The 72,089-nt window shown below is 40.2% G+C and overlaps 3 protein-coding genes across 4 annotated transcripts; all 3 read right to left on the bottom strand.

Moving 5' to 3' along the window:
- Positions 1 to 919: 919 nt before the first annotated feature.
- Positions 920 to 5,286, bottom strand: LOC146974062 (matrix metalloproteinase-18-like). Its single transcript, XM_085797134.1, has 10 exons — positions 5,171 to 5,286; positions 4,749 to 4,990; positions 3,165 to 3,313; positions 2,872 to 3,000; positions 2,628 to 2,789; positions 2,392 to 2,524; positions 2,142 to 2,275; positions 1,823 to 1,982; positions 1,603 to 1,706; positions 920 to 1,508 (listed from the first exon to the last, which is right to left on the bottom strand). Exons 1-10 carry the CDS (start codon positions 5,267 to 5,269, stop codon positions 1,399 to 1,401), a joined length of 1,422 nt encoding a protein of 473 aa, XP_085653260.1. The 5' UTR covers positions 5,270 to 5,286; the 3' UTR covers positions 920 to 1,398.
- Positions 5,287 to 7,668: 2,382 nt separating this feature from the next.
- Positions 7,669 to 11,830, bottom strand: LOC146974061 (neutrophil collagenase). Its single transcript, XM_085797135.1, has 9 exons — positions 11,627 to 11,830; positions 10,448 to 10,596; positions 10,208 to 10,333; positions 9,926 to 10,087; positions 9,273 to 9,402; positions 9,019 to 9,155; positions 8,778 to 8,937; positions 8,421 to 8,521; positions 7,669 to 7,809 (listed from the first exon to the last, which is right to left on the bottom strand). Exons 1-9 carry the CDS (start codon positions 11,767 to 11,769, stop codon positions 7,676 to 7,678), a joined length of 1,242 nt encoding a protein of 413 aa, XP_085653261.1. The 5' UTR covers positions 11,770 to 11,830; the 3' UTR covers positions 7,669 to 7,675.
- A 15,418-nt stretch (positions 11,831 to 27,248) lies between these two features.
- On the bottom strand, positions 27,249 to 53,423 carry LOC146974060 (kin of IRRE-like protein 3). 2 transcript variants are annotated; one of them, XM_085796771.1, is made up of 15 exons: positions 53,279 to 53,423; positions 51,387 to 51,536; positions 50,478 to 50,635; positions 46,722 to 46,872; positions 40,004 to 40,109; positions 38,835 to 38,983; positions 38,449 to 38,576; positions 37,989 to 38,115; positions 35,664 to 35,764; positions 34,567 to 34,765; positions 32,102 to 32,209; positions 31,150 to 31,218; positions 30,090 to 30,205; positions 29,913 to 29,981; positions 27,250 to 27,816 (listed from the first exon to the last, which is right to left on the bottom strand). In XM_085796771.1, exons 1-15 carry the CDS (start codon positions 53,331 to 53,333, stop codon positions 27,334 to 27,336), a joined length of 2,169 nt encoding a protein of 722 aa, XP_085652897.1. In that variant the 5' UTR covers positions 53,334 to 53,423; the 3' UTR covers positions 27,250 to 27,333. The 2 variants fall into 2 exon arrangements, with proteins under 2 accessions (XP_085652898.1, XP_085652897.1); XM_085796772.1 differs by lacking the exon at positions 29,913 to 29,981 and having other exon boundaries at positions 27,249 to 27,816.
- Between the last annotated feature and the right edge of the window lie 18,666 nt (positions 53,424 to 72,089).

Raw genomic sequence — 72,089 nt, 5'->3', positions numbered from 1 at the left:
TACCAGGAAAGTCCCTTGAGATTAAATCTCTTTTGCGAGGGAGACCTGGGTGCACTGGTACAGCAGAAGCACCCTGGTCACAACTTGTCCATGAGAGCGTTTTGGAGTTGTTGGATTGTGTATTTGATTAGTTTCATGAGGGAAACCAAGAAATCCTATTAGACTCTGTAGCGTAGCTCTGAGCAGCTCACGACTCTGCTCCGCCGTTCTAAAAATAGCTTGCACCAACAATTAAACAAACCTACTGCTAAAACCAATTTGCCAAAATGTTGAACTACCCCTTTAAAAAAAATGTGCTGAGAGACACCAAACCCCCACCCAGCAGGTCAGGTCCTGATATGCTTATAGTAGTAAGATCATTACGTCAATAGCCACAACATGTCTTTTGACTGAGTGCTTGATGTTGTACTCCGGTGCTTCTGTGGTTTGATGTGGCCATTGTCATGTGTTGTGTGTGTTGTAGATACAAAGTTGGCTGACCGTTTTGGCATTTTGACATCACAAATTTCTGGCAACTGTCAATCAAGATATTTTTATATTCTGCATTTTATTTGAACTGGATTTATATTTGAGAAAGTGAAAGTATAGAATACAATTGTTTAAGATTGTGCATGGTGTTTTAATCATAATTTAAAAAGAATAATAATTAGGTGATAATAATATTTTTATCTGTATTTTTTTTTTAATCATAGACATTTTAGGGGACCCCATTTGAATTCCAGGCAACCCCACGTGGGGTCCCGACCCCAAGGTTGAAAAACACTGCCTTAACCCTTATAAACTGCTCATTACCACAAAGCAGTCAAACTCACTGTTAAACAATAACATCTAGACAAAATATACAATACATTTCTGTATTTTTCATTGAGGAATAGTTTATTCAATTTGACTGACCAGTGCTGAAAGTCAGTAATATATCAATATCCTGGTAAGCAGTACAGAGTGTACGTTGTTATTTTGATCTTCAGTAGTTATATAAAATAACAACAAAACATGGTTTCAAATGCACATTAACAAACTTTCACAAATTTGCTAACTTGTATAAAACATCATCTGGATTTACGTCACATTTATGTCAACAATTTGCATACACTCATAAAACAAAAATTGAGTAAAGTTCCACAGTTCAAGTTAATTAAAATGTATCAATAAATTAATAATGTTTAAAATAATGTTTAAATTAATTATTTTTCACAGATAATGGTGCAACAAAAATAGCAACAATGCTTAAACAGTAAAAACTGCTTAAAAACTGCTTAAACAGTTGAAAATAGATAAGGTGCTGTTTTCTGTAAAGGTGCAAATCCTGTATAAAGTATTAAATTATGTATTATGGAACTTTCAAGTCCTTATTGTTATTTAGAGGAGCTACACAAACTTCTGAGGCAATGACGTGGCCTAGAAACGGATGCAGCGCAAGAAGTAGTCGTTCCCCAGCAAACGGAGCATCCTCCCAGACCACAGGCTGTACTCAAACATGGAGGAGCCACTGTAGATGTAGGCATAACCTGCAGGACACAGATGTTACAGATGTTAGGCGGTATATTGAAATGTGAACATTTGAAGCAACAACAACAATCAACAACCTTGACTGTTACTCACCTCCATACTGGAAAGCTGCCGTCACCTTGCTGGTCAGTCCAGAGAAGGTCTCGTCCAGTCTCTTGGGGAATCCCTGGTCCATGGTCTTCTTGACCTCATCGTAACTGAAAAAACATGGTCAGAAATTAGATAATTATTTGATGATACATAATTAAAAAGAAAAAATCTCAGTCAACATAATATCTAAATTTGTTGGTCACATGATTTGATTTAAACACACCTGTAGTAATTGGCGCCGACAAAAAACAGAGTCTTGCCAGTTTCTGCATTATAGAGAGCAGCATCAACTTTCTTCACAGTTTCAGGCAGACCCAGACTGGAAATTGACTTAGGATAGCCAGGTAGGAGATCGTAGCCACTGAAAGCCCACACTTTGCGACCTGCAAGAAATTCAACATGCGTGTGATGTGATGTGTTGTAGAAATTAAAAAAACATATCAGTCAAAAACAAACAAACAAAAAAAAAGCATATTAGTTGATATACTGTGCAAACAGATTAATAATTCAGACATTAACGTAGTGTGACAATAGTACTATACCTTTAAAGAGCATGATACTGTCTAATTCTCGGCTCTCGTAAGCAGCGTCAATATTTACAGGTGCCTCAGGCCAGAAGTTTGTGATGAAACTTTGCTGAGGTTTGTCACTCTGGGGGTGGCCACGCCAGAGGAAGCTGAGAGCAGATATAAAAGAACATAAATTAATTCAGAGGCCAAAGAAAAACACTCAATAAAACACACAATATACTTCAGCATTCATATATTTGATCATTCATTGTCTGCAATATACCTGTCCTTGAAGAAGATCATCTCTCCTCTGAGGGTGGCAACAGCGTCCAATACCAAGGATGAATCACAGGCATCAGGGGTGGCGGGGGCAGTCGGGCCGGGAGGCTCAAGAGGATCCTTGTCGGGATTTGGACCTGTAGGATAAATAACACCATGAAAATCACTAGGTAGACTCATTTTTTGACCAAATATTGTTTGTGCAGAGAAACAGTGATAGTCCAGTCAGCTAGTACCAACCATAGAGAGACTGGATGCCTTTGACATCGTCCTGGGGCAGAACAAAGGTGTCGGGGTTTCTGTGTGAGTACATAGGGAACATGAGAGCACCGGCATCCTGAGAGTGAGACAAACCCAGAGAGTGGCCAAACTCATGGGCAGCGACCAAGAAGAGGATGTAGCCTGAAGCAGAAAGCACAGTTTTAGAAGTTAATTGGGGCAAATGAAATAAAGACATGATACTCCATATGTATTATGAACATACCCATGCGTGAGCGGAAGGTGAAGGTCTCATCATCATCAAAATGGGCGTCTCCTCCAAGTCCATCAGATGGGACGAAGGCATGAGCCAGAGTACCACCAGGGCCGTCAAAGGGGGAATTATCTCCATGGTCTGTTGAGCAAGAGATGTTCATGTCAGATGTTCAAAATCAAATCCAGATGCAAAGAATAAGCAGAAATAATGTGAAAAGTTTTTTTTCTTTCTTTTTTTTGTCAAATGTGATTCAAGACTCAGAGACCAAAGGCTAAGATGCATTATAGGACATGACAACTCACCTCCACGGGGAAAGGAGATCATGATGTCAGCAGTGCCGCTGTAGATCCTGGTGAACCTCAGAGGAGTGACGTTGGCCCAGACCTGCAGAGCTCTTGCTATAGAGTCATCCACCTCTGCCACTGACATGTCAGGTGTGTGGTTCTCAATCCTGTAGGACAGGGAAAAAAAGATTTAGATGTACCTAGGATATACTTATATATATATATAGGCGTGATCAACACTGGATTTTATTTATTTTTAAAGCTCTCACTGGTCTTTTACCATCTTATATCAATTCAATTCAATTCAATTCAAGTAGCTTTATTGGCATGAACAGAAACCCGTTGTTGCCAAAGCACTGCACAAACCACTCACAAATACATTTCAATATAACATATATACAGTACATATACACATCTCAATATTCAATAACAAATAAACAATATTCCATAAAACTACACCACAATATAATCCAGTACAATCAGGTACAAACAATGGTGCAAGTCAGGATGCTAAAGAGTCCCTCAGGTTGTGGCAAGCAGACACATACCTGGCTGCCAGAGGAGCTGCTGTCCCTTCTCCTAGCAGGACTGACATTTTCTCCTCTGGTGTTAGCAGGTGGAATCTTTTGATTGGCTTAGTTATTTCTTTAAAGTGAGAGTCTCTTATTAAAGAGTATTTCTCACAGTGGAGCAGGAAGTGCATCTCTGTCTCTATCTCCCCTGTGGAGCAGTGAGCACATAGTCGCTGTTCTCTGGGCAGCCATGTCTGTCGGTGTCGTCCTTTCTCTACAGCGAGCTGGTGGTCACTCAGCCTGTACTTGGTCAGGATCAGTCTTTGTTTTATGTCTCTAACAGAGTGGAGGTATTCGGCCAATTTATATTCTCTGTTTAGAGTTAAATAACAATTTAGTCTGCTTTGGGTTTTTCTTTTCTTTTCCCAATATTCTAAATATAAATCTTTTGATTGATTAATGATAATTTTTATTCTCTGGTGTTTTGAGGCTGAGCTGATGGGAGCCAGGTTACTGAGTTTCTCCATCAGCTGAGTGAGGGGGCTGTTTTCCGGGTTCAGCTCTTGGGTTTTTAATGTTTTAAAGGGAAGTGTGTCTTTTGGGCTACTATTTAGATGGTTAACTCGCTAGTATTTTTTAATGCAGGTCCCCATCGCACACGCTCAAAAGACTGGCTCACACTGCAGGTTCCCTCTGTCAACACTGAACTTGGAAAGACTAGTATTTCTTACTGTTGCACCTACAACCTGGAATTCTATGCAAAATCATCTGAAACTTACCTCACTTTTATCAATAGGGCAATTTAAATCCATAATTACAGCATATTTGACCTCTAACTGCTCCTGCTTTTAACTACACTTCTGTATTCAAGTTATGCTTATGTATGTTTGTTATGTTGTTATGAATATTTATGTATGTCTCAATTGTTTTGTCTTCTGTCTTTATATGTTCTGTGTTTCATCTCGGCTATATTGTAAATGAGGTTGCTCCTTAATATATCTCCGAGTTCAAATAAAGGTTATGAATGAATGACTGAATGACTTGCTTTGTCTGAAGTTGCATCCTAAAACGCATTATTTTAGTCACTCACCTGTAGGTAAGGCTGTTTTTCTGCCACTTGTATCCAGATGTGGAATAACCTCCAATCTTGGTGTCTGGTACGCCACAGCGAGGTTTCTTCATCACAGCCATGGTGTCAGCGTCCAACGTCCCGGTGATCTGGAGACCGAAGAATCTCTGCATCTCACTCAGCTTCTCATTCATTGGGCTGATCTCCCGTCTGACCCTTGGACCAGTCTTCTCTTTTAGGTTGTAGAATTTCTTCAGGTAGTTCTGCAAAAGAAAATAAGTTAGATACTACACACTGCTGCTGCTGGAATAAGAGGCCTGTTTCTTCACAACAGAGAATAAGCAGCTGAGCTATAATGTGTCTGTAATAATTAAATATTCAGAGACCTCTAACAACTTTGATGCAAAAGAAAATAAATGCATTCATAAGTGAAGCGAACAAACCTCTGCAAAACTCTCATCTTGCGGAGCGGCCTGTGGTCGAGGCATGCAGTAAACTGCGACTGCCAGGCTTAGTAGTAGGATCAGGTTGAAAGTCTTCATGTTTCTTTCGTCGAATGTGACTTGCCTGTGTTGCAGAGCTGCTATATAAGCTGGAGACTGGACATGATGAGTAACCAGCCCCTTGAGTCAGGGAATTGAGAAATACCTTCTGGATAATAAAGGAAATCAAACATTGCTTTTCTGAAGAAAAATCAAACTCGCTGTAAGCGTGATGGCATTGCACCTTTGCGTCACTGTAATAGATGATTCTCCCATTTGCATTCAATGTGGGAAATTTTCCATTCAATTACACTTAATCCGCTGGTAGACTGACAATCTGCAATGATAATCTCGGACAGTTACGGATATCACAGTCACTGTAAACTTTTATTTATGTTACCATTTGATGTAGAAATGCCACAAACTCTTTCTGTGGAAAACCTCTCCAATGATTTTCCAGCGTAAAAGTTCATCACCGTCACTGTAATGATGCAGATTATACCATGGTAATTATGTGATTACGTCAACCAGTTCACCTCCTCTAGTCAGCATGGTCCTATAGGCTGCAGAATCCATGTGTCACCACCATAACCACCAACCCCTCCCTGCCTTTCATGCCCATCGGAAGCGGCCTTCATCAGGTCTTGTTAAGCATTTCCATGTGTTTCCCAAATTCCGTGTTGTAAACTCTTTTCTTGTTTGTACACAACAACTGTTGCATGTCTGCCCGTCCTGGTTGAGGGATCCCCTCCTTTGTTTCTCTCCCTGTGGGTTCTCTAATTTGTTTTCCCTGTTAAAAGTTTTTCTTAGGAATTTTTCTTCAGTCGATGTGCGGATGTTGCCATAATACTGTGTAAAGCCTTTTAAGACAAACTGTTTATAAAAACCGTCACTACCAATAAATTTGCACTGCCTTGCCTTGCCACATGAGCAGCTTTCCCATTCAAATTCAAAAACCTATTCCTTATTTCTCTAACACCAAGAAGATAATCTTACAAAACTAGGTAACACTTTACAATAAGGGTCCCTTTATTAACGTTAGTTAGCACATTATCAGGGCCGTTGTATAGGGGAGGAGGGTGATGATAATTCTAGGGGCCCAGCGCCCAGTGGGGCCCACAAAACCCCCCAGTAGTCTAATCTTTATATGACAGAATTAGAATTATTCTGCTTAGACCCTGACTAATACTCATAGTAATGCTGCATTAGCATCAAAACAAAGTAGGCTAAATAAAAAATTATAATACGTACGTAGTCTAAGAAAAAAAGTGGAAAAGTCAGGGGGCAGGGGCCCACTTTAGTATTCTTTCAGGGGGCCCAGAATTCCTAGCAACGGCCCTGCACATTATTAAACATTAATATATTAACTAATGTATAATTAATGCTGAGTAATGCATACATAATGATAACTAATTACATTATTATGCTTAATAATTGATGAATAGATTAGTGGCTGCTGTGCAGCCGCTAATGGGGATCCAATTAAAATAAACAAATAAACTAACTTTGAGTAGTAAACATTAATAACTGCTTACTAATAGGCTACATTAATTAATGTGTTTCCTAATGTTAAGTAATACATAGTAATGATTGTTAATATATCTGTAAACAGTTAATTAATGCTTAATAATGTACTAACTAGCGTTAATTAAGGGACCCTTATTGTAAAGTGTTACCCAAAACGATAAATGTAAAATAATTCACTGGCTCAGCTCCCTTACAGGACAGCGTTTCAATAGCTATAGAGCAACATCTCAACTTTAAATCGGACACAACATCATGCCATGGACATTTCCCTCCCCGTAATTATTTGGTTTGTTTGTTTGTTTTACTTTTCTACTTTCTTTGTATGGTTTTATGCCAGAGTTAGGGTGGGGACATGTGAGGCCGGATGGGGTCAACCTGCCTGGATTATGGGGCGTCTCTCTCTCTCGGGGTGACTGTGGTTCCCATATTTTTGTCTCAAAAAACTGTATATGGGAACACTCACACATCACGGTTAATCACGGCTTTCTTATCTTTTTCGCTGTAACTCCCAATGGTTTGATTATAAAAAATAAATAAAAAAGTTTAATCAACTGCAGGTTGTTGTAATATTCCATCCATTCTTTATGAGTTGGAGGAACTCGGGAATGTGTTGTGATTGAAAACACATTTTTCATGGTGAAAAAAGAGTATCTTTGTAGCATTCAAGAAAACATAGCAGCACAGTGTATTATACAAAACCATAAAACATTTTAAAGGTTTTAAACCAAACACAAAAAACTGTACTTTGATACAAGGTACATGTGTCATCATTACAACATTGCACATTATAATGTAATACTTTCAACCACTTCCCTATTATTTATCAGTAAGTAAGAATATTAGGTTATGACTGTACTGTATGAACATGATGCCAAGCAGATGCACAGCACCAACATCATCCATTACAACTATGACAACATCATCATCTTCCTTTCTTCATCATCTCTCTGTCAGTGTTTCATTGTCATCCTTCCTGCAGTCCAGCATGTCGTTAGCAGGACTGGTTGAGACCACGCGTTTGGTGTTGGAATCATATTTGTAGTGGATATTTCCCTTGAAGAAGTGCACAAATCCTGAGGGGCATCAAGATCCGACATAATAACATATTAATCAAATATGTACTGTAATGCTTTACACCATTTTTAAAACATCATTGCTCCACCGCATACACTGCAAAAACTCAAATATCTTACCAAGAATATTTGTCTTATTTCTAGTCAAAACAAATCTCATTATACTTAAAATAAGACTCATCACATTAAAAGTAGCTTGTATTTAGACACTTTGTACTTATTTCAAGCATATTTTCACTTGAAATAAGTAGAAAAATCTGATAGTGAAGCAAACACAAAAACCTTGCTTTCACTGGCAGATTTTTCTACTTATTTAAATTGAAAATTTGTTTGAAACAAGTGAAAATGATCTAAAAACAAGAACATTTTTAGGTGATGAGTCTTATTTTAAGTGGAAAGAGATTAGTTTCGACTAGAAATGAGACATTTTGACAAGAAATAAGATAAATATTCTTGGAAAGATTTTGAGTTTTTGCAGTGCAGAAACTCCTTTTTAGGCTATTACCTACTTTTTGTTCCATATTTCATTTATTAAAAGTGCCAAACCACCTTTTTTGCTACTTTAAAAAAAAACTGAATGCAGAAAAAGATGGTATATTTAACTAGGCTACCTGTATAGAAGACAGCTGCATCAATGGGAGTTGGAATCCCAGGCCACAGCGTCTCTATGAGTGCTGGTGATCCCTCCATCATCTGCTCCTGATCATTGTATCTACATATAAGGGGAAAAAGGAAACAGTGTGAGATCTGTCTCTGTCTCCCAGACATGTAGCTCCTTGTAAATCACAGTGCTGACTGACCACTAATTGCTCTGCATACACATTTGCAGGATACTGTTGACCTGCATCTTTGTAGTTTGTTAGTATTACAGTCTGCTACTGACTAAATAACTCTTAAAGAAGTTGTAGGCTATATAACGCTAACGCTAAGGAGCAACCAGCTGTGGAAAATTGTGGGATTTCACGTACTTCCAACACTCGTGGCCAGTGAAGAACACAGTGTAGCGCTTAGCTCTGAAATGAAGAGCAGCATCTACAGATTTTATTCTGGAGGGGAAACCCAAATCTGAGATGTTTCTGGGATAACCTTCCTGGAGTGTCAGCTGCCTCAGCATCCAGTACTGATGGCCTGTAGGACACAAAACACTACTGTCACACATTTAGATACTTCACACTCACGATGGTTTTTAGGGATGTTTTATTATTTTACCTTTGAAAAACACAAGTAGATTTCCCTCCACATTCTGATAGGCAGCATCCAAGGAGGCAGGTACATTGTCTGGCCACAGACTGCTGATCAGAGTAAGTCCTGTCTCTTCAAACTGAGGATGCTTCCGCCACAAGAATCTGAAAAGGCAGAAAATGATCTCACACATAATTCTTATTACTGTTTGTTCTCATATCATTGCACTAAGGACATGAGAATCAAGTCTGTCCTCCTTCATACTGGGACAGTTTACATACCTGTCTTTGAAAAACAGGACTTCCTGTTGTAATTCTGTTACAGCGTCAAATGACAAATCTGGATCACATTTGTCAGGGGTTCTTGGAGGAGGCTTTTTTGAAAATAGCGAAGCAAATCTGGGACTGGTACCTGCAGGCAAGTCATATGAAAGAAAGGTGTCTTTTCACAGAAACAACAAGACCCTGTCATTTTGTTAAAGGTAAAAGGACTAAAGCAAAACATAACAAACAAAAACACATGTCCAATAGCCAACCGAAATTCTGTAACTCATATGGGAAAATAGATTTCCACATATCTCTGATGCTGTCACTTTATATAATGACTTCATGTTCTCTGGACATTTCATCACTATTGTGATGAAACATAGGCGGTTTTGAGCTGGTACAATACCGCAACAATTGACTGTGTAATTACTTAAGTATATTACTGTATGTGTTACTAAACTGATGTTTCAATATTTTACATGCAAAATCTATCCAATATAGCCTATGTCTGCACTCAAATGTGAATTAAACTTAAGTATAGCTACAGTCTGCCTTACAGTGTAGTCACAGCGTATGGTGCAGCTCTCACTTATGTTTGTCTGTTTTGCAACATTTCTGAACCCCAGTGGTGAAATAATTCTCCATCTTTTGATTGCAGCTCAACTCACCATACAGATGTTGTACGTCTTTGACATCGCGGAAGGAGAGCTGCAGCTCATAATTAGGAGCAAAGTTGTACACAGGGTACATGACGGCTCCCGGGTCAGATGAGTGGGGCAGGCCTATTGCATGGCCAAATTCATGGGCTGCCACAGCAAAGAGGTTGAAACCTTGAGCAGAAACACAGGTCAAGAGAAGGGATTCATGGTAAAGACAGGTATGCAACACAATTAACGTACATGTAAATATCCTGTAGTAATTTGATTTCTTTTTAAAAAAAGTTCTAGTACCAGTAGTATTAAAGCTCCAGTCTTCATCAGCATCAAAGTGCACATCTCCACCAATACCAGACCCAGGCAGAAAGGCATGAGCCAAGATTCCCCCTTTGCCATCAAACGGGGCTCCATCCTTATGGTCTGTAACAAACAGTGCAATTAACCTTTACATTCAGTGTGTTTTTCAGTGTGTTTTTCATGCCATGTGTCTGTTTCAGGATTTGCGATTTGTGAAGAGACTTCTCTAGACCTCACCGCCAATGTGAAAGGAGATGACAATGTCCGCCTCTTTCCTGCTTCGCTTGCGAAATTTCATGGCTGCGACGCTGGACCAGAGTTTCCATGCTGACCTGATGACTCTGTGAACCTTGGCGGCTGATTTGGGGAGGTTGGAGCCAGCTACCCTGAGAAAGGAATATAAAATGGTACTAGTTAAAGGCAGAAATGGAGGTAGGTAGGAATAAAAAAGAATCCTGCTGGCAAAATTATGGAGGAATGTTCCACAACATGATGATAATATCACTGCTTCAACAAAATGGAGAGATACCAGAAGAACAAAAAGTACAAGAAATCAATTGTAATCAAGCCCTTTTGAAATTTTTAGTGGTGGAGAGTAGCCTACATGGTCAAACTGGGAAAACAATTCAGGCCTTGACTACTACTACTGTTACCTTATACTGCATTGTTGCTGCTGGGTATTTTCTAAATTTCTGTCCTGGCATGTACCATGTGACAGAATGACAAATAAAGTCCTTGAATCCTTGTGTACTACAACTGGCTGAGGGACAGAGACTGCTTTACTGTGTGTTTTATGGCACCAGCCAACTGATGTGATGTGGCAATGCTCTTAACACAGGTAACAGGACACACTGACATCAGTGGTCAGTCTAACTATGATAGTGGGTCTCTGAGAGTTGAAAGTGCCATGACAATGCATTGAAAGTAGCTCTGTTTCTGCGTGACCGGTAAGTAACACCTGACAACTAACACAACTAACTAAAAAAAAACAAAAAACGAATTTCCTAGCTTTGCCAGGAAGTCAGTTTTTATTGCTCTACTTTATGTATTTTATTCCTGGTACCCAGAGGATAAACCCTATTGACTCAAGATCATGGACTATAATTTAATTTAATGGTTGTCTATGAAATTAGGTACAGGTCTTCACTTTGTTTGACACTTGGTCCTATACCTGAAATAAATACATTTCCATCAGTTTCTTCCATTAGGTGTTCATTTTTAAATGTTAGCTGGTTCCACAAAACTAAAATATGTAGGCTACCAGACAAACATCAGAAATGGGACAAAAGCCAAATAAAAACATGCTGATGCATTTATCTCAGGACACTGCAGTCTTACTCATTATTGCACTCTGATACAGTATGTGTTGTTGCTTTTTCCTAGGAAATCTCATCAGCAGCTGTGCTTATCTCTAACCTGTAGCTGAGGGTTTTTGTCTTCCAGCGAATTTTATCTTCAAATTGCTCCACATCTGACAAACCACATCGCGGTTTCTTCATCACCGCCAAAGTCTCTTTGGTCAGCTCTCCACTTGGCGGTAAACCAAAGAAGCGCTGCATGCCTTGCAGTTTGTCACACAGGTCAGTCCTCCAGTCGGCATCCTCGGCTGTGTCTGCACTTCTCTTCTGCCTCTCCGACTTGGAGTGGTAGCTGTAGAAGTGTTGTAGATATTCCTGAAGATGATAATTGAGTTAATTTTCAAAAAATTCCAGTAGCTGACACAACCAGATTGAGACAATTTGTAGAGGATAGATTCTCTAAGTGTCACATTAGTTGAGGAATAACATACAATTGTTCATGAAATGACAACAATCTTTAAACATTCCAAACATTTTCTTAAACCTTTAATAACAGTACGCTGTTTGAAAATAACCATGTAGGTGCCCATAACACACACACACAAGGTCTCCAGAGTCTGTAGCCTGCAGCTCTGCAAACATTTGCACAATCATTTCATGGCCAGATGTTTCTTTGCTGTGTTAACCGTAACATCTATGTCGGCTGAGTTGTGACAGTGTGAGAATGATTTGTAAATGAGCCCAGGTGAGATTTCTTCTGATATTTTTTCATTATTAATCGTCAATCTAAGGACCCCAGTACAGTGACTGCCTACTAAGAAATCTTTCAGTTTAAGGCTAAATCCAGTATGTGTATGTGATAAATTCGATTTGACTACTTCTGGGCCAACAAATAATAACTTAATTATTACAAAGACAGCACTTATAGGCTCATATTGAAGCCTATATGATATATTAAAGATTTATTTTATATATTTCTGAAATACAAACCCCTTTAATCTAAATAAATATGAAATTTAAAATAAGCTTTATCTGAGTAAATGAGATGGATTTCTGATCAAGGTAAAAGGACAAGCATTAACTTTCAACTCCTAACATACACTCACTCATTCATAACATATTGAATTTGAATACTGGCTTATACTCACAAAATTTACAGAAAATATTATTAAAATTTTAATGAACAGAGAAAATACGAAAAATTCAAATGTGTGATCTCAGTTAATAGAGATAGCATCATCATACTGTATTATTTTATTTCTTTTTAGAAAATATACATCTGGTAATTTTGTTATCAGTGTCATTAGATCCACTGACAATCATGAAATTTATTTTACTTGATAAAAGTTACATTTCACTCTGACTCTGTGTGGCTGCAGCCGATCATTACTCTGTCAGCTGTTATCTATGTGTCTGTTACCACAGGACAGTGCTGCTGCTTTGAAGACAGTCACTGCCTTGTTGAGAAGTGAGTCAGACGGAGCGTGGAGCCAAGTGAGACCTCATATCATTATTACTGCATCTCATTTTACTCCAGTTTAGATTTACCAAGGGCAGAAATATCCAACTAGGTAGCTAATTTGAACCTGTGCACTGAAAAACAATGAGTGTGTTCACAGAAAAACAGGCCTCATTAAATCCAAAACATTCAGCTTGAACAGAACTGCTTGTAATGCAGTGGTGGAAAAGGTATTAGGAGTAACAGGATACTACAATACAATACAATAAATCTTTATTATCCACCATGGTGGAAATACTATGACTATCATAAGAAAAAAAAAGAAAAAAACAAAACTATTTTTAAAAGAGAATCAATTACACCTCAAGACAAAAATGTGTGCCTGTTTAAAAAAGCCTAAAAGATGCTTTGGCTGTTTTGGTGTTATGTCTCGTCAAATTTGTTAATTTTGTTTAGCTTATGATACAGTATGTCTTGATTAGTGTCATGTGTTGGTCCTTTATGTTTTAATTTAGTCAAGTCACTCATGTCCGTTACACTGAGTAGATAAAGTAAAAAAGAAAAGAAAAGAAAAGAAAAGAAAAGAAAAGAAAAATACGAACAGGCTGTATTTTGAACCTTTTGAAATCATTATGCTCTGAATAAAAAGGATAAATACCTCTGCAAACTCCTGGTCAGCTTCAGAAGAACCAGCAGTTGGTTGTGTGTGCTGGTGGTCTGGGTTTTGGAGTGGAAAGCTCATCACGAGAGTCTGGCCGGGCACCAGAAGAGTCAAACGAATTAGCCAGAGCATCTTCATCTTCATGTTCCTCACACCGGCATCCCAGCCAGTCAGTCAGACTGTCTCAGATATATGTACATCTGCAGAACCACAGGGCTGTGTGCAAAGCGGTGGTGAGGACCACCTGTTAATTATATGTGGCGGCTCCTGTCCCAACAAGAACAGCGTGACGGGGGGCCTCGGTGTACAAGGGTCTCTGTTTTGTGTCCCTTCCAAGTGACGTCAGACTCGCAGAAAAATCAGACTTCTTTTTAACCTTCAAATTCTACGTTAAACTATCATCATGTTCATAGGAACTGGGGAACATCAACCTATTCCCACGTAACATCTAAAATAAACAAAACAAACAGCAGCAGCAATAAAAACAGCAGATGGGGCACTCATGTGGGTGGCAGTGATAGTATCCAGGAAGCTGCTCTTGTGTCAAGATTGTGATAAAACTTAAACAAAACAGGGTCCAAGGCAACTCTTCACATAAAAAGCCTTTATTTTACAGCTAGTTCATGATGAACATTAAAAACCTCACCTTTTTCTGGGCTTATAGGCTTTCATCAGGGCATATTCCCCCCATCCGTTGTTTTGCTGATGCTGTTGAAGAGCACTCTACATCCAAAATTTCTCATTGGTGTTTAAATCCGGAGAGACTCCTTGTGCCCTAAGGATGTTACTTGGCAATATCATCCTGTTCTCACGTCCACTCATTATTCAGGTTCTTCCTTTAATCTGTCACTCATCATCAGTAGCACAAGATAACAATCCACAACAAACAAGAAACAGAAGCTTCACATGATGTCAGACCAGCACAGTCTCCAGACTTTAACCATAAGGAGCTGAACAGTGTTGGATTTCCAGAATGAATGCCATAACTGTGTTTGGCTGTTGAATAGAATTAATAAATTAATAATATCACCATGAGTTATAGTAACTTTTGATTTATAATAGTACAGCTTGATCGATGATGGAGCAGATTTGCATATTAGAACTGTTATGACATCCTGTGTTTCAGCCTATGGAGACACTGGATTATAGTCTACACATGTAATTTAATTATAGTCTTTGCTTTTACTAGAGGGAGAAAAAAAAAAGCCTATCGTGCTGCATTCTTTGTTTGCATGAAGAAATCCTGCCAAATGATTCTCAAGTATAATAATGATAAAGTTACTGTTGTATAAATATGATAAAGTAATAAGGACTTGTGTGGTTTGGACTGTAAAGTATTTGTCAAGTGTGATTGATGAGTTTGAAACAGAGCTTTATGCTTCAGACAGTACAGACAGGCAGTTACACACATGTAATGCAACACTATACAGAACTTAAAGCCCCTGTACGGAGCTTTTAACTGGATACGCAAAAGTCTCTGGTTTCTGCTGATGTGTCTCTGTCACCTACAACAGCAAATGAGCCCATCAGTGTGAAGATACGCTATTTCTAAGTAGTCTAATTCTATAGCTCTGGAAGGCATGGTCGGGTCGGACCACTGACGAAACAACACAAATAGATACATTACGCTGCTAAAAAAAAAAAAAAAGCAAGTCCCGTCTTCTTTCCTACGTTTCCAAAACAAATCTACACGCGCCGGCCAGACAAACGTCTTCATGACGGTGGGAAATGCGACAAAACACCACCGCTTTCGTCCACAGGGGCCGCCAAAATCAACACTGAAAGAAAGTTTTGGGAGAAGTTTTAGAGTTTTAGAGTCCTCCGTGCCTTCTCTGAGTTACAGCGGGGCTCCGTGCAGCACTGCATGTCCATATGACGGTTGCAAACGGACCTCACTTTTCTTCGTCCAAAAAGACACACCAAAAAACATCCAAATACCTCCATGGTGCTCGTCTGTAATGCCCCTCTTGTATTGAAGCCCCAACATGAGAAATTGTTCCGAAAAAAATTAAATAAGTCTATATTTTAAGCTTGTTTGTAGCGGAAGCTCCCAGTGTCTCAGTTCACTGCTCTTCCTGTGTCAGTGCAAATCTCGCGTGATTTGCACTGACACCCAGTTCACGGCTCTGCAAATCGCGCGAGATTCCGGAAGAGCAACACTGGGAGCTTCCGCTACAAACAAGCTTAAAACATAGACTTATTTAATTTTTTTCGTAACAATTTCTCATGTCGGGGCTTCAATACAAGAGGAACATGACAGACGAGCAGCATGGAGGTATTTGGATGTTTTTTGGTGTGTCTTTTTGGATGAAGAAAAGTGAACTCCGCTCTCAACCGTCATATGGACATGCACTGCTGCACGGAGCCCCGCTGTAACTCAGAGAAGCCACGGAGGACTCTGAAACTTCTCCCAGCCCTTAGTCGACATGAGGGTGAGTAGATAATGAGTGAAATTTGAATTTTGGGTGAACTATCCCTTTAAGATTTAAAATTTTAGAAGATATAAAAATACTGACACTCCAAAAGTTTTTCTCTGGATCACAATAACAGATATTTCAGAGCAGTGGTTGTAATAAATTACTTGCTTCTGTATAAATCCCTACATCATCACCATCATCATCATTACATTCTTATTATAATCGTTGGTGGGGATCTCTGGTGACTTTTCAATGTTCTTTCTTTTCATAGTGAATAAGGGAATATGGTAACATTATGGAAACATTTTTCACAATATTAATTATTAATACCTTTCAAATGAAATAATTCTGCTATGATGAATCATCACACTAACTAGTGAGGGTTATCTTAATCTGATCCTACAGGCAACACTTCATCAGCAAAGGGCCTCGATCTGCTGAACATGTAGCGTTCATGTCACAACATGATGGCTGCACTTCACCCCCTTGTGGCTGCAGACAGGATGGCAAAAATGAAAACCTTTGGGGGAAAACCCTGACTAAAAAAAGATGACGTGTTTTCTTTGTAGAGAAAAAGAAGCCTTCCAGAGAACCAAAATCCTGCTAAATGTATGCCACTAAGCCTGTTACACTTTAAATGCTTTAGCAACTGTTGCCATGCCAACATCACAAATGAAGATGGTGATCACGATAAACATTATACCTTCTACATATCAACATTTAAATAACTGGATGTAAATATTCAAAGGAAGAAATTAATTTATAATAATATAATTTTTACATTTCCTAAAACAGATATACATATCTACCACAGGTAATAAATAATAAGCACTTTTCAAGTAACTCAAAGACACTGTACAAGGGACAATAGGAAAAAGCAGCACAGGAGATATCTAAGAAACAACATTAAACATTGAACATTAAAAACATTAAAACAATTAAGCATTAAAATGGGAAATATTAAATTATTTAATACCATTAAATTAAAAGTAAGCTAGGAAGTTGATCATCACCACAGGATTGTGCAGTGATATCCCAAGTCCCTTAAGAACCTGCATCTGAGCAGACGGGAGCTATAACGGCACATTCACTGTGGTTACTTTAAAAACGAAACAATTAAAGCAGGACTCTGCAGTGCAGTTGGAATCGTTACGCACTTTGCATAACAATTCCAACTCAAAATGCACAGTAACATAAAAAAAAATAAAAAAAAATATAGGCCAAGTGTCTCAGCATGTGATGGCAGAGCTAATAGACTCTTCAGTAAGTGCTCTTATTTCTCACTCAGCCAGTCATCCTCTTCAGCAATTTCGGGCATACCCAGCATGAGTCATTTCTGCAGTGACGAGCCACCGGACAGATAAAATATATTTTACAACTGGTACACACACCTGAAGCAGGACTATACACCATTGATGACTGCAGGCTATACAGTAAGTACTGTAGTAGACACAACTAATCTTGAGTCAAAGGAAGTGGCTGCTGTGGGGAAAACCCCCTTAATGACACTCATTAAGACGCTGTTACACTGGTCTGGAAAATGACTCTCAGTCATTTTGCTGTCCCTTCAGGGAGTGTTTACAACCTGCAGTATTACATGAATAAAGAACTCGTGTTTTGCAGTGTGTGGGCGATGATTTAAAGTTCTCTAGTCATGATATGTGATACTTTTATAGCTCTTAGGCCTACACACACCATGGTTCATGTTTCTAATTTTCCACTCAGTCCTTCTGTCAACATACTGTATGGAAGAATTAATAAGTCAAAAAAAACCACACACACTGACCAATGTGTACAGTATGTATCCTCTTACATGAGTGTTTTAAACTGGAAATGCAAATAGAGCTTCATGTGGCAGCCAGCTGAGGAGGGAAGAAGGGGATTTCTAGGGATTGAGCAACACGTTAAAGTGTTTTTTTCCTCCTATTCTCAACACATTTTCTAAGGTGTTGCAGGGACGAGATGCAGGTGTTGTTCTTGAAAAGAAACAGACAGGTTTAAACCAGAGCACTTTTCATACTTTGCTAAATTCACTGATCAACAGTACGCTACGTGTGTGTTTGTGTTAGTGTAATTCCTGCAAAGCCTGATTGATGTGTGTACAGCAGAATGACATTATCAGGGCTATTGAATGACAGCTGTTTTAATTGCATACCAAATACCAAAAATCCTGTTGAAGATGACTTGACAGTGAAAGGATGTGTTTGTGTACATAAGGACATAACAGTGCTCATGTTGTGTAACATACAGCATCCGCTTCCTTTACGTAACAGTGTTTATGTATGACAACCGGAGGGCTATGTGATGTTTCTTGCACTTCACTCAGAGATATAAAAAAGACTGTGACTGTGGAGAGTGCAACCAAATAATACACTGGAGTTTCATTACCTAAGATTAGACAAAGTAGTGTTTGAATATTCAATTTGATCAGCTCATTTATTGTACTGCTACTGCTCTTTTATGGAGTAATAGGTGTTGATTGAGTGGGTGTAGAGGAGATGATTTGATGCTACAACTGGGATTGATCCATTTTGTTGTCAGCTGTACCCAGCAGTTTTCAAGTAGAAGTTGAATAACTTGAAATTAACTCTATACTCTTTACTACTACTGCCTTTGTGTGTATTATAATAGAGGACACACATTCACATTAAGGTATTTTCCCAAAGTTAACACAACAATCGCCAGCTAAGCTCACAATTCAGTCAGAAAACATCAGACGGTGTGTGTGTGTGTGTGTAGAAGGGCATTTAGGCAGGAAAAGGTAGGACAAATGACAAGAGGAGAAGCTGTTACTCAAATATTATTTTTGCAGTTTTAAAAAAAAAAAAAATAGCCTAAACTATTAAAATGAACATTTTTTGCCGATCTGTTTGTCTTAAAGTTTTTTGATCACTAGAGAGCAATGACTTGGAATGAAGTTGGTTTGATGTAAAAAAAAATAAAATAAAAATAAAAATAAAATAGCTTTGATGTAGCTAAGCTACTTTTGTCATTTTATTGTAGCGTAGCTTGCTACATTTCTCTGGTGTGTAGCTTCAGTGTAGTGAAGCTTCCTTTCATGTAGAGTAACTTGTAGCTTAGCTCACTACATTTTCCAAGTAGCTTGCCCAACACTGCCAGTAGCTTACAAGGTTTCTAGTTCCATCAACATATCTACTGAACATGCATTAGTGGCAGACGCTGCCAGGCTACGTATAGGCCAGTAACAGATGTGGCATGATCAAAGTATTATGTGGAATGCTACAGGTTTAAAACACAGATGTTTTGACATGTAAAGCGAACAAGGTGATGATTTATAAGTTAATATTCCAGGAAGTACTGTAACAAGACTTGAACATGTTTTTGACATGTTGTTGCACATGATTAAATAGCTGTATCTGAACAGTTGGGAATTTTGGCAAGAACACCTCGTTCATTTTCCTATGATTCTGAATGAGAAAACAGCTTCGAGACACTTCTTGACTCTGTCATTAAACCAAACAGTTTAGCTGGATGACCCAAATATTATATAGTTTCTTTTCCAGTATATTTGTCATTGGATCATTATCTCTTTACATGCTCATACACTCACTCAGTCAAATACAATTATTTTATATTTATACATACCCATGTTTTTATTTCTGACTTCTTTGAGTGTGTGCTATAAAATGGCACTTATGTATATTTCTTGGGGAGGTGCTTTTTATAAGCCCATATAGGGTTTTTTAACCTCTCCCGCACTTACTATTATTGTTTCATTTCTGTTTTTTGTAATTGTCTTTTATTATGGTGCAAATAAATAAAATACTAAATACAATACATTATATTTGACAAAAAATTTACAGTATCGCTTGCAAAGAAACAACAGTTTTCAGTAGCTTAGCGTCAATGATCTATTGGTATACCTACACACTGACTCACAAGCCACTGACTAAATAAACTGGTCTGGTTTTCAGGAAAGAAAAAGAAAAAAAAACACTAATTAAAAACATATCAAATGTTTTGATTACCAAAATAGCATTTTCCTGACAGATCAGAAAGTTGTACGATTTAATTCGTCTTTATTCTCGGAATATAAATAGATCATTGCTTTTGTGTGCTTTAATTAAATCTATACAGAAACAGTCACAATTTCCCGAACATTAAACGGCTAATGTGAAACATATTCAACAGTTAGAGATTGAAAGATTTTGAAGTGTTTTGAAAGCAAGATGAAGATGAGAAGTAGTGCTTTAAAGTGAACTGTACTCTGATAGTGATAATCATGTATGTATTTATGGCACTAGTATGTTATATTGCATCAGATTTGATATGAGACGTTCAAATGAATCCTTCTAATTATTATATGCTAAAAACAAAAGCCCAGCCTCATGTCTACTCAAACAACCCTTCTTTGAGCAGAAAGTGTAGTAGTATTAGTGATTATTAGAGGATTAACACAACTCTTCATCTGAGTGCTGCAAGCAGAGTGTGTTGCACTGTTTGGTGAGTGGGTTGCACAATCATGTTGTGTTGAAGTGTTACGTTGACTCAGGAAAACAATCCTTGTGCACACGAATCAGAGAGGAGAGATGGAACTGTGCCAGTGTCTGTAGTGAGCCACGTTTGTGACACTGCCAGTAAATGACAGCCACACCCTCCAGTAGTATGAGTCAATTCAAACCCCCGACAACGTAACATCAGCAATAATGAAAAACTGTGGATAAACAATTTGTGAGTCACATACTACAATCCCTGTGGCTGCTGAGACTGCAGGTTACTGTGTGTACAACTTAAATTACATTCATTTCTTGCATGTAGCTGCCTGAGCAAGACACGTTTTCTTTTATTTGACAATACAATAAAAACTGGCACTTGACCAAAGGTTCAACAAAACGTTGTTCCTCTGGGTGAAACGTGTGATTATTATCACTTCAAGCTACAGTTGACATCATTGGAACAGCCTGTACCCTGTAAATACATGAAATGAAAGGAAGGCCAAAGAAGCAATAACATCCATTATATGTTATGTACATTTGTAAGTAACAGTGGGATTTAACAGTTGTTACAAGGATATCAGAGTGAGTGAGTGTGTGGGTGGGAATATGTCATGTCTTTGGCAATAATACAGCACAGATGGGTTAAGGAGGCCATACACATACACATGTCTGTGTATATAGAAATAGTGTTGTACATCTTCCAGTATGTTAGTTGCTCCAGGCTGTTTGTTATGATTACATTACCACAGATTCACAGAAGCAAAATAATTATTGAAATAAAAGAAAAGCCCCTCATTCAACACCACAAATCCACTAGGCTTTAACATTTTAAAATAGGTCAGGGCATGTTGAATGTATTGTCAGAAATACAGTAAGCTGTAAATTTCTGCCACCTAGTGGTTGTATCTGAAACATCAAAGATATTACAGTAAAGACTGTTCATGTGCCATTTGACTCCTGAAAAAAAATTAAGGTAAATCAGACAGATAAATTATAAAGTAATGAATGAAACATGGTATGGTATGTAGTGTAATGTAGTGTTAGTTTTTTTTTTTACTTTTGTTCCTCAGAGATATTAAAGACTTACTAACTTATCCTGGCCGGTGTCTACATCATATATTTATTTATGCCTTTACAACACTTAAGATACAGAAAATCTCCAGGATTACATAAACTATGTAAACTAAATATTTCCTTTCCTTTTTTTTCTTGTTCTTCTTCTTTTGGAAGTGTACTGACTTTTATTTTATCAACTTTCCTTGGATTACTGACTCTAATACCTGTTACAGCATACAGTACCAAAGTGTCCACAGAGGCTGAGATTGAAAATGTAGTGCAACTTGATACATTTGGACAAAGTTAATTTATCCATCTGCAACTCTAATTCAGTGAAGTCATGTTTTGCAACAACTATGTATTAAAGTCTCTCACACATTAAATTACTTTTAAAGGGACAACGAGGAGTTTCTATTTGGTTATAAAAAAGTCTCATATTAATGTGGATGAATCTACGCTACCCACACTTGTTAATGGGCCCATTTTCGATAAATATATGGTTTTGTCTCTATCGTTATTTTGTTATTATTAGTGGTGGTGGAAATGCAGGTCGAGCCGACCAGCGTTTCTTTACTTTCGGTTTTGTGGCGAGTCATGAGAATAACGCCGCCGAATCGCCGTTTATGGTCGGAACTACGACGGTATGTGATCGTCTTCGAACCTCTGACTTTAATTCTTGATGAATGAAAACATGAGTCTGTCTTGAGCCGGTCAAAGAATTATACGGTGCGGAGGCTCATAAATGTAGTGTGAAAACGCTTCGCTTTTCCAAAACTCCTTGTTGTCCCTTTAAGTCCCAGGGAAACATTGTACTTTGCACAACATGTTCTATTTCATGTTCAAGTGTGGGTATTTGATGTCATGTATCATTACAAACAGACGGGTGGGATGGACAACACAGAAAAACATGAGCCCCGAAGTCTAAGACCAACAACAGTGATCACACCTGGGATCTCTATTTTGGTCTGGTTACATGACCGAGGTTACGAGAGAGGCTGTGAAGACGGCAGCTTTCTCCGCTTTGAGCTGAAGCAACATGGCACCACATAGTGAGAAACTGCCTGAACAAATCAAACACACCACCACGGCTCACCGCTGTTGTCCATGGCCAGCGTGCACCAAACTAAAGTCAAAGTGGACGACGGGCTCGGTGCAGCACGCCACGCCAGCCGCACAACATGTTTCATTTGTACTTCTCAGCTTCATCAACATCCCACTAGACAAATCAATAATCTATATTTACGTTTGTATCACACATCTCGTGGACAGTTTTCAATACGATACCGTGGAGCCCAGTTATGGAACAAAAATATGCATTTATTTACTAATTCTCTGTCTGATTCAAATCAAGACTAAAAAAAAATGCTCTGATCACAAAACATTGTTGCATGTGATACTGACGTTTTGTAAAACCTTGTAATCTGTTTTGTTTTTTGGTTCGTTTGTTCCTATTATTATCATGTGTGTATATGCGTATGTATATACATTTTTTTTTTCTTTTTTCTTTATTTAAAATTATTTTTTTCTCTTTTATTTCATTCTATTTTGTATTATTTTGTTTATAATGCTATTTAAGGTTGTTTCTTTTGCTTTGTTATTTGTGCAATTGCTTTTATAGGTGAGGTTTACAGTAAATATAAGCCCGTAGTGGGTTTCTACCTCACCCTCACATGTCTTTTTTTTTTTTCAATTTAATTTTGTTTTCAATTTTATTGTTGCTTTTACAATTGTGCAAATAAACATAAACATAAACCGGTAAAAGCCAAATCCTGGAGCTGCTGGGTAAGTGTGAATAATGAAGTTTCATGCATGTCTTGTGTAGTTGTGTGTGTGTGTGTCCAAGCTATAAGTTGTTCATGTTGCCGGGCCCAGGTGTGTCCCATGTTGTTTATTAGTGTCTTCAGTTTGGTCTGTAGCCGTGACGACAGCACGGCCTCAGCAGGCAACCAAGCAGAGCGGCTGTCACAGTCCAGGAACAGAAAAAGAGGTCTTACATGTGTCTTTGTGGCAACTGAACTGTGTTTTCACCAGGCCATCATTGTTCATTTTAAAGCTTTATCGGTGAACAGCATCCACAGTGTTTTCCCTTCAGCCACACTGTATTTATGCTGTTTCCTGTCCTTTATTTGTATCAAACCTGCTTCAAACGTGTTGCAAGTCAAATTAAAGATTCAGCTCTCTTCTCCCCAATTGGCAAATTTTGACTTGCATGTCAAAGTCTGACTTGTTGTCATGTTTTTCTGTTTATATATTCATGTGCTGTTCTGGTATGCCGCACAGAAGGCGCAGACATAACACACAGAGGGAGGCTCACCATCTGTAAATGCACGCGTATGTTTGTGTTGAGCACAAGTCCAAACAAAGATTCAGCACTCCGCTGCTTCAAGTGAAAGACAAACAGTTTTGTGTTTTGCGGAAGAAAAAAAAACATTGTGAAATCTGAAGCGATATGTTAAAGGTACGATAAGTAACGTCACCACCACAGTGTCACGTCTTAAAATAACTACACTTAGTATTTCCAGCATTTCCCAAGTCTGTCAGTGACATCACATGCATATGGATAAATACTGTGGTTTTCTGAGACACCAGCTCAGCATAATGTCAGCGGCAACTCAGCTTCCAGTCTTTTCTGTTACATCCTGTGTCTAAAAAAAGATATTAATTCAGTGTTTTCACATGTTTTTTTTGATGATGTCCATTTTGGAAAGGCAGTGACATCTCTGTTGGTGATTCAGCTAATGCTAAAAACCTCCAACACTGATGGAATACAAACCAGAAGAAGCTGATAGGACTGACAGCGACAAGTCCTGCCTCCATGTATTGGTGCTCTACAACAGGGGTTCTCAACTAGTCTCACTCTGGGACCCACATTTTCCCATGGTCATTAAGTCGCGACCCACTTTTATAGAATTCAAACCAAGATTATTATTTTTTAAGCCTTTAAAAACTCATTTTGCTCTTTATTGAGCAAAGTGCATTTCAGAGCACATGAATGAAACTGAGGAGGACCATGACAAGTGCATGTACGGAAGTGAACAAAATAATATCAAACTGCACAAAATGGAGACCGGCAAAATTATATATTTGACTTCTAATGCATCTCTGCATTCAGAGCATATTCACAAAAGTGAATAAATATCAAATTGCGCAAAATAAAGACCCACAAAACAAAACTAGATTCACTGCATTCAGGCCACATTACAGTAATAAGAAACGGATTTCTTTGCATTCAGAGCAAATAATAAGAAACTGAGGAGGACCATTACAACTGCATGTGTTCACGTGACGCATGCCTTTCAATGTAAGTTATTTTTCAAAATAAAAGACATGTCCAACATCAGATGCGCATTGTAAATATTATTTACTTTTTTGACCAGCTGTCTGCGACCCATCCAGAACGGGTCCGCGACCCACTTTTGGGTCCCGACCCACCAGTTGAGAACCACTGCTCTACAAGACAAATGAACTGACAAATGTGGCTGTGTTGTACAGGGACACTTTAAATTATAACATGTTGCTTTAAAAAAAAAAAAAAAAGTGAGGTTGTCTGACTGAATGTCAGTTCTGGTCAATTCATTTCCTCTTTTTGTACAATATTGTGTTTCTATGGTAGTGGTGTTAACAATGGAGCTTTCCAAGTAAAGATGAATGAGGAGTGACAAGCATGAAGTTAAAAAACTGTAGCTTTGACCACAGAGAGAAACACTGTCTGAAAAGGAGTTGGACTGAGGTAAATTGCAGTTTTATTTAAACAAAACACAATATTGGCACAAACTCTTTCTTTCTCTGTACAGCAAAGAAGATTTCACAACTGAAATCCTCAAATGTAAGGTAGGATTGTCAAACATGACGGCGATAACACAGTCGGAGTGAGCCAAACACATCTGCTCATGCTTAGTTGTGACAGTACATCAACCCATGCTTTTCAGTGACATTCATTTGTAGAACATGATTCAGTTCAGTGTACCACTTTGTGCTTTCTTCACTTGTTGTCCGACGGCCCCGTGGGTCAAAGGTTAACGGCGGCTTATTATTAAACCGCCCCGGGTAGTCGTCATCGTTTCCGTGGGCTTCCTTCATTTCCTCGTAGAAGGACTCAGACTGATAATGCAGTAGTACACGACACGTTTGCTCATTCTTTGTTAGTCATTTCTCTTGAGTGCAGCGAGTTTAATTATCAGGCTTCAAACTGATGATAGCGTATTGTCTCCAGCTCAAGCATTCTGGCTCATTAATGGGGCATCAAAGTCCTCAGACCAACAAAAAAAAGTGTCAAACAGCAGGAATCTCACTCCTGTCATTACAGTATGTATTGAAATCTCAGGACACGAAAAATCTGGGTTTTTATAGCATGTAAACAGTACCATGCCAAACAAACATGGAAATGAGAGAGTGCTTCCCAGAGATACAGGACACACACACACACACACACATACACACAAGCTGCAAGTGTCTCTCACTGATGGAAATGGGAACAGTACGGATCACAATAACCTTGCGCTACACTTGTAAAGGATCATAAAGTCCTTTCAGGAGAATAAAACGTTCCAAAAGCAGCAGCTGAGTGAACTTTTGCGTATTCAGTGTATAGAGGACATGTCCACGTTCCCATGCATGGGATCAGGGCAGGAGGAATAATAATCTACACGTTGGCAAAAAAATAAAATAAAATAAAATCTCAGCTTTTGAAAAATAAGAAACAAAGTACAGCACATCATATAGACACTCATAGAATCAAAAGTTGCCAATTTGTTGCAGTAACTAATGTACAGGAAAGAACTGACATCTAACAAAGCTTGTGCTGATGTGGTAGCTCACATCTTTTTTCTTTTCTTTTTTTTTGTTTCCCCCCTCCACGGTGCTAAGAAGAAAAGCCAGTGGTGGTTAGGTTGGAGGGGGCGAGTCACAACAACAAATGGTTTCAGCAAACATCCATGACTGACTGACCGCACTGCAAAAACTCAAAGTCTTTCCAAGAATATTTGTCTTATTTCTTGTCAAAATGTCTCATTTCTAGTCAAAACTAATCTCTTTCCACTTAAAATAAGACTCATCAGCTAAAAATTAACTTGTTTTTAGATCATTTTCACTTGTTTCAAACAAATTTTCACTTGAAATAAGTAGAAAAATCTGCCAGTGAAAGCAAGTTTTTTGTGCTTGTAATAAGGAAGAAAAACTTGCTCCACTATCAGATTATTTCAAGTGAAAATATGCTTGAAAGAAGTAAAAAGTGTCTAAAAACAAGCTGCTTTTTAATGTGACGAGTCTTATTTTTAGTAGAATGAGATTTGTTTTGACTAGAAATGACATTTTGACTAAAAATAAGACAAATATTCTTGGTAAGATATTAGATTTTTTGCAGTGCGAGTAAGGGATCGAGTTACAGCGTTGGTCTGCTGGACGCTGCAACGCTGACTGAGAAATAAAGTTACGCTACTGGTTGATTTGCAATGTTCGATTTGCAGTGTGGTCCTGTTGTTGTTGGATACTGCAAACCACTGCATGTGGTCAGTTCACTGTATGAGCCGAGACAGCGGACGGATGATTGTCGTGAATGATTATAGTTTAAAGTTGGATGATAAGAAGTCACGCTTTGATTCAGCTGTTTGGATCAAAGTGTATAGTTGTCATTTACATCTTGTGTTTCGTTTCGTTTCGTCCCCCTGTTAGAACATCAGTCAAGCACTTAAAAAAAAAAGTCCCATCTGTGTCGGCGAGGTGGCTCCTTGTAACATCTCCTACTCTCCTGTCCAGTCACAGTCACAGTGCGACAGTTTAGACGTGGGTCTGCATGCGTTTCTGCAGAGGCCGGGTGAGGTCTGAGTTCTGGGAGGAGGAGGACTGAGAGTAGTGGGAGGAGGACGAGGCCGAGGTCTTGCTGTCCTTGTCGAACTGCACGCAGCCGTCCTGCTTGCTGTGGCTGCTGGCGCTGCTGTCGCACTGCGTGTCGATGAAGGAGCTGGAGTCGCTGAGGGAGCTCCGCTGAAACTCCCGCTCGCACAGTTCGATGGAGCTGCTGCCCATGCCCAGGACGAAGCGCTGGCTGTAGTCGTACAGGCGGTTGGGGCCGGCGCCCAGGGTGTTGTAGATGTTGGTGAAGGACATGCCGGTGGGAACCCGCTGCTTGCCGATCGTCATGGTCCCGGCGGCGTTTGGGCTGCGGCCGATGTCGGGGCTCGGGCTCGGGGCCAGGGACATGGCGTTGGTGGCGTGGTGCTCGTTGAAGGTGTTGACGCTGTAGTAGCCGTTGGTGGGGTCCTTTTAAAATGCAACAAAAGCAAAAAAGAGATTTCAGTGGGTGTAGCCTATACCTGCCTAACACATGTCAGTTTTATTTTATTGTTTTTATTTTCATTTCATGGCATAAGCATAAGGGAGAAACCACATGATCGGTTGGCTCTCCAAATTAAGTGAAGGCAAAAAGGTAATAGTTCAACATTTGGGCAAATTGGCCCATTGCCATAATCCCCAGAAGTAGGTTTGTTACCTTTATTTGTCGGTGCAAGCTATTTTTTAGAACGGCGGAGCAGAGCTGCGAGCTGCTCAGAGCTACGTTACGGAGGCTAATGGGATTTCTTGGTTTCCCTCATCAAATACACAATCCAACAACTCCAAAACGCTCTGGTGGACAAGTTGTGACCTGCACATTCACCACGCTATGAGATAATAACACAACGTTACCAGACAGAGTTGTTTTAGAGGTAAATTCATGCAAAACCGCTGATGCACGTTCAGGGACAGTTTTTCATCAAGCAGTCTCTGTATTTACCTCTAAAACAACTCTGTCTGGTAACGTTGTGTTATTATCTCATAGTGTGGTGAATGTGCAGGTCACAACTTGTCCACCAGAGCGTTGTGGAGTTGTTGGATTGTGTATTTGATGAGTTTGATGAGGGAAACCAAGAAATCCCATGAGCCTCCGTAGCGTAGCTCTGAGCAGCTCACGGCTCTGCTCCACTGTTCTATAAATAGCTTGCACCGATAAATAAAGGTAACGAACCTACTGCTATGACTATAGGGATTATGGCAATGGGCCAATTTTCCAAAAATGTTGAACTATCCCTTTAAGTAAAAGAATGTTAAGTTATTAAAAAGGTTAAAAACAAACACAAAGCAAGATGAAGAAAGGAGAAAAGAAGATTGAGCCCTCAATGGTAGTGTGCAGCCTAGGTTTATTTGTGTATGTCTGAATTGTATTATGCTGCAGATTGTACATTGCTGTGCTATTTATTTTAATTAGCAATTCAATATTTCTTTTTGTGCACAAGAAAAAGCTTTTAAATAGATGTTACACAATGTAAGAGCTTTTTTCTGAAAAGGAGCATCTGCAAAACCCTGAATCTAAAGGACAAAACACAGCTACACAAGAGCTAGTTTTCTCATCTGTGTTTGCACTTAAAGGGTCAAGGATGGACTGCAACAGTGATTGGATGAGAAATTAATACAGGCTCAAAATGGAAAAGCAAATAACAAGCTACAGCGGTATGAGTCACTGGTCTTTAGACTCCAGTGACTCAGTCCATTCAGTCAGTTAATACTTTTGCAATATTAATGTTCGTGCATTGTGTTGGAGGAAATGTTGATACATTTTTGTCTCTCCCTCACTCTGTCCATCACCGCTGCTGACAAACTGACTTCTGCCTGTGGCTTTGCAGCAGAGGAGGGAAGGGAATAGACAGAAATGTAGTTTTATGGCAGCAGAATATGTAAGAACAAAGAAAATCAACTATACTGTAGGTATCATTCATAATTGAGTAGGAGCCAGAGCAGAACAGTGCGAGGTGTGATGTATTCACAAAACAAAAGGCTTAAGACTGAAAAGATAAGATGCCAGACTCTTTCAAAAAACAAATGTTCATGTTACTCATCATCAACATCCGGAAACCAGAACTAACCAGCACAAATTCATGTTTTTTTTTACACAAATGCACTCATCTGATCTGATTAAGTCACATGAAATGACATCCATGCACCAATAGAGGGCACTTGAAGACCACATGTAGTTTGCACAGCACTGCCTTTCTTGATGAAATTGAAAATCTGTGAAATTGAATCCACTGTTGGAGTGACAAAAAATACCCTTAGACAATCAAAACACTGACAGGTCTAAAGCCAAAAATGTCTGTTAGTAGGAACTCTCCACTCAGTGGCAGCAGCACCATGCGCTGTATGAGCCTATGAGCCTCAAAATAACTTAAAGTCCTCAAATTTTGTCAAAGAAAAAGTCTGTTGGCTTTAAGATTTTTTTTTATTTTTATCAAATGTGTTGTTTTGGTATCCTTTATTGAACTGTCTGTAGCTGAAACATCAGATTTCCTGCTGAATACTGATGAGTGATTGATGAGTTGACCCACCTTGTCGTCCTCATGGAGCACCTCCAGTTGTTTGAGCACTGCCTCCTGCTGGAACTCACCGTGGTCAGTCTGCATCATGGTTAATCAGGGTCATTAATCATTCATATAGTCAACACACACACTTGAAGGACCAGAGAGCCAATCAGAGCACCGGGCACCGAGCTGCGTTCAACTCACCATCATCTGTTTGATGTTTGTATGTTGTTCCTCGCCGCTCTCTTGTGCTGCATCGTGATCCTTGTGGACAATCTCCACCTGAATGTCGTTTTTTGCAGAAGCCACCCCTTTAAGATCTGGAGCAGAGGGAGAGACGGAGGAAGAGGAAGAGGTGGGGGGGGCTGACTGGCAGGGGCTGACAGATGCATCGGTTCTGCTGCAGTTGATTTATACAGTGATGTGAAATGATTGATGTGTGTCATGTTGAATTTTGATTTTTGTCAGGAGAGCTTCTTCCTTAGCATGCACTGGGAAAAGGCTGAGGCCCAGAGAAGAGCTTCCTCTATTTAGTCCAAGATGAATTTTTACTTCTTCTTTTTTTCCTTAAACTTAAAGGGATAGTAGCATTTTTTAAAAGTGGGGTTGTATGATCTACAAATAGCCCCTAAGTACTTTAATTGCAGTAGAAGACTCTCTGCACTCCTCCCGTTAGCAACACCAGCCCATAGCCCTGCCCAGAGATTTACAACATACAGTGTTGTGAACAGACCCAAAGAAACGGCCTATTTTCGCGGCCTAAAAGAGGTTTTACCTGAAAAAAATATACAGTTCCATTGTTCGCTATAATATATTTTTTTCCAGCCCATCAAAGTGCAGGAAAAATGCAGTTTTTATTTGGAGCTAACCAACTGCTGATCGGCAGGCGCTAACCCTGGAGGAGGGATACGTGAGTTGGTTAGGTCTAAATAAAAACTGCATTTTTCCTGCATTTTGAGGGGCTGGAAAAAATTATATTATAGCGAACAATGGAACTGTGTAATTTTTTTCAGGTAAAACCTCTTTTAGGCCACGAAAATAGGCAGTTTCTTTGGGTCTGTTCACAACACTGTATGCTGTAAATCTCTGGGCAGGGCTATTATGGGCTGGCGTTGCTAACGGGAGGAGTGCAGAGTCTTCTACTGAAATTAAAGTACTTAGGGGCTAGTTGCAGATCATACAACCCCACTTTTAAAAAAATGCTACTATCCCTTTAAACTGTGAGCACATACTCATTCAGACAGTTTTAAAAAAAAAGACTTACTTTCTGTTTTCACATCTCTGTGGCGTGACAGTGACACAGGAAGAGACGACATGACCAGATGGACGTCCTCTGTAGAGACGGACAAAAACAACAGAGCAGAACAAAAACTGAATCATCTACAGTACGAGGACATTCAGCCATGTAAACCACTCAACATGCTGATATACAGTAAAAAGAGGAAGACTATAAACTCCATCCTTAGAGACACACTCATAATGTTGCTGTATACAAGCCTTTAAAGGGATAGTTCACCCAAAATTCAAAAAACATCCAAATACCTCCATACTGCTCGTCTGTAATGTCCCTCTTGTATTGAGGCCCGACATGAAAAATTGTTCCGAAAAAAATTAAATAAGTCTATATTTTAAGCTTGTTTGTAGCGGAAGCTCCCAGTGTCCCAGTTCACTGTTCTTCCTGTGTCAGTGCAAATCACGCTGGCGGAACAATTTCTCATGCCGGGGCTTCAATACCAGAGGGACATTACAGATGAGCAGCATGGAGGTATTTGGATGTTTTTTGGTGTGTCTTTTAGGACGAAGAAAGTTGGTATCCATTGACAACCATTATATGGACAATTACTGCTGCGTGGACCCCCCCGTAACTCAGAGAAAGAATGGAGGACTCACACTAATTCTCACAGCTCTTAGTCGACATGAGAGTGAGTAGATAAATGAGTGAAATTTGAATTTTGGGTGAACTATCCCTTTAAAGTCAACGGCAGCAGAGCCAAATCAGGAAATTGGGAACTAATACAAGAAGAAACCTTTGTCTAATTGCTGTGACTGGCGATGCAACAGAACCCAGAATGAGTTTAGAGCTGATGTCTTGAGCTCTGTAATGAACAGGTTCCACCACCGCTGTTTATAAAAAGCACTGACTGGGAAGGAAAAAAAAAAAAAAGATACACTGCTATCTCTGTGTGACCCAAAGCTGTAATTCAGTGGGATCTTACTTCTGTGGAATCTGGTGCAGCAGAAAGTGGCAAGTGTCCCCAGGAGGATGGAGAGGGCGAGGAAGGCTCCCACTGCCACGCCGATGATAACAGCCAGTCGCAGCGTCTCTGAAGAAACACAGACATTTGAGAAGTGAGGAGAGCCGAGGCTGGCTGCATTCACACTAATGCGTTTTACTTTTTTTTTAAAAACACATCACTTCTGCTGCTAGACTTCTCGCTTTGGCATCCACAACACTCTGAAGCTTTTGAGCCCCTAAAATTTCATTTCATTTCTCCTGAGCCCAATCAAGAACAAAGAGATTATATGGAGACAGGGAGAGAGGCACCAGGTTGGGATGGGGCTGCAGCCGGTACTTAAATTGTACTTGTATTGGGCTCTTACAATGTACTTTTCTTTGTATATTGCAGGCGCCTGTCAATCTCACGCGGGGTGGGCAAGGTCACGGTCTATGAGGAAAGTGGTTTTTGCACCGAAAAGTGACTCACTTTGTCGAATACTCTTATTCCTGCAACTGTGTAACCGTCGACTGTGTGCACAAAATCTATTGTACAGAGAGAGAGAAAACTCAAAAAGCATAATAGTCCTCCTGTTGATGGTAATTACAGCTGCTACCGCAACAACAGTCCTCAGATTTCTCCAAAGGAACAATATGTTGATCAATGTTCATCAGGGATTTGGACATTTGTAGTAAAATGTGGGCAGATCGTGAAGATTTCCAGTGTTTCAGTCTTTTAAATTAAATACTTTTTGCTGTACTCTATTTTCAGCTGTGTGTCGAGGATTAAGACTTCTTTGGTCTCTGCTGGGGGAACCACCTGTGCCCCTCATCAAGTCCTCTTAAGGAAGTTTGATAGATAATTTGGCGATTTTCTCACTAGATTTGGAGATTGTTCAAATCTTTTAGCTACTTTTTCCATGAAAGCAGTTAAACACAATTTCTTGAGACTTTTTGGACAGACATCTCCTCTCCTTTTCAACTAGAGTTTACTGGTCAGTGCACAGTGGTAGCATGTTCAGTCAACCAATCAACAGTGAGACAAAGACACGAGTGATTTATGAATGGGTTGCACCTAATGACCACTGATCCCCCCATTGTTTTTATCCTAAATGGGGGAGGCCCCCTTTAGGGAGGTTTCCCACTGAGACAGCATCTCAAATCACCCGATGGTTGTTTAAGGGGGAGTTTAAAACAAAGGTCCCTCAGTGGCCCCAGCAGCTGCAAACCTATACACACTATCCATACATGTTTTAATTGATTTTGTTAAAACATCCTTTCTGGAAAATTTCACGAGTCTAGAGTCAAGATTCAAGAGAAGCGCTGCAGATTAAGGTGCTTTGAGGCCCTGCTTTGAATTTTCCCGCACCTTCCTTCGGGATATTCGATATTAAAAGGATAGTTCACCCAAAATTCAAATTTCACTCATTATCTACTCACCCTCATGTCGACTAAGTGCTGGGAGAAGTTTCAGAGTCCTCCGTGCCTTCTCTGAGTTACAGCGGGGCTCCGTGCAGCACTGCATGTCCATATGACGGTAGCGAATGGAGCTCGATTTTCTTCGTCCAAAAAGACACACCAAAAAACATCCAAATACCTCCACACAGCTCGTCTGTAATGTCCCTCTTGTATTAAAGCCCCAACATGAGAAATGAATGAAAATTGTTCCGATTTGCACTGACGCCGGCGCAAATCGCGCAAGATTTGGACAGACCAGGAAGAGCAGTGCTGGGAGCTTCCGCTACAAAAAAGCTTAAAACATAGACTTATTTAATTTTTTTCAGAACAATTTCTCATGTTGGGGCTTCAATACAAGAGGGACATTACAGACGAGCTGTGTGGAGGTATTTGGATGTTTTTTGGTGTGTCTTTTTGGACGAAGAAAAGTGAGCTCCGTTCACTACCATCATATGGACATGCAGTGCTGCACAGAGTAACTCAGAGAAGGCACGGAGGACAAAGAAATTTGAATTTTGGGTGAACTATCCCTTTAAGGCCTGTTGGTTGGGTTGGTTGGTCTTTGAAATGTATGTGGTGGGCCAATCATAGTTTTATTGTGGTGTCTTATCTTAAGCACTCAATCAATCAATCTCTCTCTCTCTCATTCTTTTAATCAATGGTTTGATAAAGAGCCATATACAGTGTGTGTGGGAAAACCTAAGAGGTAGCGGACAGCCGTTTTGTGTGCGTATTATGAAATATAAATGAGTCGTTCCACTGGGACCACTCATACTAAGCTGCTGCCTGACTTGCATGATCACAAGTTTCATATTAGTATCTGCTGACAAAGACCACTGTGAGACGGTCTGGTCTGCTACTATTATGTTTGTATAAGTGATTCATCATTGGAGCACAGTGAATTTTGGGATAGGTTCAACCATTGAATTCTTAATTTCACTGGAAACAAAAGGAAAACGCATTTTTGTTACACCGCTGTGATGCAATCTGCATGTTGTCCATCCTCACCTTGTTCTTTGAGGCGGATGATCTCAGTGTCCGAGCCGAAGCTGTTCCACGCCGTGCAATTGTAGATGGTCTGAAAGTCAGCGGGGACGATGTTACTCATGGTCAGTGTGGATATGACCCCCTCCTCTGTGCTGACCGTCTCCACCGTGTAGCGTCCAGACGTCCCAGACTCCAAAACCGTCTCCTTCCAGGACCAGGCCTGAGGGACAGCATGTAATAATATTATAGCATGTAATATGTTTGTGGAAGCTCATCTACTGTTTATCAAAAGATGCATTATTGGCAGTGGTGGACTGTAACGGAGTAAATTTACTTGAGTACTGTACTTATGTACATTATATCCAGAGGATTTGTACTTTACTTGAGTATTAGATTTCTTTGGTACTTATTACTCTTACTTGAATACATTTCCAAGACAAATATTTTTACTTTCACTCAAGTTAATTTCTAGGACGGCTGAAAAGTACTCGTTACTTTCAGGTCTGCTCTTTTTTTTTCTAAAATCCTATTGGACACAAGCTGTGTTTGTCAAAGAAGGAAACCCTAACCCCTAAAAGCAGCACATCAGTGCAGCTGCTTTCAAAGAGTTAATTCTGAGAAACAAGAGTTAAAAGGTCCTTCAATTCATTTAGAAAAAAATATAGTAATTCATTGATGTGAAAAATAAGAAATTTACTCTTATTTTTACTTAAAGTAAATTTAAAAACATGTACTTTTGGATACTTAAGTACCTTTAAAAGCAAGTACTTTTTTACTCTTACTCGAGTAACATGTCGACTGAGCTACTTTTACTTGTAATGGAGTACATTTTGACCAGTAGTATTTGTACTCTTACTCAAGTACTGGGGTCGAGTACTCTGTCCATCTCTGATTATTGGCAATATGCACATGGCTCTAGATAGAAGAAAGCTCCACAGAGACCGGTTACCATTAATCTAAACACGTGTGCATTTGTACCAAAGTCACAATGACACGTTACACATCAAATTTATCTTGACAGACCTCAATTAAAATTCTCTGGGGTTGCATGGATACAAGGACAATGGCACATGGGACTGAGTTAGTCACTGGGAGGAAGGACGGACGGAGTGACTCACGATGCGGTCGGGAGGAGGGCTGCTGCGGATGAAACACTTGATCTGACCCCTCTCTCCATAGAGCACCTGCTGGGTCTGGGTGCTGGAGATAGTGGGAGGACCTGTGGAGCCGCAGTCAAGGCAGAAGCACTCAATCATCACAATGTAAACATGTAAACACGGATGCATCGGCGCTCGAAGAGGCACAGCGCCAAGGACGGAGCCATGGTCAGGTCTCGTCAAAACACGGTGTATTCGCTGGGTTTTCTCAGGTTTGTGCAGTGGAGGTTAAACCAGCCTGAACTTAATTCATTTATTAAAAAAAAAAAGATAAGTCGTATATGATATCATATAAAACAAGTACTTCATACACAAGACCTCATAATCAAACTCAGATCAAGAAAAAATGGACTTAAAGATCAGACCAATGAGTCATTATGACAGATTTATTGGAAGAAAAAAAACAACCCTTAGACAAGTCACCAACACCGCGAGGAAGGTTGTCAAAAAAATTCGGTGACATTTATAAACACCAAGTACCATCCCAGTTGATATTTCAGGAGGTGAACTCAAACATGACCATTTCAGAGACGAATCAATGTATTGGCTTGGCTCAGCGAGAGGAGGCTGACCTGCAGTCAGACATGATCAGCCGGTGCTGTTGTTTAACCGATGTTGAGCAGATACATTTGGATTAAGCTACAGCTTTTCTTAACAGTAAAGGGCACAGAGTACAAACTGTGTTATACTCTGAAACCTTCAATATTATGAGTTGCTGTGCCATTGGTCAGGATGTCAGTCTCCAGAGCCATAGTGGTCAAGTTGAATTGGCTTTTTTAAATTTTATTTATTTATTTGATTAGGACATTGCACATTAATCAACATGTCAGCCAGAGCAAAAATGTAAATATGCCGGAATTAGCATAGTTGCTAATTCACATCCGTTGTCCTAAGGCAAGTCAAGAACATACAAACAATATACCAATATACAAATAGATAAAAAAAAACACAGTTTTACACAAAAAATAGATCCCAATTCACATTAAGAGTCCATATAGAAAAATAGAAAGACAAAAAGTTACATATGAGAGCAGGTCTGGCTTGCAACTAACCCCTGTTTGAGGGTCTTTTTAAGTGGCACATCTCTAACATAAACTGGTAATATATTCCAGGACTGTGTTCCTCTGATGGACGCCACCATTTGACCAAATTTGGTCTTGTGCTGTTTTATATCACAGTCACCTCTAGTTAGTGCTCTGGTGTTTATTCTAGAGGATTTTTTCTTTATGGAGTTCTGTTATGGTGGAGGGGCTAGACCGTTCAGAACCTTAAAGGGATAGTAGCATTTTTTTAAAGTGGGTTTGTATGATCTACAAATAGCCCCTAAGTACTTTAACTGCAGTAGAAGACTCTCTGCACTCCTCCTGTTAGCAACGCCAGCCCATAGCCCTGCCCAGAGATTTACAACATACATTGTTGTGAACAGACCCAAAGAAACGGCCTATTTTCGCGGCCTAAAAGATAAAATTAATTAAAATAGGCCGTTTCTTTGGGTCTGTTCACAATGTTGTAAATCTCTGGGCAGGGCTATGGGCTGGCGTTGCTAACAGGAGGAGTGCAGAGAGTCTTCTACTGCAATTAAAGTACTTTGGGCTATTTGTAGATCATACAACCCCACTTTAAAAAAAATGCTACTATCCCTTTAAAGATTAGACAAACATCCAAAAACAGCTGAAAACTATCAAGGTCTGTGATTTTGTGCTTATTCACAATTTTACAATAATGGTAGTATTTAGGTTTTTTGTCTAGTGTTTTATTAAGTGTTCTCTTGAATAGAGACTTGATTGGTTTTAAAGTGCTCTCGGATGTATGTGATCCCCTGAACATGCAAATATCTGCGTCTAACCTACCTGGGTATATGTAGGTGCTCAAGGGCTACCAGGTTGTCTCAGAGACAAACATATGCCAGCCAGTCAATGGTTTATTAAATCAGATATGGTCTCTTGGCAATTGCAGAGCTAATACATCCAAACAAGAGCTGACCTCCAGTGATAAGTGTATCAAAAACTTCCTCTCAGGGGTGCTTTGGTGACTCTAGATAACCCCTAGAAAGTGTGATGCCTGCAGACACAGTAATTCCAGCTTGAGTCTCCTATCTTAAAGTAAAACCTCAAGTAGGATCTTGGTATGGAGTTGACAGTCTGTCGCAAAACGAGCCACCATCTGTCCCGGCCCCTCGATGCATGCAGGAAGGTTTCTTCCTGTGCATTACATTTAGGCTGAATCAAGTGCAGTATAAACAAAAGGGCCATTCACATTCAGTGCATGATGGGCCATTGTACTTACCATTCACAGTGAGTGACACTTCCCTCTCTCCGGCACCCACTCTAGGGACAACAGCCCGACACACGTACTTCCCAGCATCCTCCTGCTTCACTCCCTTCAGTGTCAGAGTGTTCTTGTTGCTAAGCACCTGTGTTGTGAGGGAGACAGTTTCAAAGGTCGTACGAGACAGAAGTCATTTCTATCTTGTTAAGAACCATAAATCACAAAAGGACAGAAGCGTTTAACAAGGTACAACACTAACAAAAACTGGAGAGAGATGCTGCACAGTTTGAAAAAAGTGACGGGCCAAGGATTTTTGTAATGTGGATATTTAGTTTTTGTATGTTTTACGAAAATGCATGATGGCTTTACTATTAAATTCACAAACTAGCCTCTTGAAACTCCACATCATTGTTGCAATGTCCTAGGTAGGAAAACGATTGCAATGAACTTCTGTGTGTCAATGGTGAAGAAAACATACCACTCCTGAGCCACGTTTCATCCACACAATGGTGAGGGAAGGGTTTCCTGTCCAAGCACAGTTGAAAACAGCATCCGATCCTTGGTCCACCTGCAGAGACTGAGGATCTGCCCCCAACCTCGGTCCGACTGGACAGACAGATGACAGAAATTATCTGTAATGATCTGTCATTATCATAACACTTCAGTTTAAGATGCCTGCTCCAAAGGAAAATAAAATCTATGCTGCAAACGCAGTGGTTATTGTACAATGTACTGCATTAAGTCAGTAGCTCACAATGACCACCAATTACTGGAAGAACAAACTCTCATATATACGTAAATGTCATTTCCAGGAAACTAGAAATGTGTTCAGATGCTTGATGAGGCAAAAAAAAACACACTCACAGTAGACGTCCACGTTCCTGGTGATGTTGGTGTTGCCCAATGCGTTGCTGACCTCACAGGAAACAGGCTCGGTGAAGAAAGAGTGATCCACAAGAGCCTCATAAGTATCACCGGCCACATCTGGGATCACATGACCTCCCTTGGCCCATCTGAAATAATCAGATCAAATCGAGCGAAGAAATTATTTCTTGGAGATTGTCTTCTTTGTGTCTGTTGAGACTCAATATTTGTTAATCGAGGCTGAACTGAACCGAACTGAAACAAGTGCACTCAAGGGAACAAGGTAACAAGACGCAATTGAGAAGTAATTTAAACAGTAGTGGACACACAAGGTGAGTAAAATAAAACAGGACATAAAGGGTCGAAAGAAAGAATCCTGAAAACTGTCATTTAAGGGACAGATCGTGACATGCACAGAAAATTGAAGGACATCTATTTTCAAGTTGAGCAAAAGAGAAAAAACAGACAACTACATTGTTGAAATTCCCTAATTTTATGTTTTACACTTTTTATATAGAGGATTCAATTGGTAAGTACTAGGCAAAGTCATGTGTGAATGTGTGTGTGAATGGGTGAATGTGATGTATGTACTGTGAAGCGCTTTGGGTATCGTTTCAGATGGAAAAGCGCTATATAAAATACAGACCATTTACCATGTAACTACAAAAATTGTTGATTACATGATGACCTCAAATTCGTGCATATGGACTGCTGTTAGAACAGATGACCAGAAGTGAACCAGGTTAATTTGTGTCCTTGATAAAAAACATCACAGAGGCTGAATACTTCTCTCTCTTCTGCACAAAACAACTGTGTAAACATTGTATTGCTGTTCTGAGGAGTTGTTAAAAGATCAGAAGCCTATTGTAAGCTGTATTGATTTGAGGTCAAAGAGAGTGTATAGTTTGACAAGTCTCCATTTTCAGTTCCATCAGTCTGAGTCACAACACTGTATTACTATTGTGTATATGGCATATTTTCCTTTCAGAGGTGCAATTATTGGTTTGCAGAGTTATTCTGTGAGCTTTAAGACAGCATTTGTTCGCTTGGACTTTGTAAGATACCTACAATACAGTATATAAATGTGAACCAATGGCACAGACAATAACAAGTTTGTCTTTATACTGCACACAACCCATCACAATAAAGTGTGATGTTGTGAGGCTCACCTGTAGTAAATGACAGGTGGGTTGGCTTTGGCAGCGCAGTGGAATTTGACCATGTTTCCCTCCAGAACAGGCTGGGGCTCGACGGTGAGGTTAACGATGGGCAGATCTGTGAGGATGAAGAACAAAGCAGCATTCACTCGGCGGTTTCTGTTTTTAAAAGTCATTAAAAAGTCTGTCCAAACTGGATTCTTCAGTGTGAACTATGTAAACATATCATTTATTCATTTCAGAACAGGATGGACAGTTGTCTCAGCGGTCTACCTGCACCCGGCTGCGTGGTGTGTGTGTGTGTGTGTGTGTGTGTGGGCCTGCTGGAGTGTGTCTTGGTTTTTATTCATGTTGATGTTATAGGATTAGAGTGGACACAGTGTGTGATGCATGCAGTTATTGGCAAAATAGATATTGACATCACTCCAGTAACACCACATAAAACTGACACCTTTCACTATAGTTTCTGGTGTGATTCTGCACACGCCACTGATGTGAAGAAAGTCAAAATAAAAAAAGGGAATCCAATGTTTCAGTATCCTGTAAACTCATGTAAATGTAGAAAGATGGACTCACAGCCGGTGAGCCAGTCGATAACAAGCAATCAAGCATATGCATATTATAAATTGGGAGAATAGTGGCTTCGAAAGAGGAGATAAGGAGCCATCTATGTCAACTTAGAGGAACCATGCGTGAACAGAGGAGGCCTATGACATCTATTATCCCCCACTTACAATCCTGTCCTTTCATCCCTTGCAGGGAGATTTTACAACCCACACTTGGTCTCAGGTGCATCCAGCAACGGCTGCTGTAACGACAAAGGAACACTAACAAACCGTGCGACATCAGGGGCCTTCATAAAAACAACTGAGCAGAAGCTAAACACCTACAATTCCTCACCATTAAGTCAGAACTGAAGTAGCCTCTTGGATGAGAGCTGAACTCTGCAGGATCACATCTACAACCAAGGCTGTAGCTGCCCTTGATCCAACTTTTCTTGGATAAGTTTGAATAGAGTGTTTGATAAATCCTTAGTATCCCTTTCAGTGCACTGATGTCAGCGCGTCCTGGTGCTGAAAGGATCACAGTGGCTGAATAGAGGGTGGGAACTACAGTATATGCCAGGATGCTGCTCCTAAATCTGAGTTTTTTTCCTCCTTGTCCTTTCAATGAAGAGCGAGGCAGCCCAGCCTGATGACTCTATTGTCTGTGTGAGGCCAGTTAAGGCCATGTTATCGTCAGCATAATCAATGATCAAAGGATTTCTCATTAATCATAGATAGATTTGTACATATGTTGTCATTAAATTGAACTAAAATCCACAAGGCAGTGGTAAAGTGACTGGAAAAATGTGATGTAGTGTTTTCAGGAAGCACCTTTTCCTTAGTTCCACTGTTTTTTCCCACTAGTAGACTCATATTAATGTCATAGCCTTGAGGAATGCTGTCCTGCGAGGTTTACTAGTTTATCTCAGGATTCTTAGCATAATTTCCTCTGTCTGTTTTGTACAGTAAGTATTACATATTTGGCATGTGGAAGGTTTGCAACTGTGAAGTCAAAAACCTAATTTTGAACGTTTCTTTATGTCTGCATGTTTGAAACAAGTTCCCATCTGGGTCTTGACTGTTATGCCTGAAGCAGTGAACAGTCAGATTAAAATGCCCCGCACCATGAACCTTCCAGCATTAGAAGGCAGATAGTGGAAGGTAATGTCGACCTGGATGACACTGAATGTCACACTCAAGAGATTTGCCTTGACTAATGCTTGTTATTCATTTAGGCTATCCAAAAAAGAGAAGAACCTTCACCCTTATTCAGAGAATGATGCTCAGGTGAAGGTAACCCTAACCCAACCAAAATAATCCACTTTAGCAGTGAACTACAGGTGGGTTTGTATGACAGTAAAGCATCCACACGCTTAGATACTTGACTTTTAAAGGGGACATATTATGGAAATATCACTTTTTGAAGGCTCTTTAACATATATTTTGGTGTTTGTCTTCCGGCCCCCAAAATGTGAGAATTGACAAAAAAATCTGTAATGTGCAGGCTCCCTAGGTTGAAATCCATGTGGTTTTACAAGCTCTTCCTTCAGTTATCTTCCAGTGATATTACTAGGACTCAAATTTGCATAATACCAACCGTACCTGGGACTGGTAGAAGGGGCGGGGCAAGAGTATGAGAGTATGAAAAGAGCTGTGATGTTTGATCTTGGTGGCATTTTGAGCAAAGCATGTCACAGACATGTCTTTAAGACAACTGGGAACTATTTTAATTTGTGGAAAGGGGGCAGAATATGTCTCCTTTAAACTTGCTATTTACTTATTTGGAAATAGTATCCCACTGCAAAAAGACATTTGTCATTAACACATTGGTGACTTTTGGTTACACCCATTGGCTATCCTATTGCTGGAGTCAGTCTCAGAGATACTGACGCACACTGTGGACAGTCTATTGCAGGGACGACATACAGAGACCAGGAAAATTGAAATACACATTCATACCCAGTGGAAAGTTGGAGTCACCAATCAATCAATCAATCTAGTGTGCATGTCTTTTGACTGTAGGAGGAAACCAGAGAACCTGGAAAGAACACGCAAACTCCACACAGATTGTCTATCTATAAGCACTCTTGCTTCATTGGGGTTCCCTTTCATGTTGTAAACTGCTCATGTGTAACATATTTTTATTCTTAGTGCATGAATAAAAACCTAAATTATAATTCTATACCACTTCAGCCCCGAAGTTTCCAAGCTTCCCAGGACCAGACAGCCTCAACTACATAGTGCACATGATGAGCTTTCATTGCCCAGTAACAGCACAGTTGAGATCCAGCCAGATCCAGAGTGGGCCATCGACACCAATGTTCTGTTGGCTCCTCTGCTGATGACTCACCTCACCTCTTCCTGAGCAACTGGAGTTTCTGTTGCTATCTGCCATCCACAGCATCTGTAAGCCTGTTTTCTGATGGAGCTCACAGAGTTCACCGCTTCCTGAAACTGTTTAAATACTGAATAATTGCTCCGATGACAGAAAGAGGTTCCAATAATTCGATCATAGTGGTCACACCAACTCTCTTGTTTGGCTGTCAAGAGTTTGGCAAAGCTTTTTCTTTCAAAACTGTTGCTGATTATTTTAAGGAGCGCTGTTGCATTCTTAATTTGTCCCAGTTATTGTCCTAACCAGATCACATCTAAAAAAAATAAACCGAACAAACTCTACTCTGGCAGACTTAATCTGATAAACCAGATAAAACAGTTGCTCTTAGAGTTTCTGATCTTGGACATTCTCCCACAGCTTGTTTTAGAGATAAACATCTGAAAAAAGTCCAGTCTCTCGTTGCTGTTAAAAGGAATTCTATGAATTTTAAGCAACATGCTTTTTTTTTTACTAAAAGAAAAAAAAAGCATGTTGCTTAAAATTCATACATCTCACCTCAGCTGGCGGTCTGAGCTTACACGACCTCCTCATAAAAATGATGATCACATGAACTCTGGGTTTCAGGCCCCTTGTTTTACCCTGCTGCCCTTCGCTGTGTAATTTTTTATGCGTTTCAAAACAACTCATCCCAGGGCATCAACTAGAACGGATAACCTTGATCCTTTCTGTCTTCGACCATCAATAAAACACCTAATTTTGGGTTTTTATATTACGTTTCAAAAGACATCGCTACCTATTATTTCGCACAATGAAACAAGAAATCTGTGCCTATAATGTTGTAAGATCTCTGCTTTTTTTTTTTAGAGTCAAGACAACTGTGGTGTGTTTAAGCTCCATCCTCGAGCCCAGTGTGTAATTAGCTTTTGTCTGTGGCTTTCATCAGCATAAACTAGTGCTGGGTAGAGCCAAACAAAAGTGGGAGATCAGACTCCTGGGAGAAGAGTGTTGAGTAACCACTCTGTTTCTACCTGAGTGTGGCTCTGCTTTGCTGATGTTACACGCAGCACATTAGCATTTTTATGTGTGTCTTTCTGGTGCTTATGGGGATCTTTGTGGAGACACTGCTTTTTTTCATGTGGCTGTTAATTATCAAAGAAAAATGCATTATTTAGCCCATGCGCCCGTCCTCTCTCTTTGTGCAATTACCTTCCAAGCTTCTCCTGTTCGTACGGTTACCACAGGACAGCGTCGGGCCTCATGGCTCCTCTGAGCCCCGACTCCAACAGGAGCCACAGGAAATTAAAGGCTCTCTGCAGGATAACAAACTTTAAAGGACCTGATTTGCCATGTAGCTCTGGGATCGGGAGTGGATGTGATGCAGTTATGACCTAATTTACATAACACACAGATCTGCCGTAAGTATAAGGTGTTGTACTCACTAGCTCTGATTTACTGTAAATGGGAATGCTCAGGCCTATGCTATATTTACCGTTGCATTACTATAATTTTAAGTGTCTCCTTAATTAAGGCGACCAACAGAGATCGAATTAAACTGAATTATATTACCGCTTTCTATTTTTAATTAAATACAACACCACCTCTCAGGCCACAAGAGAAGAGGACGCAAGCCTAGGCATGGAGTTAACTAAGAACAGCAGGCATCTTCATCCTCCCAGAGCCTTCAGCTGTGGATGAAGTCATGTGATTGTGATTGTGCTGATGTGTGCCTTTTAACACCTAAAGGGGAAACTATGCAAGTCCGGTCGCTTTTCCGCTGTTTTGCCAACCCTCCTCCCGCCCCGGCCATGTGCATTTATTTTCAATGAAGCCGATGAGGAATCAATCCACGGAGCGGCAGATAACGTTAGCTATGTGTTACGATGTGTATATGTTAGTAGTCTATCTGTCATAAACATGAGATTATGGGTTACAAGGCACGTTTTGTCGCGGTGCTGCCGAGACGAGAGTTGGGGCATCGGGTCGGCGGCGCTGATTTTGCAAGGTTGGTTTTTCGGCCAAGAGACGCTCGGTAGGAGGCAGAGAGCCTCCATTCTCCCTCATAACAAGTTACAAGTCATTTATTTAATCATCAGAATGACTCTGAAGCTGTTTAATTAAAGCAGAAGCAAGTGATCCGGTCGTTTTGGCTAACTTCTTGTCAGAGTTAGCAGTCCCCACCCTCGTCATGGATCTATTGGTCCTTGTCCCTGCGTCACCACATTCACGCGCATCCCTTGGCTGCACACACAGAGAGGACCGCCCCTTTATGCCATTCTCTCTCCTCATTGGATAAAGCTTATAGGATACAAGGAAGTATACAAGAAGTTTTCTCCTCGGCTTACAGCAGAGCAGAGTGACTGACAGACCCGTGTTTCAGACCAAACACTCTATGTAAGTGATTGCTGTCGGAAGATATAACTATTTAAGACTTATTAACACAAATATTCCGCTTAATTCTGCTTTAAAACATTAGGCTACAACATTAAAAATGTAAAAATGGTTCATAGTTGACGTAAAAATCTTACATTGTTCCTCTTTAATAAACAAAACACAACTCAATTGTATATTGATTAAATGTCATTTGAAAAATATAAATTTCAATAAAATTGAAAACTGAAACTGTAATGGACTGAATGATTCATTTAGTAATTCGTCACAAATTAAAGGGCAGTATGGAGGCCATAGTGCTTCATGTGACTATATTGTCCTACGTGCATTATATATCACACTGTTGCACACAACCTACTGTAAATTATACCAGTGCTGGTTGTGCACAGACACCCAATTCAGATGCAGGGTTGATCCTAGTTTGAGAGCAGGGGGGGAGGGAGGAGTGATGCATAAAGACACCACGCGTCCTCTGGGATTCAGTTTCCAGCCGTTGAAAATTCATTGAAGCCAAGTAAAGCTCTGCAGTTAGCCCGCTAGGCTAGTTCAGAGGTTAGTTACCATACGTTACCATGGCTACCGAGCAGGGAATCCTGTAAGCCACTGTAATGGAATGGAAGTCCAACTTAAAGTAGCAAGACTTAAGAAAATAAGACAGGATTTCCCTTTATCTGCCTTGACGGAATAGGACCCTGCAGACAGCAAGACTCACAAACACTACAGAGTGAGGATTTAGCCTAATGTTAAAAAACTAATGGCAGACTGGACTGGTTCTTTCCTGAAGACAGACACATTTCAGTGTCTCTGGGGGTGTTTGGAGCTGTGTCAGTGAGCTCTTATCCAAAACTGCTGCTACAGTTCAAGGCTGTCCAAACACACAATTGGAGGGATAGTGTCAAACATTTGTTTTTCAGTCCTTGATTTCCCATGGAAAATGGTGATGCCATTGTTCTGCACCACAAAAGGGATTAAAGGCCTTATTCTTACAATAAGCTCAACATGACAAAACTGAAACAGAAAAAAAAGAAAGAAAGAGGAAAAACACATCTGTCAAGAGAAAAGCATCTCTGAACATCATTTTCTGCTTTATTAGTCACACTTGATATCTGTGAAGGAGCCATGAGGAATGCAAAACCCTCATATTTCAAATCCAGAATCTGTGGCAAAGGATCGAATAATATCATCTGACAGTTTAATAGAGGGATGATGACGGTATGAAGAGTGAGGTAAAGAAGGGGCAAGAACACAGCACACGTAGCTTTCATTAACTCACACACTGGATAAAAAGGCAACATCTGTAATCCTCATCTGTCTGATTATGATTGTGATGTGTTCCTGTGCTTCCCCCCCCCACTTCTCTAAAGATTTCACTGTGTTTAGGTCATTGTCTGATGAGGCAGAAGTTAATTCAGAGAGATGCATAGTAAATAATTGATAACAGGTGTCTTTTTTTTTTACTCACGCTGAATGTCGATTGTGACGGTAGCGTCTTTTCCGGTGGGGGCGGCTTTGTTTGACGCTCGACAGGTGATCTGCTGACCCGATTCGACATTAGAGGGCGACAGGTAGAGCGTGCTCACCGTGCTCTCCCTCTTACCGTCCCGCAACAAGGTCTGAGGATTCAAGGACAGAGGAGAGAAGTGTTTCAAAATTCATATTCATGCATTATCCACACAGGAGCATAATTTCATCAACATCGAATTACACACACAGAACTTCGGTAATGGTCTGTTTGACCATGAGTTCATGGAGCATAATTAGATTTGCCTTCATTTATTTATGTATTTTTTCAGGGACCATTTGTCCCTCAATGACTCCTTATTTTCTCAGATCAGATACAGGGGCCCTCTTTTAAATAACTGAATGCATTCTTTGTTCTCAAGTGAAAACCGCACAGTCCTGAAGTGCTGACCTCAGAACAGCTTGTTTGTGAAAGGAGCTTGTTGTATTCCTGTACCAATCTAAAACTATGACTATGTTTTATTCATATGTGTATAAAAACAGTGTATTATTCCTTACCAGTTTGTACCAACAAAATCAGCATTAAAGATTTACCATTTGCACAATGTTTAAAAAGGAAGGTTTTGTGGCATTTAAAAGTACATAATGAACAGCTCAGTATTTGCATGTCATTTGTGTAAGGATACAAAACCTAAAAAAATATCTGTATCTGCAGATATAATATACCGATGGACTGAGGAGCTTATTAAAAAAACCTGGATGAGTTTATGCGGAACGGAAACAGCAGAAATATAAAAAGGTCAATGAGAAATCTGAAGAGCAGGAAGGAGAACCTGTCCTTTTTTTAATGAGCCATCAGGTTATGAGACAGGCAGTGTTTTACTTCAGAAGAAACTCACGAACTGTAGATAAAGAGCAGAATAAATAAGATGGAGAGAGTACATGAGGGTAAAAGTCAGAAATTGACTTCTACTTTTCCCTCTCTTACACATGTGTGAATGTATGAATATATTTCACGTTTAGATTTATTGATTGACGGGTCAATGATGGCGTACTAGTTGCACACTCATGTAATCGAAATGATTTGGATTTAAAGGAATAGTTCACTCAAAATTGAAATTTCACTCATTATCTACTCCCCCTCATGTGGACTAAGGGCTGGGAGAAGTTTCAGAGTCCTCCGTGGCTTCTCTGAGTTACAGGGGGTCTCGGCGTAGCAGTGCATGTCCATATAACGGTTGCAAATGGATACCAACTGTCTTCGTAACAAAAAGACACACCAAAAAACATCCAAATACCTCCATAGTGCTCGTATGTAATGTCCGTCTTGTATTGAAGCCCAAAAATGCAAAATTGTTTTGAAAAAAATTTAATAAGTCTATATTTCAAGCTTGTTTGTAGTGGAAAATCCTCTTCCTGGTCCGTCCAAATCTCGCAAGATTTGTGACGGTGAGCAGCATGGAGGTATTTGGATGTTTTTTGGTGTGTCTTTTTGTTACGAAGACAGTTGGTATCCATTTGCAACCGTTATATGGACATGCACTGCTACGCTGAGACCCCCTGTAACTCAGAGAAGCCATGGAGGACTCTGAAACTTCTCCCAGCCCTTAGTCGACATGAGGGGGAGGAGATAATGAGTAAAATTTCAATTTTGAGTGAACTATTCCTTTAAATCCAAATCATTTCGATTACATGAGTGTGCAACTAGTACGCCATCATTGACCCGTCAATCAATAAATCTAAACGTGAAATATATTCATACATTCACACATGTGTAAGAGAGGGAAAAGTAGAAGTCAATTTCTGACTTTTACCCTCATGTACTGTACTCTCTCCATCTTATTTATTCTGCTCTTTATCTACAGGGTGTTGGGTGAACTATTCTTTTAAACCTCTCCTCCAGTGTAGTCGAGAAATGAGCTCCTGTTGTTCAGACACTGGATTATGAGCCCTGGTCTCACTTTGTACGACTGCCATCCACCCCGACCACATGCGAGTCAGAGCCACCTCTCTGTTGTATGCTCTGAACATTATCCAGACAGAGATTATGTTTGGCAGCACAGAATATTTGGGATAACAATGTAGTCTCTATTTGCAGGTAAGTACTGTATAGCAGGGTTCAGGCCCCTTGGCGCAGCTCAAACCCAGAGATTAACTGACCCCAAATCACTTGAGGAGCTACCAGTAGGACTAAACAGGTGGTCTTCTCTCCTCAGTCATCAGTTTAATCTTCCAAAGCGTTTGGCTGCCTTTGCTTTTTTGTTGTTGTTTATGTTTACCTGCTTTCATGATTCCTCAGTACATCCTAGTTGTCTCAGCCCAGCCAAGCACACAGCCCTTATACTGTAGCTGCAGAAAAGTCTTTGGGCTCTTAATTCAGGGCTTTGTAGAAGCCCCTTTGGCAGCAGTTACAGCTCCCACTCTTCTTGAGTAAACCTCCTGGATTTGAGCAGTTTATCCTATTCTTCCTGACTGCCCAAAGTGTGCAAAAGGCAAAAGGGATATGGATACTTTCTGAAGCCACTGTGAGCATCAAAAACTCAACACCCAGTATATCAGCAAGAGTAATAGGTTAATTTTCTTGTATGCAAAAGATATTATTTGGTTCGAGTTGTCATTGACAAACTGGCTTCATGATTTGGGTCAAATCCACGATACAAAGTGTCTGATGATCTAAGGTCAAGAACAACTCCTCTAACACATTAACCACTTGAAACTGAAGCACTCTCTCGTCTGAAAAGAAAACACTATTCACATAATTTCTTTTTTTAGTATATTTTGAAGATAAATAGATCCTTACGGGGTGTTCCCACCAAACGCGATGAACGCGATTGAATCGCGCGTCAAATGAAATCGCGTCGCGCTAGACGCTCCAGTTTTGACGCTGGTTCAATATGCAAAAAACGCCTCGTCGCGGCATCGCGTCGCGCGACGAGCCCGCCCAAACAACAACATTTCTCCCACTATTTCATTCTCTGGCTGAGATAACCACCGTCGCTGCACTGTTCCTGTCCCTGTAGATGGGAGAGGAACAGCGGTGTGGGTCTCTGGCTGCAGGAGGAGGAGGAGGAGACGGCTCCGTGAACTACTGTGTGACTGACCGCCTGTTGAGTGCTTTGGGACGGGGCGGCCGGCTCGCAGCGCCCGCTGGTTGAAAACAGCAGTGATAACGGGCTTTCAGGTCCGAATCTCCAAATCAGAAACGTTTGTAACAGCACCGGAAAAGCAACAGTGAAGAGCTGTGGCTTTGCAGCAGCTAATGGGGATCTGAATAATAAACTAAACTAAACCAGAAAACTTCTAATATTGTCAATAGACTCGCTCTGACTAAACTGCCAAGGGAACACCAGTACGTCCGTACGTCAGCACGTTGGTGACGATCTCAAACCTGATAGGCTGTCGCGGCGCGTCTTCACGCGAATTCGCCGCAAAAGTTCAATTATTTGAACTCGAGCGATGAAGCGTCATCGCGCCGGGCGACGCGATGGAGGCGATTTTTCGCGGCCAACGCGTCCATCGCGTCGCGCTATCGCGTCCATCGCATCGCCCGGCGCGATGACGCGACTAATCGCGTGTTTGCATTGACTTTACATGTAATCTCGACGCGCGATGAAGCGTCATCGCGTTTGGTGGGAACACCCCGTTAGAATTCAAATTTATCCCTGGAGCAATACGGTCTTAAAATGATCGAACACTGGTGACACCACACCACTCAATGGCCAAACTCTTGACAGGAAAGGATGGTTTCATTTCATACCTTGGAGTACACGGCTCCACTCAGGACTATACCGTTACGGATCCAGATGATGGAAGCAGCAGGTTTGGCGTTGTCTGCGTGACACGTGAGGTTGAGTTGGTCGCCAGCCTGGAGACTCACAACCGGGGCCCCGACTATCACAGGGTCATCAGGAGGAACTGTAGAGCAGCCACATGTTAGGTCCCGGTGTATTTCATGACTTTAGGTTAAAGGGATAGTTCACCCAAAATTGAAATTGCAGTCATTATCTGCTCACCCTCATGTGGACTAAGGGCTGGGAGAAGTTTCAGAGTCCTCCGTGGCTTCTCTGAGTTACAGGGGGTCTCGGCGTAGCAGTGCATGTCCATATAACGGTTGCAAATGGATACCAACTTTCTTCGTCCAAAAAGACACACCAAAAAACATCCACATACCTCTATGCTGCTCGTATGTAATGTCCGTCTTGTATTGAAGCCCCGAAATGCGAAATTGTCCCGAAAAAAATTAAATAAGTCTATTTTTCAAGCTTGTTTTGTAGCGGAAGCTTCTCGAAGCTCCTCTTCCCAGTTCGTCAAATTTGGACGAACCGAGAAGAGTGTGTCATTTTGTTACGAAGACAGTTGGTATCCATTTGCAACCGTTATATGGACATGCACTGCTACGCCAAGACCCCCTGTAACTCAGAGAAGCCACGGAGGACTCTGAAACTTCTCCCAGCCCTTAGTCCACATGAGGGTGAGTAGATAATGAGTGAAATTTCAATTTTGGGTGAACTATCCCTTTAATTGCAGTGTAAAATTTAATTAGACTAACGCCAAGACATTCATGTACTGTATCAACAAGCCCACAGCACTCTCCTACTTCATGATTTCAGTATGTAAAACATCATACTATGCCAGTGAAGTGTGAAGCTACAGTACAGTTACCTACCCAGCACGGTGAGGCGGGCGGGTCGTGACCTGATAGCTGCCTGGATGGCCTGGCACTCAAAGAAAGCATCATCTTGAATGTCTGTTTTCTGGATCAAGAGATGATATTCTCCTTTCCTGTGGTCACCAACAATGTCATAGCGTGGGTAACCTGGAAGGCAATGAGAGAAAACTGTCATTCATTCATCACATGCACAAGAATTCACAAACATATGAGTCATGCAGTGATGTTCAGAGTCGATTGTTTTCAAGCCCTTTTCACATAGGACGCAGTGTTTTCCATGCATGCTGCAGGGAACAGTGTGAGAGCGCACCAGCATCCAAATCACACGTGTGTTTCTGGGTGACTGAAACGGCTTCAGGAAGCGTTTCTTTCCCCCCCATGCCTGTGAGAATATCGATGCCCATATGTATCTGACAAATAAGCTGCAAAACCCTTCATTAGTTCTTCTGAGAAGGAGGCGAGTAGCAGCAAACACAAAGAGTAGGAAGGAGTGGATTCACAAAAACCACAGGGCAAGACATTTGGGAGAGTTTCATCTTGTCCAGGAGCTCCGGTTTCATGATGGCCGCTGGTTGTAGTAGATTCTTTCAGGAAACTGAGGGAGTCTGTCCTATTGGATGTGCCAAAGTGTTGTCACAGAGCGCTGCACCCAAGTTGAGTTTGTGCAAGCCGCCACTGGTGATACTGATATAGCAACTCTAGCTATGAACGTAACAATGAATGATGTTGTGTTTCACCCTCATCCAAGTGTATGGTATTAACAACGAACTGCAGGGTCTCGTCTACTCTATTCAGCCAATCACAGTGGTGTATGTACGCACCTTTTAGCCTGTCATTGGCCATTTCAATATTTCATCCATCAGTCTAAAGTGTTTTATGGTAGCATTAAATGTATGCATCTTTTCTTTTCTTTTTTTGTCTTATATATACATTTTATCTCACTGGTTGTGATTGTTTTTCAGAATTTTGTGCTAATAAATATTTACCATCATTAGGACTGCTGTGATTGGTAGCTATCCTGATGATATCTGATGCCATATATACCCCAGAGGCAAAAAATAGCACGTCATTATTGCAATATAGTAAAATGAGGTTAATTGCTCTCTGCTTCAGATTCATGTAAAATAAATCAAAATGAAAGTACGTAATTACTTTGCAGCAAAGGAACACAAACACTGAAATATGAAAAAGAAGATATACATGCTCAGAGAACAAAATTGCAGCAGCTTGACACAGAAATCTTCATTAATATGCAGGTTTATGCAGCAAGACATGGCACAGGCTGGGATACCACTGGTAATGTTGTGTTTGTAATCAGAATAATCTGTTTCTTCCTGAAAGTTTCCCCATTTGACCCTCAGAAAATGTATCCTTTGCATTTTACTGCCGAAAGTATTTTTCCATTAAAAACACACCAACAACAACAGGTGGGCTGGAATTTCCAGCCACTACTTTTCACATAAACTGACACTTCCATAATTATCTTAAAAACAGCTTGGCAAAGCCCAAATTCTTTTTAATCTTTGTTCCACTGTTCTGCACAATTCATAACTTCTGCAACAATAGTCCAACGGGTTCTCAAGCTGTTTCTGGTTTCATTTATGGGTCCAAGCAAAACAGTCCATTTAAGGAGCCCACTGTGAGCAAATTGAGCAAATAGGAGGAAAAAAGTAAAGATTTGTCAAAAGTGGGATTTGTAGTTTCTACTGGGAATGTATTCAGAGTACAGTAAACAAAAAGATTCACAGCCTGTATTGAGCAACTGAGCTGTTTTAGCAATCTTGTTGGCAGTCTTGCTCCTCTGCTTTTGTGTAAACCAGTCAGTGCTTAAAATCAGCTAAGTATTAGCTTGGGTATCTTGTGAATTAACTGTGAAAAGAAGACATTACCTGACAGATCCCTGTTGACACCCAAGGCCATGCCGTCGCGCAGCCACAGCACCATGCCATGGTAGCCGGGGATGGAGCAGGGCAGGGTGACCGGCTGACCCGCGACCACCACCAAGTCAGTGGGCTGCTGGGTGAACACCGTGGAGCTCCCTGGGAGGGAAAGCAGAGGGAAATGATCAGTCCAACATGTACAAGAGTCCATCTACAAATAAAACTGTGTTTAGACTAGGGCTGGGCGATAAAACGATAACGATATATATCGCGATATAACTTTACTCAATAGCAATATGAAACGTGGTCGATAGAAAGTCGATAGGTTTCATTCATTCATGTTTTGAAACAGCCAATGAAAACGAGAGTTGCGCCGCGCTGAACCAATGGCTGAGCCAGCAGGTTAGGTTGACACAGCACAGGAAGACTGTACTACACAGCACAACAACACGTGGTAATGTTTGGGCTGCTGCAGCCTGGCGTCAGCAGCGGGGCATCGCCAGTAAAAAAGAGAGAGAATGAGTGTTGCCTCGAAAGAAAAAATGGAGGAGAACTAGGACGAGTGACCGCGAAAAGACGTGGTACGTCATGTTTACATTAACCCAAATTGATTGAACTCTGATACAGTAGGTGTAAACAACCCTAAACTTTAACCACGGAGACAGCAGGCAGTCGGAGCGGCTCGCCGTCACACATCAAAGGGAGCGCAGTCACGGCGTAGCCGCTCTGCTGCTGCTGCTGCTGCCGCTGCTGCTGCTGCTGACACCAGAGCGACACTGTTCAGCTGTGCCGACCTAAACACTGGCCACTTGCGAAGCAAGCGCTAACCGTGGCGATTTCTCTTCCTATTTCTTTTCCAGCTGGGTTTAGGCTGAGAATGATCGCTAATTAGACGGGCCACGTCAGGTCCGGGTTTTAATGTTCACGTCCGTTTCTAACTGTAGCAGCAGCAGAGAGATGGAGCAGCTCCTGTATGGGGAGCCTGGCTCTGACCTAACTCCTGTCTGATGTAATGTTAAAGAACGCCTGAACAGCAGAGTGATAATGTCTGTAAAAAGACCCAGTGCTGTTGTACTGTATATCAGCACTCATGTATGTCTCTTGTCCAATCAAATTATTTGGTTGAAACTAACTGTATATAATACCAGTTTTATTTATCTGAAACTGTTATTAGGCTACTCATTGCTTTTATATGTTAATCATTACATCTGAAATGTTCAATATTTGATGAAAAATAAATATTTAAATCAGAAATAACCTTCTGATATCTTCAAATCTCACTTGTGAATATGATGGAACATTTAGGCTTGACAAAAACAGTGACTTGAGTCCTATCGTGATATATATCGATATCGACTGATATGAAAAAAATTATCGTGATAGGATTTTTTCTCATATCGCCCAGCCCTAGTTTAGACAAGCCCAGAGGATAGTGAATGACCCCTCTCACATCCTTCACTCAGAGTTTGACCTCCTACCCTCAGGTAGACGATACAGAGTCCCTCGCTGTAAACTCAACCGTTTTAAGAATTATTTTATCCCAACTTCCATCAAATTTCTTAACGAGTTTGTGCAATAATTCTTATAGTGCTCTTACCATGGTGAATTTATGAGGTGTATGTATGTGCTATGTTGTGGAATATGTGCAATATGTGCTATGTTATGGGATATGTGCAATGCTGTTACAGTATGTCATGTGTTTGCTGGGTTGATATGGCTGAGGTGTATTGTTTTTTTTGTCATTGTGGCATTAAGACATTTATGGCGCAGCTACAGTGTCCAAGACAAATTTCCCTGAATGGGACAATAAAGTTTATTGTATCGTATCGTATTGTAACAATTGACAGAAATGAACAGACAAATGGTATACTCCAATCTTATAAGCAAAAACACAAAGGAGACACAGTGAAGAACAAAGGATCTCCCTCCAACCACGAAACATCCCATGCAAGAAGAGGCCAAAGCCTAAATCTGAAAAACCTGTTAAGAAAAACCAAGTCATAGACTTTCTGGCAACACTACGAAAAACCGCAAGAGAACCAAGTACACTGGGGGGTAACAATGGCAATCTGGCAAACAATGGGTGTGGCACAGGGGCTTGAATACATAAAGGTTAACAAGAAACTGGTGTGGCGGTTATTGGCGGGAAAAGAACAATGGCGCCTGACAGGAAGTGATGAAACTACTGTACATCGGAATGAATACTGGTGTCAAAATAAAACAGGAAGTCAACGAATCATAGAGACAGCATTATGTATCATTTTCATCCAATGTTTAGTTGGTAATGGTGGAAGCTACACAACTTTGTGCAAACACTTCAGATGAGACGATTACAAAGTTCATCAAGGAAATCTTCTTGGGTTGAAACAAAGGAGAATCATCATCTGGGCGCTCAACTTTTCTCTCTTTTTTCCTGTTGCTCTTGTCCTCCCTTTTTCTTTTTTCAGAGATTTTTCACTTCTCTTTCAAGCCTAATCAAAAACCAATTGAATCAGAAGAGCAGGGGTGCATTGGAATATTTTTAATCATAACCAAAGCTTTGCTTAAAAAAGATTTTTGAAGGTTTTTGTGTCATCTGGTCCACTCTAATCACAAGCAAAAGTCAAGTGTAATTAGTAATTTCCATCAAGCTGCCAGCTGCTTGCCAAAATAAGTAAAGGGCTCGACAGAGGAAGACAGTCATCTGTACCTTTCTGATTGACTTTGGTTTTTGTCTTCAATATCCTTATAAAGCTCCAAACCCACCACCTGCCTCCTTGACCCTTTTACAGTTAAACTGTCCAGTATTGGCACCGTGCTGAACATTGTTAACCAGTCATTGTAAAAGAGGTACCTGGTCTCGAATTAGTCACAAGCCGCTAAAGTTCATAGCCACGACCATCTATCTATCAAACTGATAGAGAAAAAGGATGCGTCTCTCAGAAGGAGACAAGCTGTAGGCACGTCGGAGAGATGTACAGTACAACCAGACCACGGGTCAAATGGTGCAGCCCCAGAGGCTCAATGAATGAACACCAGACAAACTGGAGAAAACAACCAGAATGTAAATTTTGTGACAAAAATACTCTGTTTCTACATTGATAAGTGATTAGTATGTGTTGAAAATATAACACCAAGAGTACATATGCACATAAACTAAAGGAAGTCCAACACAGCTGAGTGGGTTCAAGAAAAGGTTCAAAATTAGGCAGCAGTAAGCTTATTAGCGAGAGCATGGCCACTGATGAATGATTAATTCAAATAGATTTTTCACAGGACTTCACCTTCAAGTAGAGCTCTGAAGTCTCAGCGGTGTACTCTCACCACCAATCAACACTGAATAAAGAGGTTGTTTATGTTGGTGGAAACCAAGAACTGCAGCTCGCAGCTCGCTTCAGCACAATATCCCAGTCAATACTGGAGCATCTGAACCCTGTATTGTAGAATGTGCAGGAAACATACTAGAGGTGCGTATTAATATGTTTTTAAATATGGCCCTTGTGCCAATGTGCATGGCAGGTGGATGGAGGCACATCCTGATAGCTGTGATATCACAGTGAGATAGCACCACCCCTCTAATTAATATGAAAGTATGCTCCCAAATCCTTCAGTTTTACAAAAAAGGAAGATCCTCTCTTCTTCAATAATAAAAAGCCTTTATTTTACAATGGCTATATCAAATAAAACATTGGAGTGGGTTACAGCCCACGCGTTTCGGCAGAAGCCTTCTTCAGGGTGTGTGTCCTTCAGTTTTACATTGCTGATTTGTATTCTATCATCAAAACAGACATGCCCTGTGACTTTCAGCCTTCTATGATTATGTTTACCCTGTAGTTAAGCAGGGGCGTGTCTAGCGGTGGCCAGAGACAAGCCTTGCCCACCCAGAGGAATCATCTGCCCATCCAATGAAAACTCTGGGGGAAAAAATACTGATCTAGCTTCTTTTTCTAGCATTCACATTTGTCTTTAATTTTGTCAAAATGCTTTGCGTTCCTATTGGCCATTTTAAAGGTGTCGGTATCTCATTTTTCACACAATTTAGTCAATTACAAGACCTGTTGGTGCAATCCAATTAAAAGTGTTTTTGTTTTTCTCTAGTTTTCATACAGTAAGTTGTATTTGTCTTGTATAGTTTGACAGCTTGCACGTTTTTCAAGCTGCATGTTTCTTCCAACATTTTTGTTGTTGCCCACCCAAATAATCCAAATGCCAGTATAGTAACACCTCTGCAACATGCTATCATGCTACCAATCAAGATGTTCTTTGTCAATGGTTATTATCTTGACTTGAGGCACTTGAGAGATTGCCATCAAACCCCTCCAACAGGCCCAGCAACCATGGGAATACATCAAGTGGTAACTCTTACTCCAGGAGAGTTAACATCCTGTGATTGTATCATCAGCGATTGTATCACATGCATGTGCTCAGCCCAGAAGTAGTTGTGCTGAATATTTATCCAGGAATAATCAGGAGTAAAAAAAAACAAAAAAAACCTGATTGTTCAAGTTAAACACACGCACCATGTCAGATTAAGCAGGTTCTTGAGGCCTATTCAAGAGAATGTGTCATGGCTTTGATTTGAAGATGTGCTTGATCTTATTCCGCCTGTGACATCATGCCATATGGGAATTTAAAAGCAAGTGTGGGTCAGGCTTTCTGAATAAAGGATGCTCTTAATACTATGAGCCCGGTAGTATTTCATTTTTCTTTTCTTCTCTTCGGACCATATGGACAGGTTGTAATATCAGCTTTGTGACATGTGAGTTCATATGCTTTGCACAGGTGATGTTGGCATATCAAAATTGGACAGAGTGATTTTAAAATTTTTCTTTGGTCTTTTGTAATTTTCCATCCCGCTGAGCACAGACATGTTCTTTATCCCCTGTTAGTGTCTCTCTGCTTTGTCTTTCCTCTTTCAGTCCTTGACTACGAATATGTTGGTATCCTAGTATTAGTTTCATATTCCTTTTTTACTGACATTTTATTCCATAAGGGATGGGGTGATGTTTGCTGCTGTGCGGATTCCTTGTTTTTCCCAAAGAACCTTTAGAGTCTTTAGTTTGAATAAATATTACGCTCTACAATTATCTTTGCGTATGAAGCAGTTTTGCCCATTCCACAGTGTTTCATGGATTGTTGATTCATTTACATTGCCCCACATCTCGCAAACCTAACTTAAAAGCCTCTAAAACAAAGGTTTGAGCAACATTGAACAAACATTGTTAGTTACAATCACACAATCTGTGTGTGACTTGCATGGTGACAATACATCTGAACGAAAAAAAAAAAGTCTGTGAAGTTTTAAATATTGGTTTGGCACACAAACACAGTCATGGAAGTAGCAAACAGCGCCAATGGGGATTCTAGCAGGGGGGAATCTATGCATGCACAGGTCTATGTCTTCTTCTATGTAACAGGGTTTGTGCAGCTCTATGGGGAGCGCTGTAATGTGACAATCTAACCTTGTTTTGTGCTTCACAACAGAATGTCTGCACAGCAGGGCAGACACTAATGGGGGGATGAATAGAACAAATTACAAATTACATCTCCCAGCTTCTCAGTGGGAGGCAACTGTCTCATTCAAATCAAAATAAACATATTTCTTTGCTGAAATTTTCACCTCTCTTTTCCCCCATTTGTCTGGAGATCTCACCCATTAAACATCAATTTCAAGCCACCAAATTGCACAGGTGCCTGGCACAAAGAGCTATTACACTAGTGTGGAAATGTTCTTACAGCTGTTGATGTGGAGACTGTTGACAGCTTAGATGTGTGCAATTTAGAGATAAAGGTCGTCAGAATGGCTTTTTGCTAAACAGGAGAGCTTCTTGTAACAGGGGGAGTAGGGTGTAACCTTAGGTGTCTAGCTGTGTTCTGTTTACATCTGCGTCAGAGGAACTGGAAATGTCAAGGTTCAAGTCTTGGGTATAGAGCTGCATTGCATTAAAGAGGAAATATGCAAGAGCTTCGGAGTAATTGTGATGGTTGAATGACTTGTTACGGGGAGAATGGGAGGCTCTCTGCCTTCCACCTAGCGTATCTTAGCGGAAAAATCAACCTTGCAATAGCTATCAACGCCTCCCAGATCTTGATCCGCGAGAAACATGGACTGCTTTATGCTACTACGACACAAACACGCCCGCTAATCCTATATGGCCTGTGGATGTGGAGTAATTACAGAGGGAGAAAGTGGAAAATACAGATGGTCTAGGTAAAGTTGCTTGAATAACCTTTAACTCTGGACTAATCAAGTGAATATACTCACAGATCTGAAGCGTAGTTCTATTGTCAAACCTTGATTAAGCTTTATACACATCTCCAGATCAACACTACACTCAACACACGCTGTTTGCTTTCAATTTGCTGGCAACTGATAGGGGAACTGATTCTCTCATTGGCTCGTGGATTTATTGAAACAGAATTAAGCTTATGAGGGTCACTCAATTCCCTTACCTGCCAAGAAGATTGAAAGGAGGGCAAGGGGAATTTGACAGCTTTATGCTACAGTGGTTTGAGAGAGGTCTACTGGGGAGATGGAAATGTGTTCCTCAGACAGTTTCAGCAATTTGGCAAAATAGGAATGAGAGCAATTTAGTCTCATTATGGTTATCAGAGTGCACCTAGCTCTCGTTGAGCTCCATAGAGACTCAGTGGTGCCATAAGCAATGGCACAGGAGTTATGTGTTTTGAATTAATCTATGTGGTATGATACCTGAGTGGTGTAACAACACAACAGACAGTTTAATATATAGATTATGAGTGCTAGATTTAATTCATCTGTCCAGCAACTCTTGAGTAATAATAATAGTCATCAACCAACAATAATAATTAAATTAGTCAATTCATGATGGACTAAGATCAGTGGATGAACTGAGCTGAAGCAGGTGGTTTGGTGGGAGTATGGGTTGAGAAGTACGGTGGCCCTAAGAGATCAGTGCACTACAATTTGAGAAAACATTTGCAAATTCACAAATAGACTAAAAACAATTTGATCAGTTTGGAAAACACATGCACTACTAAATATTCACACAGCACACTGTAAGCTACATGTTTCCAGGGGACACTAAGGAGGCTTTCACACAAACCTCGCTTTGTCCGGACTGTCTGACTCTCCCATTTGATCCAAACCAAATTTGCAGGTTTGAAAGCAATTGGTCCAGCACCAAAGACCCAAAATTTGGTCACACTAAAGAGGTGGTCTCTGTCCAGACCAAACAAAACCATGTGTGGAAGATTTTTCTTTTCTTTTTTTGATGGTTCGGACTTTCATACGCCCTAAATGAACCAGGCTGGAACTTTTCGCTCGATGCCCATTGTGACTTTTGAAGTTAAACGCATTGAATTGCTACCTGACACTTTTCTCCTTTTGAGGTTATTTTTTTTTGCATGAGTGAGGAAGAGATGGAAGCAAAGGCCACAGGTCAGACAGCAAACATAAGGAAGTGGAAAACAGAAGGCAGAGGTAAAGCTAAAGGAGAGGACAACTGCAAACTGCATTTTCTTGAAATTCTGAATGGTGCATCGCAGAATAACACAGCTCATACTTTTCCAACCCCTTCCTTTTCACAAATCCCCACTTCTACATTTTAATTTGGATTTGTTCATTAATTAACTGTCCTATTTCATTTCTCATTTTCTCTCCACGGGCTGGATAGAAGCTAATACAGTATGAATCCTGTTTAGTGTCTATGTTAGGATGGAGGTCAGACACTGCTGTGATAAAAACCAAGAAATGACTAAATGTTTTTGCAGCACCTTCAAAAAAATCATATTGTGGTGCTGTGATTGAAATATGGGGGACAGATAGGATTGGTTCACTCTGCTACTTTATATTTTCAGTTCATACTGCAGCTGATGTGTTAGTGTAGTCAAGTGGTGGTATGAACACAGCACTTAGAGCTGTGTGGCATACTGGAAGTAACTGAGTAATCTGAGTCATGTATCAGATGTACATGTCTTTGGCATCTGAATGTGTGAGAATAATAAATAGGTCTTATAAATTGGTGATCAGTAGCCATGACTCAATATTGCCTTTCTGTGAAGTGGGTGTGTTCACAATAATCCTATAGGTCACTGCATAAAAAATGTAGGAGATGGTGAATAGAGTGAGAAAGATAAAAAAAAAAATACAATAAAATAAAATCTTTGAATAGCACTCATCTTTTCCTTGTGTAGTTGCTGCAAATGTGAAGAAAGAATTGTATTCCCTTTGCAAGCGATACTCAATTCACTTTCATTAAATACACCTTGATGTATCCCCCCACTGTATATGCAGTCGCTTTTGCTGTTGACGGCCACATTCTTTAGCAACAGTTTGAAACAGTTACTTTGATTTAATGCACTTTTGCTCCTGTGTCATTTATGACGATCATAGATCAGACTTAAGCAAACATTGTTGTTGTTTTTTTTTTCCCGGTGGAGACAATTCTGCAAAAATACTGATGGACTCTTGTATTGAACAAATTCCAGTTCAAGGCAACAGCTCTTACACTGTGTTTGTCTTGTGGCACAAACTCCATTTACTTGTTCCACCAACCATGAAAGGAGTGCACACACCCACACACACACACAAATACACACACTCGCACACACACATACACAGGTACAGATGGGGAAAAAAAGAGAAATGGTTGGAACACAATGCATCACCAACTTCACAGAAACGTATTCAGGGGCAGTTCTATTCACTGGCCCTCAGCCACTTTTATCAAATACCGCAGTTCAAACTCCACCTGATTGCAGCGCACATGCAGCTAATGGAATCAGCCGTTTCACACATTGTGAGTCTCAACCTGCTGATTTGCTCTGTCACCCTCTCTGTATCCCCCCCCTCCCCACCTCCCCACCTCCCCCTTCTCTCTCTCTCCATCTCTCTCGCTTGGTTTTCAAAGGCTGCCTTGCTTTAACTCATTTCAAGTTCCCAGTGTTTCATTCATGTGTTTGTGTTGATTTCATGGGCCTTTCGCCTGACTGCTGCATGGAGAGCTCTTTGCTGTGTGTTTTTTTCTGACCTTAGCTGTCAACTTGGGAGCAAGAGTGCTTTCTGAAAAGGAGAAAGGGAGGGAGGGAGGGGGAGGACGAGGAGAAATGAGACTACAGGTAGCCAGCCTCCCTTCCACCCTTCCACCCTTCGCTCCCACAGCTCTTTATCTACTCCCCTCCATGCTCCAATGTTCTCCGTCCTGTCATTATTGAGTATTCCCCGTGGCACTGCCAAAGGCCACTCTTGCCTCCATGAACCGTTGTCCAATGCAGCAGGTTTCCCAATGCAGCAATAACCATGCAAGTTTATTCATGTGTATGTTTGCAATATGCCGTATATACAGAGTTACAGGTGGCGTTGCTCCAAAGGGATTCTGTGCCAATATTTTTGAAAACATAAAATACTGTGTTTAAATGAACTTGCACTTATATTTAGCTTTATAAGACATCTATAATTATGTTGTTTAATTATTGTCATGTCTTTTTCTTCTCATTATTACATGTATCATTATTGTTTTGCATTTCATTATTGCCATTCATTACAACTTTTTTCTACTTATTTTTCATTAACATCTAATTATTCCTTATTTCTTTGTCTTTACTTGTAACAAATTTGGTTTTTGAATTATGTTCTTCATGGGTGAGGTTTTCATATAAGCCCTTTTGAGTTTCATACAGTACCTCCCCTTTGCACATCCCAATCATAATGATTGTGCCAATATTTTTGAAAACATAAAATACTGTGTTTAAATGGACTTGCACTTATATTTAGCTTTATGTTGCTATATGTTTAGCTGCATATAACATGAACTTTATTTACTGCAAAATAGCTCAAGCTGTTGTTTTTTTTTTGCGATCCGTCACGCATGTTTTAGTGTTGTAACACATTGGGGAAAAGACTGGAAGCTTCCAGTAGTAACCTGGAGTGTCCTCCAAAAGGCCCTATAATTCTTAACTACACCCCTGTGCCCATCCTAACAGCTTGTATTTCTGTGTGTTTTGCTCACAAGGAGAGGAGGCTTGAGTTAGCTTTTGCAATGAAAGTGGACGGGTTTATTGTGTGCTCCCAAATCCCATCCGTGCTTCACTGCGCCTGGTCAGCTCCAAACACTCTGAACTACTTTAGAAAGCACACCCCGTGTGTAGAGAGAGGCCAGGCTTTCATTTATTCCCTCCACCTCACAGCAGCTCCCCATTATCTCTACAGCAGAGAAGACGGTGACAGTATGAAACAAGGGTAAGTGTTAACAGACCAGACACACCTTGTATTACCAGAGAAAAGGCTTTGGTGCAGTCCACAGCGTCGGTGTCTGACAGCCTTATTGTGAACGGACACCTCGCCAGCCACATCAGTGATCCCCGGAAATGAGACACACAGAAACATGGGAGGCATTGGTGATAATATTGGTGCACATTGGTTGGTTTGTGTTTGTGTGTGTGTGTAAGGGCCCAGAGAGACTGCCAGCTGTCTCACATAACTATGGCAGGTGGTAATTGCCATTATGACACTAAGCTTGGGTTCAGACACTAGTAAAGAAGCGAGTCCCGTCTCGTTAAATCTGCTGTTGTTCAGACTCTCACAGACAAAGGCAATTAATGTGGGACCACAGGGAAGAGGACAAACAGGCTGAGAGAGTGACACCCCTTTTCTAGTGTTTAGATTTAGCGTGTAAATAAATTCTTGATGCACTGATAAAATATCGTGAAGAATATGGTTTAAAGGGACAATGAGGAGTTTTGGAAAAGCGAAGCGTTTTCACACTACATTTATGAGCCTCCGCGCGCACCGTAGAATTCTTCGACCGGCGCAAGACAGACTCATGTTTTCATTCATCAAGAATTAAAGTCAGAGGTTCAAAGAGGTTCAGATACCGTCGTAGTTCCGACCATAAACGGCGATTCGGCGGCGTTATTCTCATGAGCGTCCGCAAAACCGAAAGTAAGGAAACGCTGGTCGGCTCGACCAGCATTTCCACCATTAATTAAAATAACAAAATAACGATAGAGACAAAACGATATATTTATCGAAAATGGAGCCATTAACAAGTGTGGGTAGCGTAGATTCATCCACATTAACGTGAGACTTTTTTATAACCAAATAGAAACTCCTCGTTGTCCCTTTAAACACTGATTACAGTTGAAAACCTCTGATGAAAAACAAGAAAAAATGCCCGTCACATCTCTCAAATGACGTCTCCAGATGTTCCTAATGAAATCCTGTTGACTGTGATATAGAACGAAGAGAAAAGAAGAAAGTCAAGAAGGAAATCTTCACTTCAAAGAAGCAGGAAGCAGATAGATGACTTATATTTTGAATTTGTCATCATATATACTGTAGACTACAGTCATTTCAGAAGAGACAAAGGCAGGAGTGAAGGTTGGGCAAATAAAGTTGAGTAAACCAAGTCAAGTCAACACTATAGTCTAACTGCAGTATGGCTCATATACCAGTTTACACAAAGGTTAGCATGTATGTTTTTCACCTTGCTGAAAAAAGGCAATCGACTCTTTTCTCATTGCCAGGAGACGAGTTCACCTTTATGTGCCGCTAGCCGCCGTTAAGGCTGATGAAATGGATCTGTCACATCTCATCCACAGTCTGCTGCTCCCGGTGTCAGAGCCTCCATGTTAGACACCTCGGTAGGTAAATGTGTGTTTTTAAAACTTATTGCGGGGCTTGTGCTCGCTCTTGCAGCGCAGCACACACCGCCGCTCTGCAGCACGGCTGTTAACCATGTGTGACACTGCGCGGGGTCAGGTCATACAGACCTCGCAGTTTTAGAGAATGGTTCACTTTTTTTTTTTTTTTAGCTTATATTATGACCGAGAGTCACCAGATGTGTACAATCCTACCCATGCCTGTAACTATGGTAACCAAGGTCTTATAGATAAGGATGCATGAGAAGTCATAACATAGAGAGAACTGCCTAAATCCAGTTCCAGAGAAGGATTACGCGGGGAACACACTGGAATAGCTGGTGAGAGCTGCTGCAGAGAATCAGGCTTTTGTTGACACCAATATAGATGACTATGGGGGAAGTTGTCCATTTTATGAATGCTGTCGCTTCTTTTCTTTCTTTTTACGGCATGAGAGGTGGTGTGTATCTATGTGTAAGATGAATCTGAATGGGTCACAGACAGAAATATTGAACATTTGTAGGTAACTTGCAAATAAAATGTCACTTTATAGATGTTTTCTGTCTAAAAATCAAGAAATTAATGAGTAATGATAAAAAATCCAACCTTCAAGTAAACTCTTACAAACTATATTATATTGAGCATTCCTATAAATTCCTATTGAAGCTCTCAGGGGGCTTTCACACCGACCTGACTTTTTAAATTTCTCTCATAATTTAAAACAATGGCTACTGGATAACCAAAGTTGCCAGCATGCTTAAAAGCAAGGCACTTGTTACTCAGTAGTCTCTTAAAAAATGTATTTTAGTAGCTCTTAACGCATTCAATCTATCTTAAAATCTTGTGAAGTAGGAATTGGGGAATTTTAAAATGTGTTATCGTATTTTGTATCATGAATGACTTTGTTTTTTTTCCCCCATTGATCACATAGGATAGGGTACACCTTTCTCAAATGTATTGCACGGTCTTTCTAGATGTGGAAACCGTGTTTCTGTATTTTCTATCTGTTGTCTATTGTCTATTTGTGTCATTCTATGTATCAGCCTTGTATAGTAGTTTGTGGTCTGTGTTTTCTGTGTATTTTTGTACCTTATATGACTGCAGATGGAAATTAGCTGTGAGCTAAATCTGGTGCAACTTCATCTCTTCATTTTCTGCAAATGACTGTGGTTGCACACTTTACCTTAATAAACTAAACTAAACCTATTAACAGTATAATTATCATTTCCATGATGCCACAAACTTGTTCATTTATTTTCTCGCTATTTTCTTAACTTTCACTTCTGTCTACCTAGAGTACATAAGAAATGCCAATTTATATCTATTGATGTTCACAATAATTCATTATGTTGCCATTGTGTAGCTTCAAGTTAAATCCATTAAGACAGAAACACTGAGCTGCACTGACTCTACTTGACATGAAAATCTTTGCACTTAACCACACTTTGCATACAGAGTTATCAGGTCAGTCTTAAAAAATCAGTGGTAACATATTTAGCACCTTTCCCTCGCTGCGTGTGGAGAGCTACAGTAAGATCATATTCATATTAAACAGGATGGAACAAATAAGAAGGACCTGAAAAACACGGTTAAAGGGATAGTTCACCCAAAATTGAAAATTCACTCATTATCTACTCACCCTCATGTGGACTAAGGGCTGGGAGAAGTTTCAGAGTCCTCCGTGGCTTCTCTGAGTTACAGGGGGTCTCGGCGTAGCAGTGCATGTCCATATAACGGTTGCAAATGGATACCAACTGTCTTCGTAACAAAAAGACACACCAAAAAACATCCAAATACCTCCATGTATGTAATGTCCGTCATGTATTGTAGCCCCGAAATGCGAAATTGTCCCGAAAAAAATTAAATAAGTCTATTTTTCAAGCTTGTTTGTAGCGGAAGCTCCTCTTCCCAGTTCGTCCAAATTTGACGAACCGGGAAGAGGAGCTTCGAGAAGCTTCCGCTACAAAACAAGCTTGAAATATAGACTTTTTTTCCGGGACAATTTCGCATTTCGGGGTTTCAATACAAGACGGACATTACATACGAGCAGCATGGAGGTATTTGGATGTTTTTTGGTGTGTCTTTTTGTTACGAAGACAGTTGGTATCCATTTGCAACACGGAGGACTCTGAAACTTCTCCCAGCCCTTAGTCCACATGAGGGTGAGTAGATAATGAGTGAAATTTCAATTTTGGGTGAACTATCCCTGTAAGTATTTGAGGTGAAATGACAAAATGTCAGGATGAGGCTCTGCTGCTGTGGCCACGAGTTGCTTCATGTCAACAGGGTGCACAGGCAGGTTAAGTAACACGTCCTCCTGAGACACGGCCGGGCACCATTCACCCTGACACACCTGAACGCTTCTGAGCAAGGCTTTCCTGAGCACAAATGTCAAGCACCGCACTGCCTTTTTACCTCCTTTCCCCTTGCACCAACAACCCCCCCCCCTCTCTCTCTCTGGTCATTTCCTTTCCACAAATTACACACAGTATCACGCATGCATGCTTGTTTTCTCTCTTTCTCTCTCCTGCACACACACAAATACACACAAAAACAAGAATAAACCCCCCTGTATCCCACAGGTAGGTAAGACAAGGCATGTCATAACCACACTTGTCAGTTTCTCAGTACCCATGCTTGTCAGTGAATCCACCCTCGCTTCATTAAACACTCCTCAGAGGTGGAGGAGTCTCCGTACAGAAACAAGCAGCACTGAGTTTACATGCTGCCCGGGTGGAGGGTGTTAGGGATGGAGCATCGCTGCTTACAACAACAACACGTCTGTCTTGTTTATCTCAAGGCTCATTGCTGGTAGTGAACCTTTACTCACGTGGGACTATAGTGCTTCTACTGGAGCGATTTGCATCATCAGTGATTTCTAATGTCTGTAATTTGTAAAGTAATTTCCAGAGATACAGCTCTGGAAAAAAAAAAATAGAGGACCATTTAAAAATGATCAGTTTCTCAGGTTTTATTATTTATAGGTGTGTGTCTGAGTAATATGAACACTTTTGTTTTATTCTATGAACTACTAACAGCATTGTTCCTTAATTTGAAATAAAAAGCATTGCCATTGAGAGCATCTAGTTGCAGAAAATGACAACTAGTCAAAATAACAAAAAAAATGCAGTGTTTTCAGACCTGGAATAATGCAAAGAAAGGGGAGACACTACAGGTGAATAGGGTAAAAATGTATACAGATATCACCATGAAACTTCAACAAGTTTATTACTTACATTAAGACAAATATTTTTTGTATTACAAGTTTTGTCAAATTTTATGTTTAAATATGTAAATGAGGCAATATCTGATGAAATATGCGCTAATTTTCATACATTTCCAGAACTGAAATCTGAACAATGGATAAAGCTACTTTCAAAATTCTTGTTTTATTTTGTTGACATATTAGAGTCAGAAGTTTTTACAGAGGAGTTTTTGGATATCTCTTTTTATCACTTTGTAAATGAGAAAATACTGTCACCAGCCCTAAAAAAAATCCAATTTCGCCATGTTTTTAGGGATACAATGTTGTATAAATCAGGCTTTGAATGATATATCAACAATCCCCTCTGTGAAAACCTTCAGAATAGAGACAGGGATAAAACTGGAATAAGGTTTGGTGTCTGTAGGTGCTGCCGAAGTTGAGATTTCGGGTACAGAGTCTGAGGAAAAACTAATTTTGAGAAAACTAAAATTCTAAAAATTCTAAAATTCCATAGATTGTAAATGTAAATCGTACTTTTACGATTGGTTGCGGATACGGAGGAGATGACAATTTTTGGAGCCCACATCATTGTTCAGGAGAGAGAGAGCTTTACAATGACACCTGACATGACAGTATAACATGTTAACTTTTGGTGAATTTAGGAGAAATCTATTGACGAAAGAGATCAAATGAAGTAAAATAAACACCTTAATGTGGATTTTCTTCCATTTCTTTTGACTTTTCTGAAAGAATACATGTTAAGGAAGAAAAATAGCCCAAAATCTCAAAATTGATCAGTGCATGAATAAACAGTGTTTTTGCCTGGGGTGTCTCACCTTAAGGAAGAGTTCAGAAATCAACATTGGTGAAATAACCCCAATTTTTTAATCATAACAATGGTTTTTATACTCTACCTGGTTTAATATGATTTGGTTCACCTAATCAGTGGCTCATTAAATAGAACGAGATGTTCATCTGTTGGAATTCAATAGACATTGTAAAGGAATTGTTGCCATACATGATGATTTATTAAGAAAAATTTGGAGTGGTCTCTTTAATTTTCCCAGAGCTGTATAATTTCTTGTGCCTTTATTAATAGATCAACAGATTCTTTCAAACAACTAACAAATGGAGACATCTTGGTAATTTCAGCTGTGTTTTGTTATTAGCGCTCAAATATAATGGAAACGGAGGCGGAGGGGGTTCTGAAACTTCCTCGTTTGCTTTGCTAAATCCAGAAATAACAAATGATGAGTCTTGGCCTTAAACATTTGCATCACTGGTGATTTCAGCATATTTCATTATCTCTGCAAATGTGTCTCCTGGAACAAAGTGTTTGGTTGTAATTTGTTAATTACATCCTCACAGTGCTACTTGTGTGCTAATGGGGCTCGGTGCAGTAATGTGTGGAGGGCTTCTGACAGGGATTTTGTTGTTCATATCGCATAAAAACATGGATGGATCTTTTTTTTTCAATATAAAAATGCATGCAAATAGCACAACATTGAAGACAGGAGGGGGGTGGGGGGGGGAGCTAATTGATTTCCTATTATCAACATTTGCTCTTTGGATTTCCATAGTAAATCTCCACATCAGTTCACTCCCTATTCAGATGATTAAAGAATAAAAAAAAAGAATGACAGCCACAGAGGAAGCAAATGGGTTGAAGAGGAAATGAGTGACTGAAGGTCTGCACTAACCCTTCATTTGGATGCAGGGTGGTAGCGAGTAATATGCTAATAAGGGCTGCAAATGAACAAATTAGGTTCATCATTGTGCCGATGAAGCCCAGCGCAGCAGGGTTCAGGTGAAGCCTCTGTTCCTTCTCTTAGTGCCCAGAGAAATGTTTCAGTAAACCAGACTGAGCTGCGTCAATGTGAACAACGAAACAGGTGTGTGTTTATATTTATTTGATATGTTTTTTTTAATATATATTTTATATTATTTTTATTTTGTTGGCTTTCATATTGTATTTTTTTTTTTTTAGCTAATGAGCCACAGGACTTTACTTTTACTTTTGTTTTATTTCTCATTGGTTGAGGCATTATTTGTCACTGTTTTTCTGTACAGCACTTGTTAAAAAAAAGGTGCTCTTTAACTGAATAATTTAGTAACTGACTCTGCCAGTACAGCACCTCACAAAGATTTTGTGATCTTTGGTTGGAGGACAGAAATCACAAGATATATAATATAATATAATATAAAGTCCTTTAAGTTCTTTTTTTCTTTAAATATAGCAGGGCTGTAATATTAGAAATATGTGTGGTAATATTCTTATAGTGTAGTTCCCAACACTGGGCGATATTAGAGCGATGATCTCCACATGTGGGTGCAGAGGGAGTAATGTGAGTCACTTCTTTCTGCAGGTGGTGCTACAGTCAGTGGAGGCTCAGGTGAATGTAAAGCCATGGAAAATGTTACATTATCATGCATTTGTGTTTATTTTTGCACAACAATCCCTTAACTCTTTGTCGTGCAAAACTCTTTTTTCCACAGCATTCTGTTGAACTGTGTGTGTGCGTGTGTGGTTGTGTGAGTTGGTGCACATGTGTGAGTCTCATGTGGTGGCATACATATGATTGTTTACTTGCACTTGCACTCTTCAATTGATTTCTAATTGATTTTTATATAACTGTTTGTTACTGTAACTATGTATACCTGTTGTGAAGCACATTGTGTCTGAATGAAATGTGCTTTGAATTGAATTGAATTAACCTCAGCTGCTCTGGTTCCCTTCATTTGTAAAAGCAAAGTTTTATTATTTTTTATTTTTTAATGTGTCACCTAATGTTCGAGTAATGATTGACTACGCTTCTGTGCTTTTGGCAAATTTTTTGGTGTTGAATATTAATGTGTTAATTTAGATGTCCAAAGATTTCATACTGGCCTACAGGGCTCATAGCGGCCCACAGGGTTTGTAACATCTTGTGTGTGCACCAGATGTGACACCAACATACTTTGAATAATTAAATCAAATTGTTAAATAATTAAATCATGGCTGCAGCAACTATTCATTCTGTTAAGAAATAACTCACTCGACACTGCACGACTTTATGTAAATGTTGGAGTATAGTGACAGTGAGCGAAAAAAGACACGAAATTTGAGCAAACAAGGGCGAGACATTGACGATAAACACATACGTCGTGCGGTTGGTGTCTGCCTCATTTACTGGGTCTTAGTTCCTGTAGGTTGTGTGAGATTCTGACATTTGATAAATATGACAGAAAGCCAAAGAATAAACTTCATCAGTTTCCTCATCATACTATTCAGTGAGCTGCTGCAAGGACGTTTCTGCATTTATACTGTCTCCTTTTTCTGCATGCACTACCAAATAATACTAAAAAATGCAATTCATAGTCTTTGAAAATGACAACAATGAAATACTCTCATTTCCTCTGTGCCTTTCATTCCTTTGGCCTGGTGGTTTATAGAGAACTTCTCTTGCTGTGTTAAATAATCATCAACAGACCACACAGTCAATTTGTCTCCAACCAACAAAGTCCTGTATTGAAAATCTATACGTTTGATTCATGCTTTATTGCATATTAATTAAAATAATCAGCAGTGGAAACATTTGTCTCATTCATCAAAACATCAGTGTTTGGTTTATTTCAGAGGCTGTTTCCTTTCTGGAATTTCATCACAGCGTGTACTGGCTTTAACGTTAATGAAGCTCAGTGTCTTTGATATAAAGCATTGGTCTCATGCTCTCAGTTCATTTCCTCATTCAATAACAGAACTTTCTCTTCACATTTATCTGCACTGCTGAGACACAGCAGAGCAGTGATTAGTATGCTGCTCCCCTGTGATCTTTTCCATTTGTTTTGAGTGTTGGTGAATTTTCAACTTGTCATTGGAGTGTTTGAAAACTACCTGGTGACTCTGGCCAAGGACTTGACTAGAGCTGCTCTCATACCACCACCATGGTTTTTAAGTTTTTACTGTAATTATTAATGTTGTGGCTGGAAAAAAATAATGGAGAATCCCCCAGAAAAGCCCTGTCAACTGGGCCGGTG

Source organism: Trachurus japonicus, chromosome 14 (assembly GCF_045865225.1).
Source record: "Trachurus japonicus isolate A0001 chromosome 14, Traja_1.0".
In the NCBI taxonomy this organism is placed as follows: domain Eukaryota; kingdom Metazoa; phylum Chordata; class Actinopteri; order Carangiformes; family Carangidae; genus Trachurus; species Trachurus japonicus.
The sequence above is the reverse complement of the archived record's forward strand: the minus strand, read 5'-3'. Positions and strand labels throughout refer to the sequence as shown.

Coding starts and splice junctions, on each gene's coding strand:
- LOC146974062 (XM_085797134.1), bottom strand. CDS start 5,269: ATGAAGACTTTCAACCTGATCCTACTACTAAGCCTGGCAGTCGCAGTT. Junction 2,525..2,627: donor AGGCATCCAGTCTCTCTATG/GTTGGTACTAGC, acceptor TTTATCCTACAG/GTCCAAATCCCGACAAGGAT. Junction 2,276..2,391: donor ATGATCTTCTTCAAGGACAG/GTATATTGCAGA, acceptor ATCTGCTCTCAG/CTTCCTCTGGCGTGGCCACC.
- LOC146974061 (XM_085797135.1), bottom strand. CDS start 11,769: ATGCAGCGCTTCTTTGGTTTACCGCCAAGTGGAGAGCTGACCAAAGAG. Junction 10,088..10,207: donor CTGGAGCTTTAATACTACTG/GTACTAGAACTT, acceptor TTTCTGCTCAAG/GTTTCAACCTCTTTGCTGTG. Junction 8,522..8,777: donor ACTGGCCACGAGTGTTGGAA/GTACGTGAAATC, acceptor CCTTATATGTAG/ATACAATGATCAGGAGCAGA.
- LOC146974060 (XM_085796771.1), bottom strand. CDS start 53,333: ATGGTGCTGTGGCTGCGCGACGGCATGGCCTTGGGTGTCAACAGGGAT. Junction 40,110..46,721: donor CGTCACAATCGACATTCAGC/GTGAGTAAAAAA, acceptor TCATCCTCACAG/ATCTGCCCATCGTTAACCTC. Junction 38,116..38,448: donor TGAAACGTGGCTCAGGAGTG/GTATGTTTTCTT, acceptor CTCACAACACAG/GTGCTTAGCAACAAGAACAC.